Source organism: Pelodiscus sinensis, chromosome 19 (genome assembly GCF_049634645.1).
Source record: "Pelodiscus sinensis isolate JC-2024 chromosome 19, ASM4963464v1, whole genome shotgun sequence".
Taxonomy (NCBI): domain Eukaryota; kingdom Metazoa; phylum Chordata; order Testudines; family Trionychidae; genus Pelodiscus; species Pelodiscus sinensis.
Genome location: NC_134729.1, coordinates 3,505,761 through 3,572,581, shown reverse-complemented (window position 1 = coordinate 3,572,581; position 66,821 = coordinate 3,505,761). Strand labels below are relative to the sequence as shown.

Here is a 66,821-nt window from a genome sequence, read left to right as displayed (position 1 = left end):
TCAGGCCGGGGGGAGCCGAGAGCGCTGGAAAATCCGGCTCTTTTGCCCCCCAATCCTGTATTTTTCTAGTTGCAATTGAATACATTGGGCCGTGGTGCTCATGAATCATTTGGCTGTTGCGTGCATGCTTCTAAGCACTCCTGTGTTACAATACTCTGTTAAACAGCTGTGCCGACCCACCCCAGAGCTGGTTGCATTCCAGTCAAGCATTGCCTCATCTGCTGGGTTGATTGATTTGTTTGCAGTGTGGGAGCATGTGGCTGTACCTGGCTGCCCTACTGGGGCTGTACTTCCTGCGCCGATGGTACCGGGAGCGGCAGACTGTGGAGAACCTACGAGAGAAACACGTCCTGATCACCGGCTGTGACTCTGGCTTTGGAAACCAGCTGGCCAGGCAGCTGGACGCACGGGGCCTGCGGGTGCTGGCAGCTTGTCTCACCCCGCAGGGAGCAGAGAAGCTGAGGCAGGCGACCTCGGAGCGGCTGCAGACGGTGATCCTGGACGTCACCCGCAGCGACAGCATCGCCGCCGCGGCCGCCTGGGTGAAGGTGCAAGTGGGGGACAAAGGTGGGGCCTCTAAATCCTCCATCTGCCCCATTGTTTTCTCCCTGCCTTTCCAGGGACAGCTCTTAGTTCGCACAGGCTGGGGCGGTGCTAATGCAAGAAGCAGAAGAAGAGCGAGAATTCCAGGCTTTTATTCCCATCCTGGGGGGAGAGAGTGGGGTCTAGTGGTTAGAGCAGCAGGAGCTGGGAGCCAGCACTCCTGACTTCTATTCCAATTGTGGAGGGACGGAGTGGGATCTAGTGATTAGAGAGTTGGAGCTGGGAGCCAGCACTCCTGGCTCCTATTTGTGTCGCTGGAAGGGATGAGAAGGGGGGTGTATTGGGGGCTGGGAGCCAGGACTCCTGGCTCCTATTTGTGTCACTGAAAGGGATGAGAAGGGTGGTGTTTTGGGGGCTGGGAGCCAGGACTCCTGGGTTGTTCCTGTCCTGGGAGAGGCGTAGGGGTCTAGTGGTTTACAGCAGAGAGGCAGGGCCCAGTGACACAGGCAGGAAAGCCACGATGCCGGATAAGCCCAGCACGAGGCAGATGGTCCCAGGCCACGCACAGAGAAATGGCCCTTTGGCAGCTGCCCCACGTGGTGGAGCGAGGCCGGGATGGGGGTGGGTTTAATTGCCAGGCATGGATGAACATTGGTGCTGTGAGGGGATTTCAGATCCAAAGGGGAGCCCCCCACATGCTCGTTCACTGTCTCGTATTCCCAGGGCTGTGGGGTTTGGTGAACAATGCAGGCGTCGTCCATCCCGTGGCCCCCAACGCGTGGCTGACCAAGGACGATTTCCTCACGGTGCTGAACGTGAACCTGCTCGGCCTCATCGAGGTGACCCTCAGCCTCCTGCCCCTGGTGAAGCGAGCCAGGGGCCGAGTTGTCAACGTGGCCAGTATCCTGGGCCGCCTGGCCTTCTACGGAGGGGGCTACTGCCCTTCCAAGTACGGCGTGGAGGCGTTCTCCGACAGCCTCAGGTACCCACGCGAGCCGGCCCCACCTCGGCCAGCAGGGGGCAGGCGTTTCCATAGTGATTCCGGGGACCTCTGCCTTTGGGGGCCTGTCCTGAAACCCCTTTAAAGGGACCTGATTCCCAGGGACCTGGGGAGCGAGCTCCTTTGAGGCAGGGGCGTGGGGACACTGTTCAAAGGGGGGGTGTTCTGCCCCTTCGCCCCTGTCCAGCCCCATCCCCAGAGCACGTGGGGCAGGAGCCGTTATCCTGGGGGCTGTGTTCTCGGCCGCCCCCTAACTTGGGCTCCAGCACGCAGGGCAGCAGCTGAGAACTTGGAGAAGCCATCAGGACCCCAAGTGCTGGGCTGCTGCCCCCCCGCCTCTAGTTCCTGTGCCTATGCGTCCCCTGTCATCCTCTCTAGTCCACCTGTTCCTGCCAGGTGCTTTGACTGGAAGGGGCCCCACTCAAGAAATGTTGGGCCTTGTTCCTAAAAGTGGAGTTGTCGGGACCCCCAAAATCGGAGGCCGGCCCGAGGGGGCTCCTGGAATCCCGCGGTGTAGCCTGGCTGGTGGTGACGGGCTCGTCCCGTTCCAGGCGTGAACTGCAGCCCTTCGGCGTGAAGATCGCGATGGTGGAGCCGGGCTATTTCCGCACGTCCATGACGGACGTCCAGCGCAACCTGGAGTGTGTGGAGCAGATCTGGCGCCGTCTCCCTCCCGAGACCAAGGAGAGCTACGGGCAAAGCTACTTCGACAGCTGTGAGAGAAGGGGGCACCTCTGGGCAGAGACCGGGGTAGAAGCAGCCAGCCCATAAGAAATCTCGCCATCTCCTCCGAGGAGCGCCCGGCGCTGCTGGGCTGGGGGGTTGGCCTTTGCATGCAGCCGAATTTCTGCAAAGGGCGCTGGGCGGCTGGAATGAACTCACCTGCTAAGTGTTAGGGCGGGGAGGCTGCCCCCTGTACGACGAGCACACACTGTGTAGTTGTGTGGGCAGAGCCTGCGCTGTTGGTAGCTAACGGCGACGCTCTGATTGGCGGGGCTTTTGGGGCCAAGAACACTAAGGCGGGGAGGTGTCAGGACCTCTGGAAATGTTAGCCGCTCCCCAGCGAGTCAGCCCCTTCCACTAGGGCCGTGGTCACCAACCAGTAGATCGTGAGCTACCGGTAGATCTCAGGGTCTCTAAGAGTAGCTCTTGAGCCCTCTCTGAACTGTGCACCTGCGCAGGACATTTACATTAGATTTCCTCATTTGAGGAGCAGCTACTCACTGAGCAACAACACAGGTGAGTAGCTGCGAGGAATGGGGGGAGCTGGGAGGTCGGGAGGGCTGAAACACCCCAGCCAGCTGACTGTGGCTTTCACAGCTGGAGCTAGGCGCAGCCTCCCTGGGCTGAGCGCAGGGCAGCCGAGCTGGAGGGAAGAGAAGCAGCTGCCCATCCAGCTGGCCATGGCGCTCAGCCAGGGTGCACCACGCTCCACATGGGCTGGCGCAGAGGAGAAGCTGCCTGGCCTGCTGGCTGTGGCATTCAGCCCAGAGGAGGCTGAACCGCGCTCCAGCTGATTGGGCGGCTTCCCCTCTGCGCCTGCCCACGTGGAGCTTGGTGGCACCCTGTCTGAGCGCCATGGCCAGCTGGCCGGACAGCCGCTTTTCTTCGCTCCAGCCCGGCTGCCCTGCGCTCAGTCCAGAGGGAGCGCGGGTCGGAGGCTTCCCTCCGTGGCTGGTGTAGGGAACTCCCTGCCCCCAACCTTGTTCCCTCTCCTCTGCCCCAAACTTGTCCCCCGTCCTCCTGGCCCCCTGTTCCCTCTCCCTTGCCCCCCCACCCCTCTGCAGAAACCTGCCCCCCTCTCCCCGCAGAAACTTGTCCCCCAGCACCCTGCCCCCCCTGCAGAAACCAGTTCCTTCTGGCACCCTGTCTCCTACTACAGAAACCTGTCCCCCTGCTCCCCTCTGCAGAAACCTGTCCTGGCACCCTGCCCCCTCTCCCCTGCCCCCACTGGCACCCTGTTCCCTGCCCCAGAACCCACTAGCACCCCTCCCCAATACTGTGTCCCCTGCTCCCAAATGACTTTTCTATGGGTCAGTGACCCCTGACTCAAGGCAGGCTCCCTGCCATTCTCATAAATAAAGACAATGCAGAAACTTTTTGTGTTTAACACAGTATTCTATTTAAAAATGAAGCCTGGCCAACAAACTCCCAATTGGGGCCAAGCCCCCATCTGGCCACAACCACTCCTGCACTTCCCCTTCCCCAGACCCTAGCTCTGAGCCTATCAAACACTGGATCCTCCTGCCCTCAGCCCCTCACATACCCCAACCCAAATTCCTGCACCCTCACATCCGCAAGCCTGTGGCTTGCTTAGTATCCCGACACCGCCCAGCCTGGAGCCCCCTCCCCGAGCCAGTGTCCCCTTCTCCACCTCCTCCTGCATCCAGATTTCTTCCCAGAGCTTGCACCTCTCACCCCTTCCCACACCCAAATCCCTCATTCCCACCCCAGAGCCTACACACCCTGTCTCAACACAGCAAGGGGCCAGCTAGACTGCAGGAGTTTTTCAGGATTCTGCAGATATCCCAGAAAAACTCTTCTGCATCCAGCGTTGAGTTAGTTCTTCCGCTTTTTTTATATTCCTCTTTCCACAAGGAATAAGGTGGCTTCCAAAACAAGGGTTTTTTTTTCTGACATTTGGTCCAGTGTAGACAGGCCAAATGTTGGAAAAACCTCTTCCTACAGAATAATAATAATAATAAAAAAATAAGTAGTAGTATAAGGATTGGGGATAGCAAGAGATGGAGAGGAGGAGACTAGAGAGGGCGGGGCTTCAAGGAAGGGGCGGGGCGGTAGATCTTGGCTTGGTCTGTCATTTAAAAAGTGATCTTGGGTGTAAAAAGGTTGGAGACCACTGCATTAGGGGATTCCTCAGTGTTACGCCCTGATATGGACTGGAAATTCAGGTCCCAAGGAGTCATCATTATGCTTCAGAGTTAACGGGCCAATGCTCTGTATGGCGTTAGAGCTATGGATGCAGGGTGCCTGCAGACTCCTGAAGGCAGCTCTGTGCCGGGTCGACACTTGGGTCCCCGTCGGAGTATTTCTTTGCAGCCATACACCTAGAATCTTAGTCTCCCTCCCCTCCTACAACTGGCTGAGTCCTGCTGAAGAGGAATCTGCCACTGGGGCCACACAAGCAACCCAGATGCAGTAGCCAGCTGCAGTGCCCAGGCTGGCGGCCCTGCCTGGGGCCCTGGGACTCACCTGTGCCTGTTTTCTGCTTACAGGCCAGAAGCTCTTCAGAGAGGCCCTCGTGACGAGATGCAGCAGCAACCTCTACCTGGTCACCGACTGCATGGAGCACGCGCTGACGGCCCGCCACCCCCGCACCCGCTACTCCGGGGGCTGGGACGCTCAGTTTTTCTACATCCCCCTCTCCTACATGCCCACCAGCTTGGCAGATTGGGTGCTGACTCGGGACCTGCCCCGTCCCGCCCAGGCCATATAAGTGCGTGGAGGAGAATGAAGAGGGGGCAGGGAAGGGGGCAGCCCAGGAGAGGAAGAAGTTGGGGAATTGAGAAAGGCCCAGGTGCAAACAGCAGCTTTCCTGGGGCTGCCCCGACTGCCTGTCTGCACCTGACGTCTGTTGCTGTAGAGTGGCAGCTCCTCGGGGCCGGGTGTGTCTCTTTGCTGTGTGTTCGTACAGCTCTGAGCACCGGGCAGTTTGGTCCTTGAGTGAAACCCCTGGGGGGCACCCCTGGAATAGAGCGAATAAAGACATTTCCCGATCACTCCCTCACTCTCCCTTGGCTCCTTGGTTCCTTCTCCAGATTGCAGCATTTGCTGCGCTTTAATAAAACCGAGCAAGTCACGCCCTTAGAGCACAGAGCACTGCGCAAAGGAAGAGTGGGGCAAGATCCCACTTCTACGTAGGGGAAACCGAGGCATGGGGGGGAAGGGGAGACTCCTGCACTTCTGTAATTCAGGAGGTTCTGAGAGCTCCACCAAGTGGGTCGAATCTGGGTAAATTGCTTAGTGACAGTGTGACTTACAGGCATCAAACCCATCACACTGAGCGTTTCTGTTCACCACACGAATGACCAAGACTTGATATACACAGTTCCCTCAGACCCTCCAGTTCTCCCCTTCCGCTCCCAGCACTGCGCTTACACAGATGAGAGGCGAGGAAATCCAATCTCACCAACTCCGCACAGGTTCTCCCGATCCCAAGAGCCAGCCGCAATCCCAGGTCAACGTGTACCTCGGAACTTACCCCACAGAGCCCTCCGGGCCGATCCTTTAGACTCGAACATCTCAAGGTTTATGAATGAAAAGGAAGAAGAGGTGGAGAGTCAAGTCATGAAAGGAGTCACGTTACCTGCAGAACTGCAAAGGTCTCAGTGCAGGCTTGTGGCTGAAAAGGGCGAATCCGATGGCTTAAAACAAGTCTCTGGATACATCCTCTGGGAGGATGGGTCCTCAGCCCTTCCAGGCGTCCGTTGCTAGCAGAGATCCTTCCGCGGGGATTCGCCAGGTTGAAGACCAAACGGAGGAGCCTTGAGGGCCTTGTTGATCCACTGGCCCATGTGGAGGGAATCCCATTGTTCCGGCTGTGGGAAAACATGTGTTTGTCACATGAGCAAGTGTGACGGACCGGGCCGGGTCTGGGCACCGCTGTGAGCATCCTCTCAGGGTGAATTCCTCAACTTCGGGGCTCCTTACAGCCCCCAGACTGGAGACCTTCCCAAATAGGCCACAAACCAGTCCCACAGAGCGCTTCAGCTGCCTGCCTGAAGCCTCACGAGCAAAACCCCTCCGACACCCCAGCAATATCCGTGCCCCAGATGGCCCCGTGCCTCATACATCGGTGAGGGGTTTTAGAGCCCAATCCCACCTACCCCGAACAAGTTCTGTCCAGTTCCAAGAAACTAGCCACGGATCCCAGGTCAAATTATCCTCTGGATCTTACCCACACGATCACGCTGAGCCAATCCTTTAGAATCTAAACTCTAAGGCTACGTCTACACTGGCCCCTTCTTCAGAAGGGGCATGCTAATTTTGAAAGTCAGAATAGGGAAATCCGCGGGGGATTTCAGGTAGGAATAAGAGATCCTCTGGAAAAGGGCTTTATTCCGGAGGATCGGGCCAGTCTAGACGCTTTTTTCCGGCTTTTCCCCAAGCCGGAAAAAAAGCGGCGGCCATGTTTATTTAAATCCCGCGGGGGATATTTAAATCCCCCGCGGATTTCCCTATTCTGACTTTCAAAATTAGCATGCCCCTTCCGAAGAAGTGGCCAGTGTAGACGTAGCCTAAAGGTTTATTACTACAAGAAAGAAAAGCATGAGAGTAAGGTTGTTAAAGTATCCTACATTACATGCATCGAATCTCCCAGTTCTCGATGCAGGCTCGCAGTGGAGATGTTATGACGGCTAGCTTAAAAGTCTTTGGTGTACATCCCACATCAGGATGGGTCCACAGTTCTTTCCGGCTCCTTGCTCCCTGCACTCTTGCCTCTGGGATGAAGAGCAGAGCTGAGCACCAAGATGGAGTCGGCCACGTGGCATATTTATACCCCCTCCTGGCTTCTTCCAAGCTGGAGAGAGTCACTTGGCCAGTGGCCAGGTGTGTCTTTGGCCTCCAGAAGTTCATTGTTCCCTGGAGCTTTGCTCGTTAGCAGGTCCATGGGCAAACATTCCCGGCCCATTGCTTTGCCTCAGAGAATCTTTCAGCATCAACGCAGAGTACATATTTCTAACTTCACACACAGACATTACACAGGTATATGAATAGCATATATAGAATCTGCAGACAATAAGCTTTCGTTTGACACCTTACATGGCCCCCTTTGTATCAATTTGTGGGGCAAACACCCCCCCAAGGGGTGCAGCAGTGATCTGGCTGCTCCCCTTAAAATCCAGAAACGTGACATCAAGTCTCCTGTCCAGGCAGGACTCCGCGCTAGTTAGGCAGCCGCTGTCCCTCCCGTGCTGCTCTGAACATTCACAAGTCCCGCCGATGTGGCTCGGCAGCACCAAACGTGCATTGTCGGTCAAAGTAGGTTCCCGTCAGAATCCAATAACGTCGCCACCTCCACAACCCAACCGCTGCCCTGTCTCCTGCACCCTCCCCGCATCCCCAGTCCCTGCCCCGAGCCCTCCACGTCTCTCAGCTGCCCATCCTGAGCCTCCAGCATTTCATCCCACATTTCTTGCAGGTACTTACATTTCTTGCAGGTACTCTCCTCTCGCCACCCTCCCCCTGCATCCTGTGCCCTGACTCCCTCCCTGCAGTGGAGGTACCTGTAAGAGATTTACATTACTTTCACCCCTGCCCTAGTGCCAGCACCTATGCAGTCTATGCTGTTGTGAAAGTAGAAACAATTATACTGTAAGAAAAAGATGAATTGTGCTGTAATAATGGAATAAGTTGAAGGAATTCTGTTTGTCTTTTTAAGAGGAAGAAGAAAAGTATGTTAATGTTGATTGTAGGTATGCAGATCAAGGTGCTAGCCAATTTGGGCCTGAGTTTAACAGGAAAAGAAACATTAAGTGTTAGGAAACAATTCCAGATAATCAGGGAGATAGAGCCAGGAGATTGCTGTGTGCTTAATATTGAAATGAAGAGTACTTGAGTAGCCTCACACTAATTATGTGAAGTTTTGCCCCCCTTTTAATCCTGTTAATTTTGGCTTCCTTTTGACTGTATAAAATCAAGGGGTTTGAACCTTGTAGGGTTCTCACATTTTCTCCATGCATTTTAGCAAAGCTTTGCTGAAATAAACAGAGCAGTCTGCCAAATCTGTGAGTCCTGTCTGACTTTGACACTGTGCTTCGAACCCTCAACAGCTTCCGCTGAGCAGACACCGCCCCCCTGCTCCTCCGAGGCTGCAATAGAAACCCCTCCAGCAAGCTCAGTTACCGTGCGATGTTATGACCCGCTTGCCTGTCGTGCCACACGGACTCGTCGGCTGCTCACCAGGGTTACGCTGCAGGAGCGCAGAAGCAGGATGCGGCTGCACGTGCCAAAGGGCTGGGGATGCATTCGGGAGCTAAGGAAGCAGGGCCAAAATGCAAAGCCAGCCGGCTGGGGCCTGTCAGATCCCAGGCTTGGCCATAGGGTTGCGTCATGCTTGACATGAGTAAGTGACCGAGGAATGTGCCGCTGCACAAACCGACGGGAAAAGACGTGATGATGGGGTGTAGTGTGAAAAAGGAGCCACAAAAGTCGTTTTCGTGACACATACCTGGTAGTCACCCCTTTCCTAGTTGCGGGCTATTTGTTGTGCAAAAGAAACTAGGAACAACCCTTGCAAACTAAGGATGGTAAGGGACAGGCATTTTGCTAATTGTGTAGTCGATACAATTTGTATCATAGAATCATAGAACTGGAAGAGACCTCAGGGGGTCATCAAGTCCAGCCCCCTGCCCAAGGCAGGACCAACCCCAACTAAATCAACCCAGCCAGGGCTTTGTCAAGCCGAGACTTAAAAACCTCTAGGGATGGAGATTCCACCCCCTCCCTAGGGAACCCATCCCAGAGCTTCCCCACCCGCCTAGGGAAATAAACTGGCCACTGGGATTGTGCTGGAGGTGGGCGCAGTGGCTGAATCTTTCCCTCTCCCTGCCGGACTCATAGGCTGTGTCTAGACTGGCAAGTTTTTCCGCAAAAGCACGTGCTTTTGCGGAAAAACTTGCCAGCTGTCTACACTGACCACTTGAATTTGCGCAAGAGCCCTGACGATCTCATGTAAGATTGTCAGTGTTCTTGTGCAAATACTATGCTGCTCCCACGCGGGAAAAGGCCTCTTGTGCAAATGCTTTTGCGCAAGAGGGCCAGCGTAGACAGCTAAAAACTGTTTTGCGCCAAAAAGCCCCGCTGGCGAAAATGGCGATCGGGGCTTTCTTGTGCAAAAGTGCGTCTAGATTGGCACGGTGCTTTCACGCAAAAGCATCCGTGCCAATCGAGACGCTCTTTTCCGCAAATGCGTTTAACGGAAAAACTTTTGCGGAAAATCCTGCCAGTCTAGACGTAGCCATTAAGAGAAAGCGCCCCGCAGCCATGTTTCTGAGGGGCACGCAGGGCAAGCTTGGCGGGCCAAATCCCGCCCACGGGCCATATTTTGCCCAGGCTTGTTTTATTAGGATGTCAGATCGGGAGGTGGGGAGGGAGGATCTCGTGTCAGAGCCTGCTGGGGTCTTTCCTAGGCGGCTTTGCCACATGGTCAAGAGGACAGCACCAGCCCAGGAAACACTCTAGATTTGCAGCCCGTCCCGCCCATTCCCGGGTTCGCCGCGGGAAGGGTGCCACCAATAAACACGGCACTGCTGCCCTCCCAGGATGCAGTGAGCCGCTGTTCATCACAGGCAGGACTTTGCCCCTGGACTTTCCACCTCCAGCGGGGACTCAGCCTCCAGCCAAGGTCCCCCTGCCCGGCTGGGCCCCGCAGGGAGGCGACTGTGTCTCACCAAGTGCCAGATTCTTCCAGTTTGATTTCTAAAGTCAACAGTTCCCCAGCGCACAGGCTGACCGGGCTGGGACTCAAGATAAGCAGAGACTTTGCAGGTAAACATTCCCCGTCCCTTCTGGATCCTGAGCTGCACCTGGGAGTGGGCCTGGTTCCTGCGGTCCCCCCTTCCCTGGGTTGTTTTTTCCTTGGCAGGCCCACCAATGAGAGAACAATTTCCCGGGGGCCCAGGTGGTTGCAAAGGGCCGTGGGGCTGCTGCTCCTCACAGCAGGGCCGCCCTGGCTCCGGGCTGCACCCGCCCGCACCGTCCCTGCGGCCCTGGGGAGCGGGGTGTGTGTGCGACTCTCTTTCCCTGCGCTGAATCCAGGACATCCGGTTGCATTCTAGCAAGTACAATGGCAAGTGAGCGCACGGTTCTTCACATTAACCTCGGGTGGCCAGAGTCCTACGTTCTCTTTACGGCTTTCGGGTTCAAACTGGGTGGGTGTCACACACGCTCTCCCCATCGTTCTTGGGGTTCACCCCAGAGTGTGGCCAGCAGCAGCAGGTGAGCACTGGGCAGGAGGGGAGGGGAGGGGAGTCGATTCCAGCCACAGGGAAAGAGGTGTGGGGAGGATGGTCTTGCAGGGCCCACCTCTGCCCCCTCGCCCCTGCTCCCCTGTGGCTGGAAGCAGCTTGCTCCTCTCCTGCCCACACAGCGTCAAAAGGCAGCGCACCCCCTCCAGGCTGCTGCTGGCCACCAGTGTCACCCAGCTGCCTCCCGGGCAGTGGCTACGGCGCAGGCAGGAAGGGGTTAAGCTCCAGCGGGGTGAGGATGCCTAGGGGCCGGAGGGGGCCGGTGAAGAGGGTGCTGAGCCCCTGGCCCCGGGCGGCAGGGGAGGCTGCAGGTTCGGGGTGTGAGCAGGCTGGAAATCGCTCCCCCCTCCCGCCTGCTGCTCCAGAGCTCAGCTGGGGGGCAGAGGCTCCCCCGGGCCAGCGCTGTGTGGGGCTGGGGTGCCAGCGCAGCCAGAGGGAGTGCGGAAGGAAGGGGGGGGGCGGCCAAACCGTTGGCGAGCTCAGTGTGCCGATCGGGGCCAGTTCTCCCTGAGCGCGGGGAGAAGACGGTGCCTGCCGGTGGGGGCGGGTACGGAGGAGCAGCAGAACCCACCAGCTCTGACGAGGGGGAGACAGAAAATACGGGACAATCTGCCCGTGTTTAAGAAAAAGTCAGGCTATCGATGGGGGGACGGGACGGGGGGGGGGGTCTTTAACGAGACATCGGTCACCGTGGGGTTTTCAATGCTGCTTGTAAGTCTTAGAACTGGAGCACGGGCTGTTGGGACTCTGGAAGCGCAGGAGGCAGGAAGGCCGGGGGAGGAGATGGGCCAGGCTGAGGGAGGCTACAGAGGGGAGCAGCAGCAGCTTTGGAAAGGGGTTTCGCCTTTGGTAAATAAAGGCCTGCTGAAGCGTGTTACTACCTTGCTTGCGTGATACAACAGTCGCCCGAAGGGGGGTGTCTCCCACGGTGCCCCCACCCAAATGCCGACTCCCAGCTTTTTGTAGCAGGAAACCGAGGCCAAGGGGAGCTGCGGGGTGTGGTCTGTGGGCAGGGGTGTGTGGAGACCGCCCCATCCCGCCCCCTGACCCCCTCCTGCACCCTGCACCCCGAATCCCCTCCTGCACCCCCTCCTGCACACTCTCAGAACCTGCACCCCCCACAGCCAACCCCCTTCCTGCACCCCAAACCCCCTCCCTGAGCCTGCACCCCACACCCCTCCCTTTGGTGAAAGTGAGCGAGGGTGCGGGCGTACAAGTTCTGGTGGTGGGGGGGGATGGAGTGAGCGGGTGCGGGGCCTGAGAAAGGGGCGGGGTCAGGGCCCTTTGGGTTTGCACAGCCAGACGGTTGGCACCCCTGCCGGGCAGACACGTACTGTGCTGCGAAAGCCTCACGCAGCCGGTCTGCCAGCAGCTCGCTGGGCACCAGCCAGGGCAGGTGCAACCCAGCCAAACGCCTGGCAGATGGCCTCGGCACGGGGGGCAGCTTGGACCGTGCCCCCCTCGGGGCCTGGCATTGCCTTTGGCGCCCTCCTGCCCCCAGCTCCCCTTGGCCTGGCCCACGCCAGGTCTCCCACTGCCAATCCACACGGGGGGCTGTGCCCGCCTGTCTCCCGCTGCGAGGCTGCCAGAGCTGCCTGACACAGGCGGCAGCAGCCGCCTTCCCTCTCTGCTGTTCTTTTCGCCCCCACCCTGCTGGGTGTGCCCACCTCGTGCGAGCCCTCCGAGACCTGCTTGTGCTGTACGCGCAGCAGCAACCCCGCAAGCTCCCACCGCCAAAGGACAGGGAGCGGCCCCTTTAAGGCCAGCCCAAATACCATCCCACAGGGATTGTCTCCTGCAGAAGGGAGACGGGGAAAAACCTCCCTTCTTTCCTCCCGGCCTCTTCAATTCCTAGGAACCCTCCCTGGCGTGGGAACCCCACACTAAGTTGCATTGCCGAGCGCTGACACCTGGGATTAACACCCGCCCTTACTCCGTGGGGCTTCGTCCGCGGCCGGAGCCCACCTGGGAGCATGTGGCTGTACCTGGCCGCCCTGCTGGGGCTGTACTTCCTGCGCCGATGGTACCGGGAGCAGCAGACTGTGGAGAACCTCCGAGAGAAACACGTCCTGATCACCGGCTGCGACTCTGGCTTCGGGAACCTGCTGGCCAAGCAGCTGGACGCACGGGGGCTGCGGGTGCTGGCGGCTTGTCTCACCCCGCAGGGAGCGGAGCAGCTGAGGCAGGCGACCTCGGAGCGGCTGCAGACGGTGATCCTGGACGTCTCCCGCAGCGACAGCATCGCCGCGGCGGCCGCCTGGGTGAAGGCGCAAGTGGGGGACAAAGGTGCGGCTTGGACCAGCGGGCTGGGCTGGCATCCTGCACCCTCTGCCGGAGGTTTCCCCAGCCTTGATTCATGTCCTGCCGGTGGCAGAGGCCACAGCAGGGCAGTGGGTAGCACAATCCCCAGGTTTCAAAAGACGCGGGGTGGTGGCGTGGTGGGTTTGCCACCAGAGCTGCCCTGGGGGGCTCTGTATCAGGGTGGGGGTGGGGGAGGGCAGGATGGAAGGTAGGGCCCAATACTCCAAGCGCCCCAGAGTAGGGATGCAACGGGGCCCTAGGTACCTTCCCCCGGGCCCGGGCGCGTCAGTTTCCGCTGAAAACCCCGGAGAGCAATTGGGTGAGGGAAAAGATCCCCATGTCCTCCTGCTCCGGGGAGGCTGGGAGGAGATTTACCCCTCGCTCTCCCTGTCCCCTCTCCCAGGGCTGTGGGGCCTGGTGAACAATGCAGGGATCATGGGCAAATCGGCCCCCAACGAGTGGCTGACGAAGGACGACTTCGCCACGGTGCTGAACGTGAACCTGCTCGGCCCCATCGAGGTGACCCTCAGCCTCCTGCCCCTGGTGAAGCGAGCCAGGGGCCGGGTCGTCAACGTGGCCAGCGTGATGGGCCGCCTGGCCCTCTTTGGAGGGGGCTACTGCCTGGCCAAGCATGGGGTGGAAGCGTTCTCCGACAGCCTCAGGTGCGAGCGATTCGGAGCCAGGCCCGCCGCCCTGTCCTCCCCGGGGGTGGATTTGGCCCAGGAACACTGGGGCAAGTCCAGTGAGTCTCTTACAAAGTCTGATGCCCTGGAGAATGGGGTGGGAGGGGGAGGGCACTAAGGGGGGGAGCAATATAGGAAGGGGGGAGTATGGTGGGGGGGGCCAATATGGAGGGGGCTGGGCCTCAGCAGGGGCGGGGGCTTTCTTAGCCACGTCTGACAAAGCGGGGAGTGTGTTCGTTCTGTTCGCTTGTGATGCAGCATGTGATTTCCACTGCCCTGCTCAGTCGTAACTCAGCGTGCCTCAGTTTCCCTGGGCACGCTACCGGGGCCTGGGTTGCGATGGGAATTCGGGGGGTGACTCTCGCTGAGGGGTTATGAGCCTGGGAGGGGAGGGTGACCGCTTTTGCTGGGGGAGCCGGGCCCAGGAGGGGGCTGGAGCCGGTTGCTGAGTGTGTGAAGGAGTCTCAGTTGGCTCCGCCCCTTCTGCCCAGGCCACGCCCCCATCGTGGAAGAAAGCAGGCGCTGGAGGGGCAGCAATTCTCCACCCCCAGGACACCTCCAGCAGGGCCAGGCTGGTGCTCTGGGGGTGGAGCGTGGGTGCTCTGGGGGCGGAGCGTGGGCACTCTGGGGGCAGAGCGTGGGCGGGGCCAGGCTGGCGGTTTGGGGGCGGAGCGTGGGTGCTCTGGGGGCGGAGCGTGGGCGGGGCCAGGCTGGCGGTTTGGGGGCGGAGCGTGTGCGCTCTGGGGGCGGAGCGTGGGCACTCTGGGGGCGGAGCGTGGGCAGGGCCAGGCTAGCGGTTTGAGGGCGGAGCGTGGGCGCTCTGGGGGCGGAGCGTGGGCGGGGCCAGGCTGGCGGTTTGAGGGCGGAGCGTGGGCGCTCTGGGGGCGGAGCATGGGCGGGGCCAGGCTGGCAGTTTGGGGGCGGAGCGTGTGCGCTCTGGGGGCGGAGCGTGGGCACTCTGGGGGCGGAGCGTGGGCAGGGCCAGGCTAGCGGTTTGAGGGCGGAGCGTGGGCGCTCTGGGGGCGGAGCGTGGGCGGGGCCAGGCTGGCGGTTTGGGGGCGGAGCGTGTGTGCTCTGGGGGCGGAGCGTGGGCACTCTGGGGGCGGAGCGTGGGCAGGGCCAGGCTAGCGGTTTGAGGGCGGAGCGTGGGCGCTCTGGGGGCGGAGCATGGCCGGGGCCAGGCTGGCAGTTTGGGGGCGGAGCGTGTGCGCTCTGGGGGCGGAGCGTGGGCACTCTGGGGGCGGAGCGTGGGCAGGGCCAGGCTAGCGGTTTGAGGGCGGAGCGTGGGCGCTCTGGGGGCGGAGCGTGGGCGGGGCCAGGCTGGCGGTTTGGGGGCGGAGCGTGGGCACTCTGGGGGCGGAGCGTGGGCAGGGCCAGGCTAGCGGTTTGAGGGCGGAGCGTGGGCGCTCTGGGGGCGGAGCGTGGGCGGGGCCAGGCTGGCGCTTTGGGAAGGCAAGGCCTCTCCCTGCCTAGCATACCGGCCGCCCATGCCCAGGGCCCTGGCGCTGGGCCTGTTCTCCCCAAGATGGATAGCACTGACAGCTCCCGGTGCCTGTGCTGACAAGTCTGCTCTGTGTCCCTGTGAATTAATCAACTTTCTGTTCTCCCTGCCGGCTGAGTGGCGCCTCTGGGTGCGGAGGGGGGGTGCAGGGCCCAGGAACCCCCCCACCCCTCAGTGACACCCCGTCGTTCTGTTCCAGGCGGGAGCTCCTTCCTTTCGGAGTCAAGATCAGCATCATAGAGCCGGGCGCCTTCCAGACGCCCATCCTAAACGTCCAGAAGGTCACGGACATGATACAGGAGGTGTGGGACCGGACCCCTGCAGAGGTTAAAGAGGCGTACGGGCAGTCCTACTTCGACACCTGTGAGTCCACCGGGGGAAGGTGCCGGGGCTGGACGAGGGCAGGGGACAGACGGACAGGGGGCGGGTGGGGCTAGACCATGGGTTCGCAAATTGGGGGGCATGAAGAAATTCCAGTGGGGACACGGGGCAACCCAGCCACACACACCGCCATCAATCTCACCCCAAGTTTTGCTGCTATTTTTGGGGGGGGGGGCGTGAGGGTTTCCCAAAAATCAAAAAGGGGGCGTGATGCCGAAAAGTTTGAGAACCACTGGAGCTAGACATTTCTAGTCCAATGCCCCTGGAAATCTCCTGGCAGCTCCGGATCCTTTGCCCTTCGTGCGGCTGAGATTTCGGCGCCGGGGGTGCGTGTGCGATTTCTATCTCTGCAGCCGCTCCGCCGCTGGGGGAAGGGGGACTCGCGTGCTCCCCGCCCCTCTGGCTGCCCGTCCCCAGGCCTGACTGTTTTCCCGCGTGTCTCTTCCCGCCCACAGATCGCAAGGAGATTCTACAGCTGTTCACCACCGCCAGCCCCAACCTCTCCCTGGTCACCGACTGCATGGAGCACGCCCTGACGGCCCGCCACCCCCGCACCCGCTACTCCGGGGGCTGGGACGCCCAATTCTACTACATCCCGGTCTCCTACTTGCCAACCTCGTGGCAAGATTTCCTGGCCACCCGCCAGCAGCCCAAGCCAGCCCACGGCATCTAGGGGGCGTCGGCCGGGAAGACGTCCACGAGGGGAGGGGGCAGGATACTATGCTTGAAACTTGCGTGGCGCTAGCATGCTGGAATCAGCTGTGAAAGGACTTAATTCCCTGGCTTCAATGAGGTGCTGCCATGTGAAGGGGGCTTCCCGGAGGTGGCAGCAAATCGCAGGGTAACGTACCAGCTTCTGAGCTGCGGCATGTGATGGGCTTGGTCATAAAGATCCCCTGGAGACTGTCCCTGCATGTGCTGGAAGTACCCCTTAGCCTGGCTACCAGCCCGCAGGGGCGACCCCTCCCCTCTCTGTCCTGCACAGAGATGGGGGGCAGAACCCACAGCAGAGGCTCAGCCATGCCCAGCGGGACCAAAACTGCAGCTAAATCCATCTGGCCCTGGATAAAGCTTACACAGCGCACCGCTCATAGGCTACGTCCATGCCTCTGCCGGCAGAGGCTTGTAAATTAGACTTCCCGACATAGCCAATGAAGCAGGGATTTAAATATCCCCCGCTTCATTTAAATAAAAATGGCCGCCGCGCTGTGCCGGCTCAGCTGATGGTCGGCACAACGCGGCAGTCAAGACGCGGATCGGTCGCAAGGAAAGCCTTTGCCGACCGATCCCTTGTGCCTCATGAAACGAGGTTTACAGGCTCGGTCGGCAAAGGCGTTCCTTGCCGACGGATCCGCGTCTTGACTGCCGCGTTGTGCCGACGATCAACGGAGCCAGCACAGCGCAGCGGCCATATTTATTTTAATGAAGCCGGGGATATTTAAATCCCTGCTTCCTTGACTATGTCGGGTAGTCTAATTTACATGCCTCTGCCGGCAGAGGCATGTAGTCTAGACATACCCATACTGTGCACCTGCTTCCTTACATCCAGCGAGCCCTGTTACAGTGACAGACACTGGGTTTATTAATAAACAAGAGTATACAAAGCAGGGTGAAAGTGGCTATAAGCAGCAGCACACCGGGCAAAGTAAGTTACTCAGCAAAATAAAACAAAACGCACCAGCTCCGCTCACCACTCTAAGACACCGGTTACATGGACTGTTTCTCCTGAGTTCAGTGTCTTTCGCAGACTGGGAAGCCTCCCCGATCCTTCCCGGTGTTCAGTCTTAGAGGGTTCCAGCAGGCATCTTGGGTTGTCAGCAGGGGTGTCCTACATCCGGCAGCTGCCCCGATTGTTTGGCTTCCTGCCTTTATAGAGATTTTGCCCAAGGCGGGAATCCGTGGTGGTGACGTTGAACTTTTCTCACTTTCAGTGGGAAAGTGCAGTGCCCAAGAGGGGTCCCAGGCAATGTTCCCCTTTCCTGTGCGGTATAAATGTTGATCCGTGCACCGAGGCATGTGCAGATGCGCACCACCTGCAGAAACACCGGCTGCCGGTCGCTGTGGGCTCTCTGCTAATCAGTTGGGCGGCACCAGAATCACCCCTGGGTGTCTGCCCAAGCAAACAGCTTCCAGGCTGCCGTGGAGAATGTCCTTGGAGGACTCTCGGCCCCTGGGAGGGACAGGGCCAGAGGAAAACCAGCCCTATTTACCGATCTGTGACGTTCTCAAGGAGCCGTCAAGCTTCTGGGAGGCCCCTCCCAGCCCTCACCCTGCATGTCTACAGCAATAGCACAGGCTGAGGGTTCGCTAGGGGGCTGCACCCCTCACTGTGCTCGGCAGCCCCCCTCCTGCGGGGGTAGACAACCTGGCTCTCCCCCCAGCCACCAGGGAGAGCCGGGCTGCGGCCACGCCACCCCGGGCCCTTTCTCCCTCCACCCCGTGCCAGCCTGGGCCCCTTCTCCTACTCCCCACTGCACTAGCCCAGTCCCCCATTTTCCCTCCTCCTTTCTGCCCCTAAGGTTAAGCGCTGACCCAGGTTACCAAGGAAGCTTGGCGATGGGTATATATGTGTGTGTGTGTGTGTGTGTGTGTAGGGGGGTATGTGTGTAGGTGTGTGTGTGTGTAGGGGTGTGTGTTTGTGTGTGTGTATAGGTGTGTGTGTGTAATTGTGTGTGTGTAGCTGCATGGGATGTAGGTGTGTGTGTGTGTAGGGGTGTCTGAGTGTAGGGGTGTGTGTGTGTAGGGGTGTCGCTGTGTGTGTGTGTGTAGAGGTGTGTGTTTTGTGTGTGTGTGTGTGTAGGTACATGGGATGTAGAGGTGTGTGTGTGTGTGTTAGTGTTTGTAGGGGTGCGTGTGTGTGTGTGTAGGGGTGTCTCTCTGTGTGTGTAGGGGTGTGTGTTTTGTGTTTGTGTGTGTAGGTACATGGGATGTAGAGGTGTGTGTGTGTGTGTTAGTGTGTGTAGGGGTGCTTGTGTGTGTGTAGGGGTGTGTGTTGTGTGTGTAGGGGTGTGTGTTTTGTGTTTGTGTGTGTAGGTACATGGGATGTAGAGGTGTGTGTGTGTGTTAGTGTGTGTAGTGGTGTGTGTTAGTGTGTGTAGGGGTGTCTGTGTGTGTGTGTGTAGGGGTGTGTGTGAGTGTGTGTAGGGGTGTGTGTTAGTGTGTGTAGGGGTGTGTGTTGTGTGTGCAGGGGGGTGTGTGCGTCAGGGGGGCGGCTCCCTGCCCTGAGCGGTTTCTAAGACCAGGTAGGGCCCACCCCTCCCAGGTAGTCCCTTGGCGCCGCCCCCGCCCGGGGTCTCACTAATTCGCAGGGTTCCAGGCACCTCCGTGCATGTCCCTGGGGCTGGCTCGTGTCTAACCAGCAAGCAGCCCGAGTCGAGCGCCCCAGGACTCCCAGCCGGCGCCTGTCTCTGGGGCACAGACCCAAGGCGTGCCGGGCGGCAATGGGGCGGAGCAGAGCAGGCTGCTGGGGTAAGTGTGGGGAGGGGGGTGAGTTTCTGCTGTTGCCCCCAGCAGCCCCCTTGGGATTCCCCAGCTAGAATTGCTCAGGCGAGGGGGCAGGGAGCTTGGGGGAAGCGTGGAGAGGGGGCGGGGTCTGTAGGGGAGAGTTGCCCTTGGCCCCGCACTTGGGACGTGGTGGGGGGGCGGCCCCAGGCCCTGGCCCCCCCAGGGACAGCCCTGTCTGTGGCTATACAGCGCATACCCGCACATTGACAGGGCCGCGGCTCTCTGCAAAGGGGATGGCTGCGGGTTTGCAGGGCGCCGCAACGCAGCTGCTAACAGGTCGTCCGCAGGGGACGAACCAGGGCGGGGGGGCTGGCCACGTGGGGCCGAAGCAAGATCACCCCGGGGCCCTCGCCCGCCCTGCGTGGCCGCACGATCACCGCCCCTCGCCGCGGACGTGGGAGGCGGACGGTGCCCGGAGAGAATCATGCAGCTTGGGTGCGTTTCCCGGGAGGGATCGGTACCGGCAGCTCCGGGCCCCAGGGCGGAACGGGCCGTGCCCCCCTGCCCCTCCCCCACGCCCGAACAAGCCCCATGCCTGGCCTTTGGGCTGTGCCGCGCCCGCCCTGGCCCGTGTCCAGCAGCACGGGATGTGCGTGTCTTCACACCCGCCTGGTAGGGCTGCCAGCTGCCTAATCCCCTGCTCCACCCTGCCCCTGAAGCCGGGGCCCCGCCCCTGCTCTGAAGCCCCGCCCCTGCTCACTCCACCCCCCCTCCCTCTGTCCCTTGCTCGCCCCTAGCCTCACTTACTCTCCCCAGGTTGGGGTTGGGTGCAGGGGGACCGGGATCAGGCCCAGCTGGGGGACTCCAGATTCTGCCTGCGGGGTGTCTCCATCGCCCTCTATGGGGGAGGGGGTGTCTCCAGCAGTCTCTATGGGAGTAGGGGGGGTCTCCATCGCTCTCCAAGTGGAGACAGTTTCCATACTGTAGCCCAGTAGGGCTCTCGGTGGGGCTCCCCCCCTCTGGGTCCCCCCTAACCCTCCCCACTTACCTTGTCAAATCTTTTTTAACTTTTCTTTTCCCTTTGGTTTTGCGTCATGTCCATTTCACCCGGCCCGGCGCCTCTTCGCTTTCTTGTGCATCTCTCCTGCGGCCTGATTGCACCCTGCCGGTTCCCAGGGAGGCGGGTGAGAGCCCTGCCAGTCACAGAGGGAGGGCGGGGGCTCTGCCGGAGCTACTGAGGAGCAGCTCACACATTGTTCCTGGCTTTCCCCTACGGACGCTGGCCCGAGACAAGCTATCGCCTGGCTCATCCAGCACCTCGCCCGGCGGCCACAAGGCACCCCGCAAACACCAACCAGACCCACAGCGACGCAGTGCTGCGGCCGGGCCTCTGGGCTTTATTGACTTTGTTCCTATGCTACACTGGACTGTAATCATTCCCTAAGCTACAGCCGGGGACCAAGCTACCGCGGGTGAATTTCACCCTGACCAACCGGCATTCAAGGCTCTTCTTTACCCCGAAATGTACTTTTAGGACACTTGGCATTACAAACCCGCTCGAGTGATGCGACGGAGCATCATTTGCTCTCCGCCACCCGAGTTGGTCCTCCCCACGGTGCATCCTCTCCAGCAGTCCTCTCACACGGAATAAACCCCGCCCTGCAGCTTCCAGTAGGGAGGGCTCTCAGATTTATTAAAAAAAAAAGAAAATGCCCAGGGGAGGGGAGGGGCAAAGAGTTTGTATGAGAAGCTGTCATAGAATTCTCGAACCACAGCATCCTAGAACTGGAAGGGACCTTGTGAGGTCATTGAGTCCAGTCCTCGAGCACTGTCTCTAGACTAGTGTTTCTGTGGCTTACCGGCGTGCCGCCAGATAGTCGGAGGTGTGCCGCGGAGAACAGAATTCAAAATGGCCACCCTTAAAGGGGAAGGCGACCTTTTTTTTTTTTGTGCTCAACCAAAAATCCTTGGTGTTCCGCATAAAAAAAATTATTGTTTGGTGTTCCTGGGTCTCAAAAAGTTTAAGAAACACTGCTCTGGACCATCCCTGATAGATGTCTGTCTAACCTGCTCTTAAATATCTCCAGGGATGGAGATTCCACAACTCTTTGTCACAAGCAAAGAGTTCAGGACTTCCCCACAAAGGCGGGCTCTCGCTGGATTTCAGCCACTGAACCCAGACGCCTCAGTGTCCCGTCTGTAAAATGGGCACAGTCATTTTTTCATTTCTCCCACCCTCTGTCGGCAGGCTCTGTTTAGCAGGCCTACGTGTCGGTGCAGGGTGCAACTCAGCATCTGTGCAGGGCCCAGCCCGCTGGGACCCCGCCTGTGGTCCCACAACAAGCAGCAGCGGCTACATAGGAATTTGCTTGCCGGAGATGGAGGCTGGCTGGCTGTGAGTTCTGGGGCCTTTGGATTTAGACAGGCTGCTTCCTCAGCTAGAAATGTGGCAGCTGGGTCTCCCGACACAGGGATGCACCAGCAGCTGATAACACGTCTCGCAAGGGCCTCAGGAATGGCTGAAGACATGGGGAGATTCGTGGTGATTCTGGCAGGATCTGTTACGTGCTGGGTTAGGAAACCATATTCCAGGCCTGGGCACACAGAAGCGGGGATGCCGGTGCAGCCAACTGGTTCCACAGAGCCAGGACAGATCTCCGACGCGCTTGGCGTTGATTAAACCCTTGTAATTAAGAAGTGATTTGCAGAGCCAACAGGCAGTCCCATGCCAGGAGACACATGTCTCCCCCCCGCCAGGAATTCCGGCCCCGCGTGGCAGCCACGTGTCAAAGTCAGACACGCAGGACTCACAGATGTGTCAGACCGCTCTGTTGATTATCAAAGCCGCTCTGCTAATACGCCCAGAAAATGTGAGTCCCATACAAGGCTCAAACCCCTTTGATTTATACAGTCAGAAGAAAGGCAACTTAACAAGATTAAAAGGTGGCAAAACTTCACATGATCAGGATGAGACTAGTCAAGTATCTTCATTTCCACATCAAGCACACAGCAAGCTCCTGTCCATATCTCTCTGGCTACCTCAATTACTTTCTACCTAATACCTAATGTTCCTTTTCCTGTCATCCCAGGGACACCTGGTTTCATTCTGATCCGCATACCTACAAACATAATCATCTCTTTCCTGTTCCGAGACAAACAGTATTCCTCCAACTTATTCAATTATTACAATATAATTCATCTTTCTCGTACAATATAACTCTTTCTACTTTTACGCACCCTTCTCCGGGCGCTGTGCGGAGCCCCGCCACATGCGCCTACGTGGCTTTCTGGGCCACAGGCGGGTAGGACCACGACAGCACGAAGTCGGCGAAGGAGGTGGGCAGGTAACTCAGCGGGAGGTAGATCAGCTTGGCGTCCCAGCCAGCCGAGTAGCGGGTGCGGGGGTGACGGGCTGTCAGCGCGTGCGTCATGCAGCCGGTCACGATGGACAGGTCGGTGTTGCAGGCTTTCTGCATGTCGTGGGTGCTACTGATAACTGCGTGGGCAAAAGCACAGTCAGGCCACGCTGGGGGTAGAACCAACCAGCGCTGGACCGAGAGGCCAACGGAGGCGGACAGACCATGAGACCAACTTCACACCGGCTGCCAGCACTGGGAGACCTGCAGCTGGATTTGGAAACCGGGCTCCTGGGGGGGGAGGGGCACCAGCCGAGCGACTGGTGCCAGGGGCCAGATCTGCAAAGGGCTGGTGGCTGGGGACAACCTCCTGGGCTGCATCTAGCTTGGCATGATTTTCCGGAAATGCTTTTAACGGAAAAGTTTTCCATTAAAAGCATTTTCGGAACAGAGCGTCTAGATTGGCTATTTTTGCGAACGGGGCTTTTTTGCGGAAAACAAATCTGAGCTGTCTACACTGGCCCTTTTGTACAAAAGTTTTGCGCAAAGGGACTTTTGCCTGAACGGGAGCAGAATAGTATTTCCGCAAGCAGCACTGATTGCTTACAGTCGGAAGTCAGTGCTTTTGCGGAAATTCAAGCGGCCAGTGTAGACAGCTGGCAAGTTTTTCTGGAAAAGCGGCTGATTTTCCAGAAAAACTGGCCAGTCTAGACACAGCCCTGGAGTGTTCAAAAGCAGCGAGGGGAATTTGGTGCCTAAGTCACCTGGGCGCCCAGCTCCATGAAGCTTTCGGCCGTGCTGTGGTCTGTGCCTGGCCCTAGGTGCATTTTAGGTGTCCGGTATTTTCTGAATTTTTTTTACCAGACAGGAGGCGAAAATATCAAACTGTCCGGTTCAATACCGGACACTTGGCAACCCTACCCACACGCACGTCCAAACCTCTCAGAATGGTGCATTCCCGTTTACCAACGGGCTTTTCAATCCACGTCAGCCAGCGGGGCTGAGCTACCAGGACTGGAACAAAACCACCCAACTACCTCCCTGCACAAGGCCTAAGTGGCCGCCCGGACACAGGAACGAACCGTCACAGCGTGCACAGCGTGGTGTCACTTGCACGAGTGCAAGGTGGGGGTGCAAAACCGCTCTGGGACAATGCACAGCAGCTGAGACTCTGGCCTGGTAGCTGCCCCGTGTGCTGTGACACGAAGGCGGGGCGACGGGTTTGGATTGGGAGAGGAACATACAAACATGATCTGAAGTTAGGAGTGTGGACTCTGTACTTGTCGTTCAAATATTTGCTTCTGGGAGCCATCATAGAAATCCTAGAATCCCGGGCAGGCAGAGATCTCAGGAGTCAAGTCCAGCCCCCTGCCCAAAGCAGGACCAACCTCAACTCAATCATCCCAGCCAGGGCTTTGTCCAGCCAGGACTTAAACACTTCTAGGGATGGAGATTCCACCCCCTCCCTAGGGACCCCATCCCAGTGCTTCCCTCCCACCTAGGGCAATAGTTTTTCCTAATCTCCAGCCTAGACCTCCCCCACAACAACAGAAGGCTTGGCCAGCCTATTGTGAGAAGACTGTTGGTCAAGGGAATAGCAGCTCTTGACTGACAATGCACATTGGGGGGGCAATGCACATCCGAGGAGCTTTGCCGCGAACGTTAGGCCAGCACGTGAGGGACGGCGGCTGCCTAGCTAGCGCTGAGTCCTGCCTGGACACGAGACTTGCTCATGTGACAAACCCCGGCTTGGGACATGCTTTCCCACAGCCGGAACAATGGGATTCCCATCAACAAGGCTCTGAGGGCTCCTCCATTTGGACTTCAACCTGGCGAATCCCCACGGAAGGATCTCTGCTAGCAATGGACGCCTGGAAGGGCTGAGGACCCTGTCATGATTATGAGGGTTAGCCAGCAGCCTGGGGATTAAGGGGTTAACTACACCTAGCCAGGTGGAGTGACCAATAGGAATGTAGGTGGGACTTTTCAAACTGGGACAAAGGAATTTGGTTTTTTTTCCTTTCTCCCTTTTGTGTCTCTGGGTATGTTCTCTGCAGCTACAGAGAGGGACAAGCATGTCTCTCTCTCTCTCTCTCTCCAAGACACCATTCTTCATTTTCTGTAAGTAGGGTAAGGTTTAGGCAGTTTCGTTAGGTTTTATTGTTTTAAGGATTGGGTATGGGATCTGAGATCTGGCACTGCTTAAAAGATGTTTTGGCTTTTCTTTGTAACTAAGTTCTAGGCCCACGGAGTTTCTCCATGAGTATATTTTGTTACCTTCCTCTCTAGTCATTATACTTGCAACCGGAATATTGTTGTAATAATAAAAGTTCTTTCTTTTCTTTTTATTAACCTGGCAGTGGTTAATGGTGTGCCCTGATTTTTGCTTTAGGGGTAAGATTTCCCAAATGATCTTTCCCCTGATTTCTTTATCAACATTTGGGTGGCGGCAGCGGAAGTTTTATTCCCAAGATCTAGGTTTTTAAGATCTTGGGGGGAAGTTTTATACCAAAGCCTGGTAGATAAGGCTTTGGGGTACTCTTGCTGGCCCCCACTTCTGCATTTATCATGCCAGAGTGGGGAAGAAGCCATGACAGACCCATCCTCCCAGAGGATGTATTCCAGAGACTTGTTTTAAGCCATCGGATTCGCCCATCTCTGCCACAAGCCTGCACCGAGACCTATACTACTGGCGTATGTACCGTGATTCCTTTAACAATTTCAGTTCCCATCCATTCCTTCTTGGCGTTCATTAGTCAATCGTTATATTGTAGATCCTAAAGGATCTCTAAATCCCGGTCTCAAAGCAACTCGCCCTGATTTGACCCTCATAGGCTTCGTCTACACTGCCGGTTTTGCCAGCAGTGAGTATGCAAATGAGGTGTGGATTAGCATCTCGATGCACCTCATTTGCATATTTTATGCACACCGTTTTTGTGCAAAGGGTTTTTGCAGAAAAAAAAGTAGTGTGGACTTTTTTTTTGGCACAAAAACCCCTTTTCCTGGAAGACCCTTATGAGGCATAAGGATCTTGCAGAAAACTGGGGGTTTTGCGCAAAAAAAAAGTGTGCATAAATTATGCAAATGAGACATGACAATATGCTAATCCGTGCCTCATTTGCATGCAGTGTAGACGTAGCCTCAGTGTTACAGGGGGCTCTGCTGCCATGCAGGCTGGGGAGTAGGGAAGGGTATGTTTTAGCTGCCGGCTGCTGGGGAAGATGGGAGCCGTACTCACAGCCTTGCAAGAAAATCTCCCCGTAACTCGCTTTGGTTTCCTCCGGAAGCTGCTCCCAGAGGCGAGTGAAGTTCTCCGTGACAAGCTTGGCGTTGGTGATCGCGGTGCGGAAATAGCCTGGCTCGATCATACACACCTTCACCCCGAAGGGCAGCATCTCCCGCCTGAAACCGGAGGACGCAGGGTTAACCGGGAGGGGGTCCAGCCCCTCCCCGGGGCCCAGGACGGGGCCTGAAACATGCATCTTGGACCCAGGAAGCCACGTCTGGTGGCTCCTACCACCCCCGCAGACACAGCTGCACAGGGATAAAGGTGCTTTGGGGGTTGTCTACACTCGGACGTTAATGTGGAGTGAGGTAGATGCCAATGAAACACAGAGGAGTTATCCTGAATCCCTCCACATGTGGTTCCGTCTGCCCGGCCCCTTCCCCTATGGGGAAACTTTTCTGGTAGGTCTTTGTGACCGACATAACGGCCCGGGTGCGAAGGAGTCCGGTCCCCAGAATTGGCTCTTTTGGGTAAGCTGGGCTCTGCTTTCCCGATGGCCTCCCTCTGCAGGATCAAACTGGCTTCCGGAGCTGGTGCCGGTCCGGTCACAGGACACAGGCGAGACAGGGCGGGGAAGGGTTCCTCTCTTGCATTGGTCATGAGAGGGCCAAGCTTTCCCGTTGGCACGGAGCTCTTCCAAAGTGGCCTGGGAAAAGGCCGTCAGGCTGCGGAAGCATCTCACAACCTGCTTGGCAGCTCCGAGACCTTCCTGGGACCTGGGCCAGCTTGAAACCAGACCCGTGCACCAGGCTAGCCACATCAGGGAGACGGGTGAGACCAGCATCCATGTGCTTTGTGCTTTTTTTGCAGGCCGGTATAAGCTATACTACCGAGAGTTGCTGGGAATTGAACCTACGCTAGCAGGGTTTCCTGCCACTGGGAGCAGAGCTGTGGCCTTCGTCCTGGGATGAGCCCAGGTGGGGAAGGACAGCTTGGGTCCTAGTCAAGGAGACTTCCTCTCCCCTCCTGCATCCCTGCTCCTGTGGCTACGGGGTATGGATTGACCCCAGGACAGGGTCGTTAATAGGGATGTAAAAACTTAAAGCCACGACGAATAGTCCTGCCGCACCATAGACAGTATGATGGACTCTCGTGGGTACAGCCCACTTCTTCAGATGACTGGAGTTAAAGGGGTCTAGGTTCCAAATCAAGAGCAGAGAAAGAGAAGAGACGGGGAAGGAAAGGAGAGAAAATGGGAAAGGAATCGTCAGTTAGAGCGACCGTGCTAAATGAAGCTGATCGAGAGGTACTTTTAAGTACCTGGTGCTGGGCTTTTTATGTCATTAGGCTGTGGAATGTAGCGGGTGATCCCAATAAGGTCTTTGTTTAAACCTCTATTGTGGGTATCACACTTGGAAATGAAACTGCAGCTTCCCTTTCATGCTGCGTTTTGAAACGGACCATTTAAACGGCCAACCCATAAGCACCAGCGTATCGGTTTCTGTTACAGTTACACGCCAGTTCCTAGCTCCACTCCCAGGCAGCCGCTGGCTCTGCAGCAGCTGCATTATGAACCGTTTTTTTACATCCCGAGTTGCTCCCAGAAGCTGGTTCATACGTAGGGTCGGCCTTTCAGATGCTGGTTTGGAAATGGCGCCCCGGACATACGCCCGGGGCCGGACGCACCCAGGAAAGTCACACCCGTATAATTTGGGGTCTGAATTCAAACCAGCTTTGTTAGTCCGGCGCCCTCCCCCCTCCGTGTGCTCCGGCTTCAGGAAAAGGGCAGCTTAGAGTGGGGGTGTTGAAACCGGCTGGAAGCACTTGGTGTAACGCCTGAGGGACATAAACACCAGCAGCGCTCCAGTAGAGACAAGGCCCTCGCAGCGGGCACATGGACAAAGAAAAGTCTCCGTTGAGGCTCTCTGCGCAGCGAGCCGGGTGTGGATCTGCAGCTCTCGGAGAGCCGAGGCACCGTGACGTTACATGCGGCCAGCTGGGGCGCGGTGGGTTCACGCCCGGCCTCGCCGCGCCGCCACGCCCGGGAATCACTCCACAACCCTACCTTTCGGACGCGCACGGCAGCCCGAACGAGAAGGCATGAAGTCCTGCTCCGGGCCAACAGGCCAGCTGGCCGGAGGGAGACACACCCTTCGCCTACAGTCACCAACTTTGCTTCTGTTTCCCCTTTCCTTCCCTACCCTGACTCACCAGGGCTAGGCAGGGTGCCAGAGTCCCTTCCTCGCTGGTGGGAGGCCGCTAACCTGCCCACAATGGGCACGTTTTTAAGAGCCCAGGGTGACGGAACGAATCCTCACCCAGCCACGAGAGGGAGACAACACGCAGGTGCATTTTGTGCATCAATACACTCGTGTCACGTCTGCGCCGGGCCTCAGGTCCGTGTTCTTTGCGTGCGGCCAGGAGTACTTCCATGTGCACATTCACTGATTGGCCCGATGACTCAGTGTGCCAGGGTGAGTGTGTATGTGGGGGGGGTGTCCAAAGACGGGGGGACACTGAGGCCGTGCCCACGGATGACTCACCGGAGGCTGTCGGAGAACGCCTCCACGCCGTACTTAGAAGGGCAGTAGCCCCCTCCGAAGACGGACAGGCGGCCCATCACGCTGGCTACATTGACGACCCGGCCCCTGGCTCGCTTCACCAGGGGCAGGAGGCTGAGGGTCACCTCGATGAGGCCGAGCAGGTTCACGTTCAGCACCGTGAGGAAGTCGTCCTTGGTCAGCCACTCGTTGGGGGCCACGGGAAGGGAGATGCCGGCGTTGTTCACCAAGCCCCACAGCCCTGGGTAGAGATGGGGTGGGGCGGGGCGTATAAGTGAGGGATCTTATCCCCTCTCCTGTCCCTCCTAGGGGTGTCAGATATCATGCAACTGAACAGGCGTGTAACCGCGTGAAATCTCAGCGGTCACACAAGTATTCGATAGTCCCCGGGACAGCCAGGGCACTCCGGCCCCACGCCCGGGGAGCCCTCTGCCACCCACGCTGCTGCCTCTGCATCAGAGGCAGCAGCACAGGGAGGCAGGCAGAGCTGGTCCGCAAAGGAAGCCAGTTTAAAAACCAGCTCCCCGCACGGACTGGCTGGCTCGCTGCCGCCCCGCGTTGGCAGCAGCCCCCGTCCGCGGTGCCAATCTGCTCGGAGAGCTTGGTCCCACAGAGCCGCTCCTCTCCCGCCACCTGCAGCTCGCTCCCAGATCTCCCCACGGCTGGGCGGGCTGTTCTCCCCGGAGCTGTGCCGCACCCCCCACCCCGGAGCCGGTAGGGGAGGTCCGGAGGACACCAGCAAAGCTCTCACTCAGCTCTCTGGGAACAGGGTGAGTCACATGGTCCGGCGACTCTGCGCCCCACGCCCCCTTGGCACGCAGACCCCAGCAGGCTAGGCCCAAGAGGAAGGACGGCCTAGTGGTTAGGACTTGGGAGGCGTGGCTTCAGTTCCCGGGCACGTCTGAGCCTGTCACAGCCTGTCGACCCTGTGGGGGCAGCTTAATCCAGGGGGACGTTCAGGGGAGCAAAGCGCAGCGAAGGCCTTTGCCACACACCCTCTGCCCCCAGCTAGGACGGCACTCAACGCCCGTAATGAGTCTCCAGCAAGGGGCGTGGCCCGGGGCAGGTGAGGGACGGGCACAGCCACACCTGGGCCCCACCTTTGTCCCCCACTTGCGCCTTCACCCAGGCAGCCACCGCGGCGATGCTGTCACTGCGGGTGACGTCCAGGATCACCGTCTGCAGCCGCTCCGAGGTCGCCTGCCTCAGCTGCTCCACTCCCTGCGGGGTGAGACAAGCCGCCAGCACCCGCAGGCCCCGTGCGTCCAGCTGCCTGGCCAGCAGGTTCCCGAAGCCAGAGTCGCAGCCGGTGATCAGGACGTGTTTCTCCGACAGCCCCTCGACAGTCTGCTGCTCCCGGTACCATCGGTGCAGGAAGTACAGCCCCAGCAGGGCAGCCAGGTACAGCCACATGCTCCCGGGGGGGGTCGTCTGGGTGGGAGAGGAAATAGAAGCTTTATAGGGCACCGCCTTTGTCTCAGGGGGTGTCCGACGGGCTGGTGGACTCAGGAGAACCGGCTCAGATGTAGGGATGTAACAGTGGAGTCGATGAACCCATTAACGCATGGGTTCCCAAACTGGGGGGCGTACCCCCTGGGGGGGGTGAAGAAATTCCGGGGGGGGGGGCGAGGCGACCCAGCTACACCCCCCCGTCAATCCCACCAAGTTTTGCTGCTATTTTTTTGGGAGGGGGCGGCATGAGGGTTTCTCAAAAATCAAAAAGGCGGCGTGATGCCGAAAAGTTTGGGAACCACTGGATTAACGGATACGCAAAAGCTAATCGGCTTATGCTGCAGGCTACACACATTTCCCTCCCCCGCCCAGCCAGTACATTTTTAGCAGGCTAGCCAGTGGCCCAGCTCAGTCCTGGCTCGCACTGGGTCCGGCACCCACCCCCGCTGCGGCTCTGCAATTAAAGTGCGGACAGGCAGCCTGGCTCAGTTCCGGCTTGCGTGGGTCCGGGAGCTTAGATCCACCCCCTGGGCAGGGGCTGCTGCCACCCCGCCCTGCTGCCTCTGTATTTTTAAAGCAGCTCCCCTTGTGGACCAGCTCCTGCCTGGCACCCTGTATCAGAGGCAGCAGGGCAGAGTGGCGGGGGCTCCTCGGGAGTGGGTCTGGAGCGCCCTGGCTGCCAGCCCCACCCCCAAGGACTATAGAATAGTCGAGTAACCATTAAGAATTCGTGAGGTTAATCGACTATTCAATGAACTGATATTTCTGGGTACGTCTACACTACAGCGCTAGTTCGAACTAACTTAGTTCGAATTAGTTAATTCGAACTAAGCTAGTTCGAACTAACGCATCTAGAACTAAAAACTAGTTCGAACTAGCGTTTTGCTAGTTCGAACTAGTAAGTCCACATTGAGTGGACTCTGAACAGGGCTTAAGGATGGCCGGAAGCAGTGCCGGCAGGGCATAAAAGGAGGACTTAGAGCATGGAGATACTGTCTCAGGCTAGCCGAGGGCTGCGCTTAAAGGGTCCCGACCCCCACCCCGGACACACAGTTCTAAGGGGTGCCCCGCTTGCAAAGAAGTTCTGGCTTGGAGTGCCCTGAGTGCCCACACTGGGCACATCACACCACTCGGCCATCAGCCCGGCTGCACTTGCCGCAGGCTGCCATCTGGGGAGAGGGAGTAATTGGGGGGCTGCAGGAGAGCTTCCACCCCCAGAAGCCCGCAGAGCCAGCCCAGTCCTCCCCATCGGGGGCTCGTACCCCATTCCTCCCTCACCTCCTTCCACTTGCCCTTCCCTAGCCCCCCTTCTTCTTGATGTACAAAATAAAGATAACGTTTCTTCCAACATTGACTCTGTCTTTATTGAAAAAAACTGGGGGAGACTGGGAAAAGGAGGTGGGAGAGGGGAAGAGAAAGGCTGGGAGAGGGGAGGGCAACTAACATGATCAGGGGTTGGGAACAGGTCCCATATGAAGAGAGGCTACAGAGACTGGGACTGTTCAGCTTAGAAAAGAGGAGACGGAGGGGGGACAGGATAGAGGTCTGTAAAAGCAGGGGTTGGGTGGAGAGGGTGCATTCAGAAAAGTTCTTCATGAGTTCCCATAAAGAAGGACTAGAGGACACCAAAGGAAAGGAATGGGTAGCAGGCTTGAAACTAGTAAGAGAAAGTTGTTCTTGACAAAGCAAATAGTTAACCTGTGGAACTCCTTGCTGCAGGAGGCTGTGAAGGCTACAACTAGAACAGAGTTTAAAGGGAAGTGAGATCAAGTCATGGAGGTTGGGTCCATGGAGTCCTATTAGCCAGAGGGTAGGAGTGGTGTCCCTGCCCAAAGTTTGTGGAAGGCTGGAGAGGGATGGCACGAGACAAATGGCTTGGTCATTGTCTTCGGTCCATCCCCTCCAGGGTCCCTAGGGTTGGCCGCTGTGGGCAGACAGGCTACTGGGCTAGATGGACCTTTGGTCTGACCCAGGACGGCCATTGTAAGCTCAGGGCTCAGTGTCGGGGGTCTCAGTGGACCCCCTTGATTTTCATGCACACCTGGTCCTGGGTGGCCAGGCTGGCAGCTCTCCTGCCCTAGACGGCCACTTTCCTGTGCCTAGTGCGGAGATCGTGGACGAGGTCCACGATGTCCGCACTAGCCCAGGAAGGTGCCCGCCTCTTGCGGTCCAGGGCAAGCTCCCGGGAGCCGCCAGCCTGGTCCCGGCAAGAGGGGGTGGGCTGGGGGGCATCGGGTGGGTGGCTCTGTGCCGTGCCAGGTGCAGGGTCTGCTAGCTGGGTGCTGGCAGGCTTGCACCTGGCACGGGCACCGTAGCCAGCCCGTGCCCCTTTAAGGGGTCCGGGGCCGGGAGGGGGGCATAGAGTTTCCCTGGTGTTGGCCAGAGTGGCCACCAGGGAAACCTGGGGAGGGCTAGCCTCCCACTAGTTCGAACTAAAGGGCTACACAGCCCTTAGTTCGAACTAGCTAGTTCGAACTAGGCGTTAGTCCTCGTAAAATGAGGTTTACCTAGTTCGAACTAAGCGCTCCGCTAGTTCGATTCAAATTCGAACTAGCGGAGCGCTAGTGTAGCGCATAGGAAAGTTAGTTCGAACTAACGTCCGTTAGTTCGAACTAACTTTCTAGTGTAGACATACCCTAACATCTCTAGTCTGATTCCCAGCTCTGCCACCGATTCCTCATGCAACCTTGGGCAAGTCACTTGCTTACCCAGGCCTCAGTTTCCTCATCTACACAAAGGGGATAACCCTCCTCCTTTTGTAGGCAGTGACTGGAAACTGGTTGGGCCAAGGGTCTGTCTCTCAATTTGGGCCTCTGGAGCCTGTCCGTTGCCTCCGGCTCAGGGATGGGTTATCAACAACAGGGCTCAAACTTTCCTCCTACTCCCTGCACTGGACTTCCCCTGGGTTTAGTGCCACTCAACAGCCCTCCCTGACAGCCCCTGCTGTCCCAGCAGGAGTTGGGGATTTTCCTCTGTAGTCAGGATCCCTCCTGGCGGCTGCTAAGCACTGCGGGATCGGGGTAAATCATTTACCCGGGTGCCCAGGTTAATTGGCCTTGTTTGCCTGGGGTTAGCCTCCTCCCCTCCTTCAAAGAGCCCCGGCTCTTGCAACAGAGCCCCGGGAATCCAGCCAGCAGATCCCTGCCGTTAGCCAGAGGGGCCTAACGGGCTCCTTCCCTCCTCCTTTCCCATGTCCCAAAAGAGATCCTGGCCCCCCTCCGAGGCAGACGGGCACAGACAGAAAGCAAGACCAGCCAGATTTTAAAGGACATTCAGCCACCTCACCCTGAGACTTAAGGAACTGCAAAAACTGGGGCCTTGAAATCTATTTTGACAAAGGGAGGGAGGGGAAATTGAGGCACAGAGAGGGGAAACTGAGGCACATGTCACAACTCACCCAAGATCACCCAGCAGGTCACTGGCAGATTGGTGGAGTGGGGTGTGTGTGTCTATTTCCGGCTCTCCTGAGGCCAGCCCAGCGCTAGATCCACTCCTCTCCTGTATCCTCTGTCAAGAGTTTTTCATGGGTCACATGACGCGGATTCCCCCAGAGGCTTTTTTTCCAGCCGCCCTGCCACTGCTGATCACACGTTGACCTTTGTGCCAGGGAGCAAAGAGCCCAGGATTAGCCGGGAGGTGGGATGGCCCCGGTGTGGGACGGGTTTCCCCAGACCTGGATGTGCAGGAGGCCATGGGACAGGACCGAGGGACTTGGCGGAGCCGTGCGGAGAGGACATCTAGGAAGTGGGGGTGAAAAATCCCCATCGGGGAGGGGAACTGCCGGAGTGGTGGGGGGTGGGGCTCGTCCAGAGCCTGCCTCACCCCACTGGAGTCCATGGGGCCGGGTGCTCTTGCAGCTTCGGGTGGGGGGTAGGAGGCAGGCCAGCCCATCCCGCGGCAGCAGCCCTCAGGAACTTGCTGTGCTGACGGGGTGGCGGTGGGACCAGCGGCGGGGCCGGTCTGCACCGCACCTCGGCTGTTCGCTCTCCGGGCCGAGACGCATGGGCGGGGGGGCAAATTCCCGCCGTGAAACCGAGAGCTGCCAAGAGTGTACCCTCAGCACCAGGATCTGTCCCCCCTCCCCCCAACTGGGGTGAATCCGGCGGACGCGCTGCTGGGGGAGCAGCCTGGAACTCGCCCCCTTACCTGGGGCCCTGCTCGGCTGCAGCCTCCGGCGCTGTCGGCTCCTGCCCTCTGCCCAGGTCTCTCTCAGCCTGACCCAGCTCCTGCTGGGGAAAGAGAAAACATTAGGCCGCGATTGGTGGGATGGACGGGTCCGTCCCCGCAGAACGTCCAACCAGAGGAACACCCGACGCCCCACAGCACAGCCAACCTCTACCCAGAGGCCGGAGCCAGAGGAGAAGAGGGGGACGCCTCTGCTGGACTCTCCCTCTGGACAAGGCCGGGGGATGCTGCATTGCAAAGCGGGACCCTCTTCCTCCCTGCAGGGGTCTGAGAGGATGCGGGTGCAAAGGACGCCTTTGCCGGGGGCGGCAGGCGTATGTCTCTTTTAGGGCAGGCTCTTCCATCTGCTCGGGCTTCCCCCTCGACCCGGGGGCTGGAGCTGGCCCCAGGCTTGCCTGGATCTGGGCCCCGCAGCTGGGGGCTCCCCACCCCCAGCATTGGGGACCCCGCACCAGCATCGCCCAGCTCCGCACCCCTACCCCGCTCCTCCTCCCCAGACTCCCAAACTCTAACCTGCTCCTGCACCTCTCCCGCCCGGCCCCAGTCTGCTTCCTGGCAGCCCCCCGCACACTGAACCCCTCATTTTGGCCCCTCCCCAGAGTATAGGGGACCCCACAAAAATCTACTAGCCTGGTCCCCCCAGGCTCTGGTGTGTGAGGGGGATGTGGCGGATTGTCTTTCTGCTCAGTTGGGGCCTCATCAGTGAGATTTTTTGGTTTGGTTTGGTTTTGCTTCTCGCTTTTGTGCAGCCCCCGACCGATTTTTTTTTTGCGGGTCAGCGGCCACCGATCCATAAAGGGTTCAAGTTGCAGTGGGGGAGGTCTAGGTTGGAGATTAGGAAAAACGATTTCCCTAGGCGGGTGGGGAAGCTCTGGGATGGGTTCCCTAGGGAGGGGGTGGAATCTCCATCCGAGGTTTTTACGTCCCGGCTTCACAAAGCCCTGGCTGGAATGATGGAGTTGGGGTTGGTCCTGCTTTGGGCAGGGGGCTGGACGATGACTCCTGAGGTCTCTTCCAGCCCTAGGATTCTAGGATCTCCCTGGTTCTGCATCCCTGGGTCGCATTAGCCCTTTTGGTCATGGTGGTGCACTAAGAGCTCCTGATCAGCTGATTCTCCATCAGCACGGGAAGGACCAAATTTCCCGAAGCTGAACCCGGGTGCCCAGGTTAATTGGCCTTGTTTGCCTGGGGTTAGCCTCCTCCCCTCCTTCAAAAAGCCCTGGCTCTTGCAACAGAGCCCCGGGAATCCAGCCAGCAGATCCCTGCCATTAGCCAGGGGGGGCTAACTGGCTCCTTTCCTCCTTTCCCACGTCCCAAAAGAGATCCTGGCCCCCCTCCGAGGCAGACGGGCACAGACAGAAAGCAAGACAAGCCAGATTTTAAAGGACATTCAGCCACCTCACCCTGAGACTTAAGGAACTGCAAAAACTGGGGCCTTGAAATCTAGTTTGACAAAGGGGGGGAGGGGAAACTGAGGCACAGAGAGGGGAAACTGAGGCACGTGCCACGACTCACCCAAGATCACCCAGCAGGTCACTGGCAGATTGGTGGGGTGGGGTGTGTGTGTCTATTTCCTGCTCTCCTGAGGCCAGCCCAGCGCTAGATCCACTCCTCTCCTGCATCCTCTGTCAAGAGTTTTTCATGGGTCACATGACGCGGATTCCCCCAGAGGCTTTTTTTCCAGCCGCCCTGCCACTGCTGATCACAGGTCCAGGATTAGCCGGGAGGTGGGATGGCCCCGGTGTGGGACGGGTTTCCCCAAACCTGGGTGTGCAGGAGGCCATGGGGCAGGACTGAGGGACTCGGCGGAGCCGTGGGGAGAGGACATCTAGGAAGTGGGGGTGAAAAATCCCCATCGGGGAGGGGAACTGCCGGAGTGGTGGGGGTGGAGAAGGACCAAATTTCCCGAAGCTGAATATGGGACCACCTGGTAAAATGACTCGTAGTCAAGCAAGTTCAGCCAGGCAGCGCAAATGATAAAAGGAACTGTGAGTCGACTGAGCCCCGTTAAAAAGAATGTCGCACAGCTGGGGTCTTTTTAGCTTTAAGCTTCACTTGGGGAGAGATGACACATTCCTGCTTGCCTCTCACATGGGCATAGAGAGGGGGACTGTCTGACCTGATCCAATGGAGTAAAAAAATCCCTATTTCTTCTGTTGAGTAATACAGCCTCTTCCCGACTTACGAACCGGTTACGGACCAAGCAATTGGTCGTAACTCGGTCCGTTTGTAAGTCGGACCCCATTGAGTTACACGCAACCGCGCTGTTCGTAAGCGCGGATCACGTTTGTAACTCGGGGTCTGCCATTTACGACACGTTTGGTCGTAACTGCGAAGAGTCATAAGTCGACGGTTTGCAACTCGGGGACCGGCTGTATTCTAAGCCTACAGGAATGGTAATACAGGCAGTCCCCGAGTTACGCGGATCCGACTTATGTCGGATCCGCAGATACGAACGGGGATTTTCTCACCCTGGAGGACTGGAGCGGCAGGACGCCTGGTCCCGCCGCCCGCCTCCTCCGGGGCGAGAAAAGCTGCTCCCCGTCTCCCTGGTCTGCTGCGGGAGCCAGCAGACCAGGGAGACGGGGAGCAAAGCGGCGCAGGACCCGGGCCGGACCCGCAGCGCTTCCAGATCAGCTGGAAGCGCCGCGGGTCCGGCCCCGGGTCTTGCGCTGCTTTGCTCAGCGTCTCCCTGGTCTGCTGGGGGGGATGCAGCTAGTGCCCCCCTCAGCAGACCAGGGAGATGTGGAGCAAAGCCCGGGGCCTGTGGTAGAGCAGGTGGGGCGCTGCCGGTTGGTTCCGCAGCACCACTCCTTGGCACTACTGGACCAACCCGGCAGCACCCCAGCTACTCTGCCCCAGGAGTCCTGATTCAGCCGCTGCTGATCAGTTTCAGCAGTGGCTGAATCAGGACACCTGGGGCAGAGCAGCTGGGGTGCTGCTGGGTTGGTCCAGTAGCGCCGAGGAGCGGCCGCGCTACTGGACCAACCCAGCAGCACCCGAGCTGCTCTGCCCCAGGCCCAGTCGAGCGCTGCACAGAAGTTTAAATGGATCACATCAGCGCTGTCACCTGTCCACATTGATAACTGAGTTAAAAATGAACTCTCAAAGCTTCATCTAGGGAGCAATTGATATTCAGGATCGGGGCCGGATTCAGACATGCTGAGGCCGCGAGCTATGTCCCATTTAAGAGGCCCCATAGAAACACCCCACCCCCCAAAGTGGATTATTTGGACAGAAAGAACAATGAGAATAGAAATGATCAAGTTTTATATTTACCTCTGTACCGGCAGCGAGGGAAGGATGCAACAAAAAGGGAGTCGTTTTTGTGTTCGGAGGCCTGGAGCTGTATCTTCCTTAGTTTGTGCGGAAATCCGGCCTGGAATTGGCTTAGCCTGCGCATAAATCTCTCCCTGATGTGGAGAAATTGGAGAGGGTCCAGAGAAGAGCAACAAAAATGACGAAAGGTCTGGAGAACACGAGCTGTGAAAGAATTGGGCTTGTTTAGTTAGGAAAGGAGCAGACTGAGAGGGGACGTGATCGCGGTTTTCAGGCATCTAAAAAGGTGTCACAAGGAGGAGGGAGAAAAATTGTTCTCCTTGGCCTCTGAGGACAGGACAAGAAGGAATGGACTTACACTGCAGCAAGGGAGGTTTAGGGTGGACGTTAGGAAAAACTTCCCAACTATCAGGGTGGTTAAACACTGGAATAAATTGCCTGGGGAGGGTGTGGAATCCCCATCTCTGGAGATGTTTAAGAGCAGGTTGCACAGACACCTGTCAGAGATGATCTAGAGACCATGGGGTGTGCCCCTTTTGGGAGGGCATGAAGAAATTCCAGGGGGGGCACGAGGCGACCCACCCTCCCCTCACCAATCCCTTCCCCCCCCCCAAGTTTTGCTGCTATTTTTGTTTTTCAGCCACGGTCAGTTCCTTTTTTTTTTGCTCAACAAGCTTCGCTGCTATTTTTGGGGAGGGGGCAGAGACTGAGGGTTTCTCAACAATCAAAAAGGGGGCGTGACGCTGAAAAGTTTGGGAACCCCTGGTGTAGACGATGCTTGGTCCTGCCGTGAGGGCAGGGGACTGGACTCGATGTCTCTCAAGGTCCCTTCCAGTTCTAGGAGACTGCGTGACGCGCTGTGAGACTCCCTGCTTGCTATGGGATTTGGGGACACCTCACCGCAGTGCTCCCAGGCTCCCAGGAGGTGGCGCTGTCTCCCAGGAACACACCGCACCATGCAGCGGGGCTGTCCAGCACAGCTGGCTGGCACAGTCCGACTGCTGCATAAAACATACCACAGAATCAACAGGGTTTTGGCCACACCCAAAATTGTGCCATTTGAATTCTCCTCCCAATGCAGTTAAAAGGGGGCATCCTCCTCCAGGCGGAGCAGCTCTCTGGGCAGAAAGGTGCTAATACTCTTCCTGAAGGAGACTCAAAGGTCTCTCTATTTTGTTCCCCTGTATGTGCAGAATACATTTTGTTCTGTGCACCGAGGCCTGGGTGGATGTGCACCACCCACAGGAACACCTGCTGCCGACTGTGGGCACTGTGGGTGCTCTGCCAATCAGCCAGGTGGCGTTCGAATCTCTCCTGGGCGTCTGCCCAAGCGCTCTGCTTACAGGGAACATTAGACTCAACCAACCTGATACAAGACACCTTTGTCAGGGTATGTCTGCTTCCATGCCAAGTATAACCATGCGGGAAACATTCACCGTCCTGGCCCGGGATACCAGGACAAAACTGGCGTGTAGCCTGCCACCCGATGGCGCTCACTTTCCAGGCTGCCTTGGCTCACCTTGCCCGCTGCCCAGGGGATTGGCACAGCGGCGGTTGCATGTCCCGATCCTGTCAGCCATCACCTTGCCGTGCGGCAGGGTGCGTGCCACAGAAATCGCAGCGCCTGTCAGTCCACGGTGCCCCCGGCACAGCCGGGGTGGCAGGAGCCCCAGGGTGCTGACGCAGGTTTGAGGTTGGGGTCAGGTCTCCCGTTCAGGACGGAGCCGACCCCTCACGCAGACCTGGTGTCACTGCAATTGTGCACAGACTCCGGCATCCCCAACCCCCTTCAACTGGACCTGCGTGGCTCCGCTGGGCGGTAGAGACTGCATTCCGTGGGGTGCCGCAGACCAGCGACGCCCGGGGCTGCTCCCAGACCCGCACTGCGGAAAGCCCCGACGCTGGTGGAGGGGGAGCAGGCAGAGCACACGCCTGTCCTGGATTCGGAGAAGCCTTGGGCCCAAGCGGAGGGAAGTGAGAGACCTGGGTCCCTCCCCTTCTCAGGTTTCATCTACACTGCGGCTTCTGCCGCGCGCGCGTATGCAAACGAAGCACGGATTAGCATATCGCAGCGCTTCATTTGCATCCTTTAGCCAAGCCCTTTTTCCGCAAGGGGTTCTGGCGCAAAAACAAGCAGCGTGGACTTTATCCTTATGCCTCTAGGCTCTTGTGCAAAACGGGGGGGTCGCACAAAAGTGGCTTGGAGAAATTATGCAAATGAAGTGCGGCGATATGCTAATCCGCGCTTCGTTTGCATAGGCTCTCGCAGCAAAAGCCGGAGCATAGACGGCGCCTCAGAGGCGCAGGAGGGGGATCTCAGCAGTGGGGTTCGCTCCAGGTGGGGGGGGGCTGGGGGAGTATTCAGGGGAGGCCCGCAGAGCGAGAGGCAGATCACAGACCCCTCCCGGAAACAAGACGCCGCCTCGTGGGATTGCTTCGGCTTGGATCGGGTTTACTCGCCTTTTCCAACGGGAGGGACCCGCTGTGAGGTACCCGGGGTTCCCCTGTGCTGTGATGTGTGATTCCCTCCGACTCACCCACCTCTGGATTGGCCTGGACGCCTAGGCCCAGCCTGACCCGATAACAAGGCTCTTCCCAGGGGGAGAGAGAAGGGGAGGGAGGCGGAGACGGACACCTGGTTTGGGGGCAGAGTCTGGGAGCTGGGCAGTTGCTGGCTGGAAAACATGAAGGAAACAGCTTAGGTGAGGGTGGGGCGATAGACCCCTAACCCAAGGGGGCTGAGGCATCCTGGCCCTGAATTCTGTAACCGCATCACGTCTGTACTGGGCTGTATCCCGGAGGAGCAATAAACCCTCCATTCGACTGGCTGGCGGAGCCTGTTCTCGCCGCTACGGGGCTGCAGGATCAGGGGGACCCCGACGCGCCGTCACACCTGCCTCTGAACGGCCTGGAAAAAGCTGCAGCAAAGCAAACTCCTTACCTGCCCGTCACTGCTCCCCGGCTGGGCAGTTCTGGAGACCCCGGACGCAGCTGTGGCCGCGGGCTCCTCCATCAGCCCAGCCTCTGGAAAACCCCCTCTCCAGAGGCAAGGCGGGGCGGCTCCCTCCGACAGGAGACGGACACCAAGGGCTGAGAGAGAGGAGCTGGGTGAGTGGGGACGATAGTTGTGTTCTGGGTTTGTACAGCGCCTAGCACAACGGGGTCTCAGTCCAGGGATGGGGCTCTCGGGCAGAGCCGTCCTGGCCATAAGACGGTGCGGGGCAACCATTCCAGGGCCTGCGCTTGGGGGAGGGAGCAAGGGGATGCATGGGATTAGTAGGGGGCCTTTTCCTTGGTCCCACACACTGAGCTGGCTGGGGTCGGGTTGCTCCATTTCCCGCCCGCGGTGAATGCAGAGGGGGCCCAAGCCCTTGCTGCCAGTGCCGGCCCCTGGTCCGTGATGCTCGGGGAAAGGGACTTGGAGGAAGGGGCAGGGGAGGGGGGCAGGAGGGGAAGGAAGGGTGGGAATGGGTGGGAAGAGGCGGGACCTGGGGCAGAGTGGGGGCGGGGGGACACCCGTAACAGTTATTAAGGGAGAGAATCAATGGATGCAAATCAAATATACATAAAGGGAACATACAGAAACCTGTGGGGGGCACTTTAATTTACCTAATCACTGTTTACAACATGGGTTCCCAAACTGGGGGGCGTGCCCTCCTGGGGGGTCATGAAGAAATTCCAGGGGGGGCGCAGGGCGATTCAGCCCCCCCCATCAAGTTTTGCTGTCCCGCTCAGTTCCTTTTTTTTTTTTTGGCTCAACAAATTTTGCTGCTATTTTGGGGGGACCTGCCGGGGAACATGTTACCTGCCTGGGTACTCAGACTATGTCTACCCTGGGGAGCTATTTCGGGATCCCGGAATAACTATTCCGCGTCTTTGGAGCAAGCCTGTTATTTCAAAACAGAACAGGCGCGCTACTCCGACGTCCCTACAAACCTCATTCCACTCGGAGCCGGGGGCGTTTCGGAATTAGGATCTCTAATTCGAACTACCTATCCATGCCGCGTGTAGCCGCGGGCACGGAGTTCGGACTAAGGGGGATTTAAAAATGGCAGCGCCCAGGAACATGCAAATGAAGCCCGGGATATTTAAATCCCGGGCTTCATTTGCAACTCCGGTTGCCCTCATTTGCCTACCTAGCTCGAACTAACGAGCTAGTGTAGACACACCCTGTGGTGCCTTCGTTTTTTAACACAGTTACACTTTTCACCTTCACAACACCCCCCGGCAAAGTTGCCTTCCCTTTAAACCAGCTGCCTGTTCATTCCATTGGGTGACTGCCATGTTCACTTTCTCCACACCCCGATTGTGACCCCCTTACCCACGCGGACTGGTCCCAGCCTTTTCAACCTCTCTTCCTCGCTAGGCTGTTCCCACCCCTTCCTCGGAATTGCTGCCCTTCTCTGAACACCTCACTCAGGCAGAGAGCTGAGCAGGGCTCAGCAAAGTACCCAGGCGCCTGGATGGGTGACAAGACTCGCAGGTGTTAGAACAGTCAATATAAAAAGAAGCCGCACTTTGGGCAATACACCCTGATGCTCCAGGGCACGGACTGAGCGCTCGGTATAGAGGTCAGGAGGAAACCTGTGTAAGGGGGAGGTTATCCTGTAGCAGCCTCTACACCAGATGGTCCTGGCTTCTGATGGAGTTGGGATCCTGGGTTAGGTGGACACGGTTCCGATCCACTATAGCAATGCCCACGTCCCTAACGCCTGCAGGCACATTCCTCCCGGATTAAATGGCAGAGAAGGGATGCCGGCTGCCTGCCGCGATTTGGGTGGCGACCGGATCTGCCTCTTAGTTCTGCTAAGCCAGAGGGCGAACGTGCAACCCGGGCCATGAGAGATTACACCAGTGGTCGCCAGCCTTTTAAAGCACAAGATCACTTCTTGAATGTAAATGCAATCCAGGATCTACCTCCCTGGCCCCGCCTCCTTCAGGCCTTTTCACCGAGGCCCCGCCCCTGCTCACTCCAGGCAGGGGCGGAAGGTCGGGATGCAGGCTCTGGTCAGTGGTCACCAACCAGTCGATCGGGATCTACTGGTAGATCTTGGAGCCTCTGATAGGTGAACCTAACAGTCTTGGCCAAGCAGCTATCAAGCGCAACACAACAGATGCCCCGCCACCCACAGCTGTGCCTCTCCTGCCCTCTGCTTTGGAGCTACTCCCCCCCTCCTGCCAGGAGCCTCCTGCTTGCTGTGCAGAGCAGGGAAGGGAAAAGAGGAGGCGCTGCTGTCAGGGTGCCCCCCTCCCACTCTGGATTCTAGCTCCACAGAATGGAGAGGGGTCAACAGAACTTGGGATGGAGTTTGCTGGTTGCTTTTGAGAGTGGTGGAGGGGCAGGGCAGGGCAGGGCAGGGTGACCCTGCCTTGGCCCCATTGCACCCCCCCCCCCCCCGAAGCAGTGTCCAGATGGAGTCAGCATCCCAAACCCCTGCCCCAGTCATAACCCCCCTCCTGCACCCCCAGCCTCTGCCCCAGCCCTGAGCCCCCTGGATCTAAACTTACAGAGCCCAGGCCCTGAACCCCCTGCTGCCCCCGGCTCAGCTCAGCTCAGAGCCCCTCTCACACTCCAAATCCCTTAGCCCAAGACCAGAGCCTGTGCCCCTCCCCGGTGAACGGGAGGGAGGACGGAGTGAGCAGGGGCGGGGCCTCGGAGAAGAGGACCGAAGGAGGCGGGGCCAGGGGATTTGGGTTTGGGGTAGCTCCTGGATTGCACTTTAATTCAAAAAGTGATTTTGGGCTTAAAAATGTTGGAGACCCCTGGGCTAAGGGATGTGGAGTGTGAGGGGGGCTCAGAGCTGAGCCTGGGGCAGGGACTTGGGGTGCAGGAGGGGGCTCAGGGTACAGGCTCTGTAGGGGAGTTTGGGGCCAGGAGCTCAGGGCTGGGGCTGGGACTTGGGGTGCAGGAGGGGGTTCAGGGTACAAGCTCTGTAAGGGAGTTTGGGGCCAGGGGCTCAGGGCTGGGGCTGGGATGTGGGATGCAGGAGGGGGCTCAGGGTACAGGCTCTGTAAGGGAGTTTGGGGCCAGGGGCTCAGGGCTGCGGCTGGGACTTGGGGTGCAGGAGGGGGCTCAGGGTACAAGCTCTGTAAGGGAGTTTGGGGCCAGGGGCTCAGGGCTGGGGTGGGGACTTGGGGTGCAGGAGGGGGCTCAGGGTACAAGCTCTGTAAGGGAGTTTGGGGCCAGGGGCTCAGGGCTGGGGCTGGGACGTGGGGTGCAGGAGGGGGCTCAGGGTACAAGCTCTGTAAGGGAGTTTGGGTCCAGGGGCTCAGGGCTGGGGTGGGGACTTGGGGTGCAGGAGGGGGCTCAGGGTACAGGCTCTGTAGGGGAGTTTGGGGCCAGGGGCTCAGGGCTGGGGTGGGGACTTGGGGTGCAGGAGGGGGCTCAGGGTACAAGCTCTGTAAGGGAGTTTGGGGCCAGGGGCTCAGGGCTGGGGTGGGGACTTGGGGTGCAGGAGGGGGCTCAGGGTACAAGCTCTGTAAGGGAGTTTGGGGCCAGGGGCTCAGGGCTGGGGTGGGGACGTGGGGTGCAGGAGGGGGCTCAGGGTACAAGCTCTGTAAGGGAGTTTGGGGCCAGGGGCTCAGGGCTGGGGTGGGGACTTGGGGTGCAGGAGGGGGCTCAGGGTACAAGCTCTGTAAGGGAGTTTGGGGCCAGGGGCTCAGGGCTGCGGCTGGGACTTGGGGTGCAGGAGGGGGCTCAGGGTACAGGCTCTGTAGGGGAGTTTGGGGCCAGGGGCTCAGGGCTGGGGTGGGGACTTGGGGTGCAGGAGGGGGCTCAGGGTACAAGCTCTGTAAGGGAGTTTGGGGCCAGGGGCTCAGGGCTGGGGTGGGGACTTGGGGTGCAGGAGGGGGCTCAGGGTACAAGCTCTGTAAGGGAGTTTGGGGCCAGGGGCTCAGGGCTGGGGTGGGGACGTGGGGTGCAGGAGGGGGCTCAGGGTACAAGCTCTGTAAGGGAGTTTGGGGCCAGGGGCTCAGGGCTGGGGTGGGGACTTGGGGTGCAGGAGGGGGCTCAGGGTACAGGCTCTGTAGGGGAGTTTGGGGCCAGGGGCTCAGGGCTGGGGCTGGGACGTGGGGTGCAGGAGGGGGCTCAGGGTACAGGCTCTGTAAGAGAGTTTGGGGCCAGGGGCTCAGGGCTGGGGTGGGGACGTGGGGTGCAGGAGGGGGCTCAGGGTACAAGCTCTGTAGGGGAGTTTGGGGCCAGGGGCTCAGGGCTGGGGTGGGGACTTGGGGTGCAGGAGGGGGCTCAGGGTACAAGCTCTGTAAGGGAGTTTGGGGCCAGGGGCTCAGGGCTGGGGTGGGGACTTGGGGTGCAGGAGGGGGCTCAGGGTACAAGCTCTGTAAGGGAGTTTGGGGCCAGGGGCTCAGGGCTGCGGCTGGGACTTGGGGTGCAGGAGGGGGCTCAGGGTACAGGCTCTGTAGGGGAGTTTGGGGCCAGGGGCTCAGGGCTGGGGCTGGGACGTGGGGTGCAGGAGGGGGCTCAGGGTACAGGCTCTGTAAGAGAGTTTGGGGCCAGGGGCTCAGGGCTGGGGTGGGGACTTGGGGTGCAGGAGGGGGCTCAGGGTTCAAGCTCTGTAAGGGAGTTTGGGTCCAGGGGCTCAGGGCTGGGGTGGGGACGTGGGGTGCAGGAGGGGGTTCACAACTGGGGCAGGGTTCAGAGCTAGCTCCAGCTGGACACTGCTTCCCTCAGGTGGCTCACGGGTGGTGGTGCAGGGGGGCTAAGGCAGGCTCACCCCTGCGCTGGCTCTGGCCCACTCCCCAAAGCAGCCCACAAACTCTATCTCAAGCCCTGTGGTGCCCCTACCCTCCGTTCTGTGGAGATAGGATACAGGGTGGGAGAGGGGCACCTCGACATCAGTGCCTCCTCCATCCCCTTTCCTGCCCTGCATAGCACGCAGCACCACCAAGGCAAAGGGCAGAGGATGCACAGCAGTGGGAGGATGGGCAGGTGAAGAGCTGCCCCTTGACAGCCTCTTGGCCAAACCTGTCAGGGTCACCTGTCAGAGGCTCCGAGATCGACCAGTAGATCCCGATTGACTGGTTGGTGACCACAGGATTACACTGATTCTGTGCATCCTTGGACACACAATTGCAGATCTAAAGGGAGCCATCCTGCAGCCAAAAAACTTCAGGACCAGACTTCCAAGAGAAACTGCTGAGCTACAGTTCATCTTCAAGTTTGACACACTCAGCTCAGGATCAAACAAAGGCTGTGAATGGCTCGCTCACTACAAAAGCAGCTTCTCCTCTCTTGGAATTCACCCCCCCCCAGATCAGCTACTAGAAGTGGGCTTCATCCTCCCTGATCAGATCCACGTCTCAAGCCTGATCCTGGCCTGCATATTTATACCTGCCTCTGGAATTTCCACTCCATGCATCTGACAAAGTGGGTCTTTGCCCACGAAAGCTCATGCTCCAACACTTCGGTTAGTCTCTAAGGCGCCACAGGACTCCTCGCCGCTTTTGCAAATTCAGACGAACACGGCGACCCCTCGGATACTTGTGCATCGCAGCGGCCCCTGGAGGCCCTGCATGCTAGGACGAGCACAGGTATGTGCTAAAAGACAGTCCCAGCCCGGGAGAATTGACACTTTCAATGGGGAATAACAGACCCCATCGTGCAGAGGGAAAATCGAGGCAAAGTGGAGCCAAGCTGGCACATCGGGACCGGGCTCGGAGCCAGCTAGCGGATGATTCCCACTCGCTGGGGGGCGGGAGGAGCCAGTGAGCAGTTCAGTAGGGGGATCTGACCACTGTTCCCTGAGTGGGCGGCCTCTCCAGCTGACTGGCAGAGTGTCCACAGCTGGCAGCACGTGTTGCTGCTGGTGGTGCACATCCTCACATGCCTGGGTGCACAGAACAAATTGTATTCCGCACATGGATGGAAAACAATTAGAGGGAACATTGGTTCTGACCCCGGACCAGAGTTTTGGCTGCACTTTGCTTTTGAAGCTCTTCAGACCCCTGTCAGCTGGAAATGCCTCTCCTGGCTCTGCTTAGATTCAGCTGGGAGAGGGGGCGGGTTCTGCTGAGCTGGGGCAGGGCTCATCTTGCTGTCCCCTGAGGCTGTGAGCCCTGCCTGGAGACAGGAGGAAAGCTGGAGGGTGTCAAGACCTGGAGCGAGAGTCCTGCATGGAGCCCGGCTCCCCCCCTCCCTCCAGTCAGCACTTTCCAGGAATCCCCCTAGAGGCTGCAGCCCAGCCTGTCCCTGGCCTGGGGGTCCCTGCTGAGTGGCGGGGATCTAGAGATGCCGAGGAAGACAATAGAAGGAAGATCATTAGTGCACAGTGGGCAGAATCCACAGCGGCCGCCGACGGGGCCAGGAAGCGCCATGCACCCCAGAGGAAACTGAGGTGCGGCAGGCCAGGCGCCTCTGGCCACGGGCTGCCCCGGAGGATGTTAGGAGGAGGATGCAGGGGGCAGAGAGGGTGAGCCCCGATGGTCAGGATGCGCTGGAGGGTGCTGGGATCTGCAGGGCTACGGACGGGGCACGTCTGTTCCCGCACGGGGAGGCCCCTGGCACGTGATGGAGGCAGGGCTGAGCCGCTGGGCGAGAGCCCGATCCCCTGAGGGCACGTCCACATTCAGATGGGGGGCACGCCATGCTCCGTGCCCTGGGAAGCCAGGCCTCCTGTGGAGGGGCGGGGGGAGGGGACATGAAGAAGCCACATGAAGAAGCCTTTGGGCAAGTCTCACCTGAAGGGACCCAACTCGGATACAGCCTGGATGGGGAAGCCAGACCCTGCTGGGGGGGGGGGGGGGGGCACAGATAAATGGGAGCCGGGGGTGCTTCAAGACCTGGGCTTTCACAAAATCAGATCCTCCCCCAAAAACCTGGCGCTCCCGCCTATTGCAGGTCCTATCCGAGCACCCCAACGTTGTTCTCCTCACGCCCCACTCCGAGGCAGGGCAGGAGACTTGCCCCAGGTCCCGCCGGGAGTCCCCGGACTCCTAGGCTAGTGTTCTAACCATTGCACCGCCCTTCCTCTCGGAGCGCACGAGCCGTCGCTCGCTCGGATGCCCCGCTCCCCAAGAACGGGGACAGCGGCACTGCCGACAAAGCAAATAACTTGCCCCAAAGAGCTGGGAACAGAACCCAGGTGTCCGAGCGGCCAGGCTGGGTCCTCGCTCACCACCGTCCTTCCACCTCTATCAGAGAAGGCTCTTAATGAGACCCCGATACCGCAGCAGCCCTCGTCTCCCTGTTTCGTCCACCAGTTAATTTGCTCAGCTCGAAATCTCCCCTGCCCACATGGCTGAGAGACACCGAAGGAGAAGGGGAAAGCTGTCGTCTCTGTCACCGTTCCCTCTAATCTAGCCCACCTGTGCGCGGAATAAATTTTGTCTCTTGCACCGATGTGCACCACCAACAGAAAGACATGCTGCTAATCAGCTGGGCGGCATTGGAGTCTCTGCCGGGTGGCCAGCCAAGCACTCCGCTGACGGGGAACGCTGGTCTCTGCTCCTTTCCCTGCCCACTCCGGAATCCTGGTGTCAAAAGTAAAGCAGGGCAGCTCCGCCGATGCCGAGCTATGCCAGCGGAGGAGGGGCCTGGCGAGGCTGCCCGGGGGGGACTGTGAAAGCCAGCAGGCCGCGTTCCCATTCGCGGTGCGCGCATCCCCCCGCACCCACCGGCGCGACATCAAAACCATCACTATCGCCCGACTCACTCTTGGCATTCAGGATGGTCACCCACCAGGGCTGCAAGGCAGAGAGACGCAGGCTGCTGCCGAAGGGAGAGAGACACAATTAGTGGCTGGCCGGCCGCGCTTCCCACCCCCCCCCCCCGGCAGGCTTCCATGCAGACGCCCTCCCCCGCACGCAAGGCCAGGAGACGCCCTGGAAAACGGGCAAGTGCCGCTTACGGTTGAAGACGGGTTGAAATGCCCTCCAGGGACCTGGCTCTGTCCCGTGTGCAGACTGGCCGCTAGGGCTCTCGGGTGGCCTTGGGATGAGCAAACTGCTTGCAGGGCCAAGGCCAGGCCGAGTCTGTGCTGAGCAGGGAGGTCGGCGCGACGGGAGGGGGGGGGGCTGTATTTCACTCAGAGCCAAAGTGCTGACAGGCAGGAGGAAAAGGAGCCTCCCCCCCCCCCCAGGAGTCCCCCTTATCAGCTTTTCCCTGTCGCATTCCAGGAGGCCGTTTGTATAACCCATGATCCGGCAGGAGCGCCGAGACGCCCACCGGGGAGGAAACGGCCTGTCCCATTTATCTCCTCGAAACAGAGACCCCCCTGGAGAGGGGGAGGGGTCCCTAGGGCCACCGCTGAGCCCCTCGCGGGCGGACCCCGCCTGCCACGGCGCTTCTCACGGGATCGGGAAAGGCGCCGCCCGACACGCAGGAAAAGCCGTTTCTTGCGCCATCGTCACCCGTGTCCCTGTCTCTCTCCCCCTCCCCGCTGGAAATACGAACCACTCTCCTCTTTGCCAGGCATGCAGCGGACGCTGGGTCAAAAACTGGAGGGTGAAGGCTTCGGGGGGGACCCAGGATTACACAGAGGCCCGGTCTGTAAAGGGTTAATAGGTGTTCCCGGCACGTTACTGGCACGTGTGTGGCAGAAGCAGGAGAGGTGGAGGGGTATAAACCACGTCATGCGGGGGGGGGGGGTGCATGGGGTGCGGGCATCAAGAACCCATCCGTAGCTGCGGAGCCAAGCGGGACATGCACATCAGCAAAAGGTCTTGCAGACGGTTATGGCCTGACACTAAGCTAGGGGGAGAGGGTGATATGCTGGAGAGTAGGGATTGGGGCCACAGACTGGGTCAAAGCAATCTGACGAGGTTCAACAAGGACCAGTGCAGAATCCTACACTTGGGACGGAAGAATCCCAAGTATCGTTACAGGCTGGGGACCGACTGGCCAAGCAGCAGTTCGGCAGGGAAGGCCCTGGGGATTCCAGTGGATGAGAAGCTGGATGAGAGTCAACAGGGCGCCCTTGTAGCCAAGAAGGCTAACGGCATATTGGGGGGCATTAGGAGGAGCATTGCCAGCAGATCTAGAGAAGTGATTATTCCCCTTTAGACTCATAGACTCATAGGCTACGTCTACACTGGCATGAAGGAGAAAATTTGTTCCTCTTGGTTTCTGAGGACAGGACAAGGAGTAATGGGCTTAAAGTGCAGCAGGGGAGGTTTAGATTGGACATTAGGAAAAAATTCCTAACTGTCAGGGTGGTCAAATATTGGAATAAATTGCCAAGGGAGGTGGTGGAATCTCCCTCTCTGGAGATATTTAAGAACAGGTTAGATAGACATCTGTCAGGGATGGTGTAGACGGAGCTTGGTCCTGCCTTGAGGGCGGGGGGCTGGACTCGATGACCTCTTGAGGTCCCTTCCAGTCCTATTATTCTATGATTCTATGATTTTCCGGAAATGCTTTTAACAGAAAAATTTTCCGTTAAAAGCATTTTTGGAAAAGCGTGTCTAGATTGGCAGGACGCTTTTCCGGAAAAGCACTTTTTGTGGAAAAGCGTCCGTGGCCAATCTAGACGCGCTTTTCCGCAAAAAAGCCCCGATCGTCATTTTCGCGATCGGGGCTTTTTTCCGGAAAAGACTACTGTGCTGTCTACAGTGGCCCTTTTCCGGAACAGTTTTCCGGAAAAAGACTTTTGCCCGAACGGGAGCAGCATAGTTTTTCCGGAAAAGCACTGATGATTTTACATTAGATCGTCAGTGCTTTTCTGGAAATTCAAGCGGCCATTGTAGACAGCTGGCAAGTTTTTCCGGAAAAGCGGCTGATTTTCCAGAATAACTTGCCAGTGTAGACACAGCCATAGACTCATAGACCATTATGATCATCTAGTCTGACCCCCTGCACAGTGCAGGCCACAGAATCTCACCCACCCACTCCTGGAATAATCCTCTCACCTATATCTCAGATATTGAAGCCTTCAAATACTTTGAAAGTCCCAAGATTCAGAGAATCCTCTAGCTGTGATCTGTGCCCCATGCTACAGAGGAAGGCGAAAAACCTCCAGGGCCTCTGCCAATCTACCCTGGAGGAAAATTCCTTCCCGACCCCAAATATGGTGATCAGCTGAACCCTGAGCATGTGGGCAAGACTCACTTTATTCAGCACTGGGGAGGCCACACCTAGAGTACTGCATCTAATTCTGGGCTCCCCCTTGAAGAAAGGATGTGGGTGCATTGGAGAGAATCCAGTGGAGGGCACATGACCTATGAGGAGAGGCTGAGAGATTTGGGTTTGTTTGGTCTACAGGAGAGAAGAGTGAGACTGAGAGCAGCCTTCAATTACCTGAAGGGGGTTCCAAAGAGGCTGGAGAGAGGCTGTTCTCAGGGGTGGCAGGTGACAGAATGAGGAGCAATGGGCTCAAATTGCAGTGGGGGAGGTCTAGGTTGGATATTAGGAAAAACTATTGCCCTAGGAGGGTGGGGAAGCCCTGGGCTGGATTCCCTAGGGAGGGGGTGGAATCACCATCCCTAAAAGTTTCTAAGTCCCAGCTGGACAAAGCCCTGGCTGGGTGGATTGAGTTGGGTTGGTCCTGCTTTGGGCAGGGGGCTGGACTTGGCTCCTGAGGTCTCTGCCAGCCCTGGGATTCTATGGACTCCTAGCGTCGTAGGGACTTCCAGGGACGCTCTAGCCCCGTTTCCGGTGCCCACGGCGTGTGAGAACGAAGCGCTAGGGGCTGCATGCGTCCGTACGCCCGTGGCAGTGGCAGCAGTACCTGCGTGGGACGTGCCGCCGGCGCCAGGCCAGGTGGGTAGCTCCGCTGTGTGTGCTGATGAGCAGCGCACCCGGGGGACGTACGGCGCGTGGCAGGCCAAGAGACAGGCGCAGGTTAGAAGTACATCCGCCGCGGGTGTTCCAGATGGCTCCATGCCCTGGCTCCAAGCCACCGATTTCCCTGCTGGACACATCAGAGCCGGCGGACGAGTCCAGCAGGTTTTCGCCGGCTGTGGAATGGGGACCCGCGGCGCCGCATGACCTGCTCTCCTCCAGTGCCTGCTCAAAGAGGCAGGGGACCCCGGTGAGGCCCGTGTGCCCCGGAAAGGCCGGTGTCCTCACGGCCGAAGGAGGGGCGCTCCATCCGCGCGGCAGGGGTAGGGACCCAGGGAGTTCAGTCCGGCCAGGGCACTGTTCTGCTGCACCAAAAGACCCACAGCTGGCTTGGGTCAGACCATTCTGGCCGGGGGGGGGTAGCACCCAACCCCGGGACCCCAGGCTAGGAGACCCCATGGGGGGAGCCTGAATCAATTGACCCGGGTGTGAGAGAGGCTGCAGCAATGGGGCCGCCTGGCCCCTGGAGGCTCCCCCTAGCCTGGAAGTGGGGCTCCCAACTCCATAAAAGCCCTGCACCTCGGAGGGAGAGTTTTAACCACCCGGGCCGGATTCTGCAGGATGCAGGGTGCCCCTAGTAGGTTGGGACACGCCGGGAACGTGGCTTTGTGGCCAGAGCAAGAGATGCTGAGAATCAAGATACCGGGGTTCCTTCCCTGGCTCTCCCATCGATTTGCTGAGTCATCGCTCCCTGCCTCAGTTTCCTGATTTGTCACACGGCTAGAGAAATGCTTCCCGGCCTGACAGGGAGGGCACAGACCCTAATAAAGGGGTGTCAAACCCTCAGCCAAAGGACTGGAACCACTTTCCATGTAGCACTATCAGATCCGTGATAGACTGTAGCCCGGGACAGCGTCTCAGACATGTCGGGCTGGAAGGGACCTTGAGCGGTCCCAGTAATCCTAGACCAGTTCTGACCACTGTTTGTCCCGCCCGTGCTTAACCTGCCCCCCTCGAGACTGGGGAGTTCACAGCCTCTCTTGGAAGACGAGTCCAAGGCTTAACGAGCTGAGGAGTTAGAAGGTTTTTCCTAATGTCTCACCCAGAGCTTCCCTGCTGCCGATACCCTCCCTTCTTTATACAGCCCTGAACGACTTTACCACAGCCCTAAAGCCTTATCACCTCCCTCCTTCAGTCTTTCCACTAGACTGACCACGTCGGGTTTTCTTTCACCGTCTTTGTGGCCCCCCTCTGGACCCAATCCGCCAGCTAAAGTCTCACCAGCCCGAGGGACAATTCTCTTTGGTGTCTTAGGGGTGACGCTGCTGCTAATACACCCCACAACGTTCCCAGCCTCTTTCACAGCCGCAGTCCACCGCCGGCTTGCATTCGTGATCCACTCGAACCCCCAGATCCTTTTCAGCAGGGCAGATTGCACCTCTGTGGTCTGGCACTCTCGAGACCTGACGGGCCCCGGACCAGGGAATTTGCCAGCCTCTCTGCTCCCCGTTGCCAGCTCCCTAGGGCTCCGCTTCCCCCCCAGTCTGTGTCTGGCTGCAATTGCTGCGTTTTTCCTTAGTCCAGCAACACTCCTCTGCTGGTTTTTCCTTAGTCCAGCCGCAGAGCACCCAATGGAGTCACGGATGATGCCGGACCAGGGGTGTTGCCGGACCAAGGAAATCTGGATTGCTGAGGCTCACCTGCCCTGCCACTTAGCCAGCTAGTCCCTACGCACAGAATTGTGCACCGCTCTTGACTGAATTCCACCTCGTTGATTTCAGACAAACGCTCCAAGGGCGTCTGAAAAAGCGAGGGCCTTTGGGATTTTCCTCCCGTCCGCCAAAGTGCATGCAACCCCTCCCTGCGGCAAACTGCAGCTGTGCGCTCTCTCCCCCGACATTCCCAAGTCACGAATGAAAATAAGACCAGGAGGCGCCCCCCCACTCCCCGCTACAACCTCCCTGCAGGGCAGCGATCACTCAACACTCGCTGAGCATCAAAAGTCTTATGAAAACCAAGAGCTAGCAGGTCTACCGCTTCTCTCTGAGCTGCTAGGTTGGTGACCCATGCCCGGCTGACGGAACATGCGCCCCCATTGCGTTTGCTAAGAGCACAAAGGCAACCAGTTTGCCACCCCGGGGCAGAGTCCTGGGGTATCTGCTTTCTAAGGTTTGTTTTGCTAGAGGTCTGACGGCCTGGGGCCATTGCATTTCCTTGTTCCAGCTGGGCCTTCCTTCCCTGCTGATTGTGCATCACAATTGTCTTCTCTGCCCTTGAGAAAGCCATTTCCAGGAATTGTTTGCAGGCTCACCACTCCGGGCACAATGTTCCCTCCGAGCCCACCCCCCGGCCCCTGCCGCCACTTGCTGGCCCGGTGCCAGAGCCCCCTTCCCCTTCAAAACTGCAGCGCAAACACCTCTTGCGCACCAGCTGGGTCGTGGGCAGGAGGGCGTTTTGCTGGAGGACTCAGGCCTGGCTGATAGATGAGCCGATCGCACATAGAATGGGAACCTACCTCCCTGCCACGTCCATTCCTGCTCACCTCCTCTTGCCCGGTGCTTGGCCACCTGGAGACGGCCGGACCTGAAAAACAGCCAAATGTGTAGGATTATAATTTGCAAGACGGAGGCCCGGAGACGGGGGGCCTCCAGTTGGCTCCACGAACAGTCCTGCCAAGTTTCCACGGGGTAGCTTATTCTCCACTTCCTGTCCTAAACGGGCCCGGGGCATTGGCTGCGCTGCGCACCAGAAGAGGCTGCATTGGACTGGTGGAGGAAGCTGTTGAGCTGTAAGGGCTCTGTGGATACTCACGAAAAGCCACAGATCGGTAACACTTTCAGAGAGACTTTGGAAGGAAGGGACCCTGTCGGTAACTTTGCCCCTTGGTAGCTGTCTCATTCCCAGTTACATGCCAATTCGTAGCCGTGCCTGCCCTCCCTACACAAGGTGGGGGTAACACATCCCCTCCTCCTGTGGGCAGCTTGGGGATAAATTAGTGAATGTACTCAGGGGATTCACTGTTAGTGTGATGAACGAATAGACATCCCCAGAGAGAGTTAGAGCCAAGGAAACAAAAGGGCGCCATATCCTCCCATTGCTGTAGGCTCTGCCATACAGAGAGGCACAGGGCCTCTACTCCCTCCCCAGATGTAGCCTCCGCACCCCCGATCTGTGCCCCAGAGAAGTGGGTCTTAGAAAGAATGCCCCTGCCCCAGAGATACCGCCTCTCAGCGGTACTGGCTCAGGCTTTCAGCACACTCGGGTTACGCTCTCTGCTGCGATTTTCGTGGCAATCCGGAGGGCTAGAAAGTATTTTTAAAAAAGGGAAACTGAGGGTCTGCAGCCTCCCACCACCGGAGGGGCGGCAGGCAAGAGTCCATCGCATCTCTGCCTTCGTCCGGTCTCGATTCCCGGTGATAGATTAACCCAGGAAGGGCAGCTTTCCTCTCTGCCTGGAAATGTGAGAGCCCTGCCGTGACCCGAGTAATAATCGGGGGGCGGGGTGCAATAGCCAAGCTGGGTAAAAGCTGGTGGAGGGACCTAGTGGATTTCTGAGGTGCTGTATGGCAAAGAAAATGAATGATCACAGACTGCAGCCACAGGGATCCTTTTCGCTGGCTGGCTGTTCCTGCTGGCCTACTCTGCTTTCATGCCCTGCCTGCCCCCCAAATCTTCCTCCCCGCCCCCCCCAGGGAAGCCAAGCCCATCTTCCTTCAAGCTGAGCTAGAGCCCAGGGACTGGAAATCGTGCTGAAAGTGGCCTTGCGCTGCGTTTTCAGGATATCAGGCGCTGATGTGCGTTTCCTGCAGGGACGAGGAGTGGGAGGGTGGGGAGTGGGGGGTGGAAGAAGCCAATGAGCCCACCCTCTGCTCATTCCCAGACCGACCGTCCCTCCAGCTCAGAGCTGCCGGAGCCACGGAGCTGGAGGCATCGGGGTAACAGCTGCTTCTTCGCCCTCCACCTGGGCTTGCCATCCACCGTTCGCTGCAGGTGAGCACGGCCCTGTCATTCTCCACCTGTCTGTCTCTCTCCTCCTCCAGCGTATCCTGCTGGGCTTCTCAGTAGCAACCGCTGGCTGCCCATCAAGCGGTTGGGACTCGATTTCCACCATCCCTCGCAAATCTCCTTCTTTTCCTTTCTCCAAACATTCTGGCAAAATCAGCCGAGCCTCTCCTCCTCCGGCTGCATTGATGGTTGCTTCTGCAGCCTGCAACCAAGTGGTTGGCCATTCCTCTTAATTAGTTGGCGGTTCTGGTCGTAGTGGAGGTGAAGGTCCTCCCTTGCCCGTGGGCAATGACCACGCGTGGCCCTGAGGGTGATCCCTGTGGGAAAGGGAGCAGCAAAGAAGATCCATGGGGTGAGATTTGGGGGGCCCATTTGGAGCCACAAAAGGGGGAGCGGAAAGGCACACCGGTTGCTTTGGACCCAGGGATATAGTGGGGGTCTTGAGCATCATTAACAATCTTAGGGTGCTTCTACACTAGGAAACGATTTTGAAATAACGGAAATCGATTTAACAACTCCCGACATAAAATCGAAGTCGCCTGTCCATGCTATGGGGAAGCCTCAAGTGAGTCCGAGGCAGGCTCCGTGAATTCGGCTCAGACGTAGAGCCCCAGGAAGCACTGGGGAGTAATGACTCTGAATTACTCTGGGGAATCGTTATTTCGAAATAGCGGCACCGAAGCGTCCGCACGACTGCGCTTTCGAGATAACTATTCCGAAATGAGCGTTATTCCTCGAGGAAAGCAGGCGCCCAGACTTCGAAATAACCTGCCAGTTCTTTCGAAATAACGGGCTTGGTCGTGCGGACGCTCTGCTTATAAATTCGACTTAAGGGGGGTTATTTCGAAATAACTCCCTAGTGTAGACCAGGGCTTAATGTTTTATACTAATCCACCGCCAGTGGCTCAAAGCTCAATCAAAGATCAGATTCTGGAACCCACGGGCAGGCTCCAGCTAGACAGGGTCAGAGCCGCAGCTAACAGGAACGGTGTTACACCATTTTCCACCAGCTACAGATCGGGCCCCTAGTTCGTTAAGCCAATGACGCTCAACGATTCCGGACTCCTGCACCTTTTTCAGGAGTCTGATTTGTTTTGCGCACCCCCAAATTTCACCTCACTTAAACACAGCGTGCTTGCAAAATCAGATCGAAAAACAGGTGACCCTGAGAAACAGCCCGTTTTTCTCCTTTTTGCCATAACAACGAAATCCCCAGCATGGAAATCTTGTCCTTACATTTCACAGCAGAATACCCAGCGCAGCACAAACCAGTCATTGTAGGAAATGTTCTTCTGTACTGACTTCGCTGGTGCTTTTTATGTGCTTGGGGTGAAACGAGGCCAGTGTCTAGATGAGATGCTCTACCCCCCTGGTGAGAACCACTGGGTTAAGTGACCCCATTCCTGGGACAGCAGCGCTGAGACGGGCTACAGCGTTGGGCTCATACTAGTGGAAATCGGTCTTCTGCGTATGCCGCTGGGTTTTCAGAGGGGGGAGCTCATGTTTGCCTGGCAAGGAGCCCTTAGAAGAACAAGTAGTAACAATACCATGCAAAATGATAGGAGTTACTACAGAGAACTTTCTGGGTGTCTGGCTGGTGAATCTTGCCCACATGCTCAAGGTTCAGCTGATCACCATATTTGGGGTCGGGAAGGAATTTTCCTCCAGGGTAGATTGGCAGAGGCCCTGGAGGTTTTTCGCCTTCCTCTGTAGCATGGGGCACAGGTCACAGCTAGAGGATTCTCTGCATCTTGGGGTCTTCAAAGTATTTGAAGGCTTCAATATCTGAGACATAGGTGAGAGGATTATTCTAGGAGGGGTGGGTGAGATTTTGTGGCCTGCACTGTGCAGGGGGTCAGACTAGATGATCATAATGGTCCCTTCTGACCTTAAAGTCTATGAGTCGAATTCAGAGCGAGGTGCACCCACCATCCGGAACACTTGCCAGGGTCGGGTTCACACAGACCTCCTCCCGGTTCATTCACTGCCGATTTCCAGCCGACTACAGTGCTGTAGCGAGGGACTGGCCGAATGGGGAGCTGTTTGCTGGCTGTGGCGGACTTGGATCGACCCTCTCCTGGCCGACACATGTTCCAGATCCGAGGCTGGCAAAGCCTCTTTCTCATTTTTGCAAGGGGTGAAAGTGTTGTGTGGTTTGGTTTTTAGATCCAAGGGAAACCAGAACACTCCAGAGAGACTTACCCATTGTGTTATTTATTGCAAGCTTTAAACAGTTAACATCGTTATTTACGTTTTACAAGCCTTACAAACAATTACTATACAATTTAAAATATTTAAGGTTTAAAATCTAAAGCAATGAATATGATGCAAAGCAAGTCATAGAAGATTATTATAATACAATAATTAAGCCTAGATCACATAGGGTATGTCTATACTACCACCCTAGTTCGAAGTAGGGTGGTTAATGTAGTCATTCGAAGTTGCACATGAAGCCCGGGATTTAAATATCCCAGGCTTCATTTGCATCTTGCCGGGCTCTGCCATTTTTAAATCCCCGTTAGTGCGGACTCTGTGCCTGTGGCTACACGCGGCACGGAGTAGGTAGTTCGAATTAGGCTAATTCGAATTACCATTACTCCTCGTGGAACGGGGTGTACCGGTAGTTCGAATTAGAAAGCCTAATTCGAACTACCTACTCTGTGCCGTGTGTAGCCGCGGGCACGGAGACCGCACTAAGGGGGATTTAGAAATGGCGGCGCCTGGCAAGATGCAAATGAAGCCTGGGATATTTAAATCCCAGGCTTCATTTGCAACTTCGAATGACTCCATTAACCACCCTAGTTTGAACTAGGGTGGTAGTATAGACATACCCTTTGTGGTTCCTTTGTTTCCCACACGTCGGAACACCAGGCACTGGGCTCGCGGGTGCGAAGGGATCCATTCCTTCTTGTTATATCGAAAGCAGGACCTGTGAGTTAATCCTGCTTATTCCCTCACTGATTGTTCTTATTAAACCCAATTTATAGCAAAGCGAGGCTTGGTCATGCTAGTCACATCTACCAATCAGCTACCGTAAAATCTCACGTATAATGCGCACCTATGCATAATGCACACCTACCTTTTAAACGCCAGAGTCCCGGAATACACTGAACTCTTATCTATAATGCGCACCCCCGTTATACTTGCGATTTTACGGTGTCTATATAGGAAGGAAGGGGCCGCTCCCACCTGCAGGCTCGACGGGAAACGCGCGCCTAGCACCGGGGAGCTGCTCCTGCCGCGGGACCCCTTGCCCTTCCCTCCCCCCGCCCAGCTGTCTGCCCCCAGACTGGGCAGGCAGTGAGCCAGGGCGCTCCTCGCCTTGTCCGGAAGCCTGGCTGAGCTTGCGCCTGCCGTGGGGGCCCCCTGGCCAGCTGTCCACGTGCCGTGCCTTGTCTGGGAACCTGGCGGGGAGGGTGAGTTAAAAACTTTACAGATAACCTCCTATGTATAATGCGCACCCCGGCTTTAACCCTTAAAAACCGGGGGGGGAAGTGCACGTTATACTCGCGATTTTACGGTACATTTTACGTAAGATACCTACTATGCCAATAGCTAGGATACATTTTGCTGTGCCAAAAAATGGCAAAAGTGCTCAATTAATAGGGTTTTTTGGGCTGTCTCTGGAATTTTTCTCTTATCGAAAACGGGATGTACTAGACCAGGTTGTTTCTTGGCCTGGTCTCGCTGTCCTGAACAAGTTGTGCATAATTGGGCAAGCACTCCTGACTTTCCCCCACCCTTTTTGGCCCGGTTTGCAAGCATGCATGTGTGCATGCCCATGATTGAATCAGACCAAAGGTGGTTTGTTAGAGATCCAAGGCTGGGATGAGGCCTAGCACTGCAGATGATGTTCTGGTCATGGGAGGACTGTCCAGGTTCCCTTACAGAAAGTAACTTGCAATTTCTTAGAGGTCCTGTCCTATCACAACCTGGGTCCCTGCCAGCTCTTTAAATGGCTCCCTGCTGGCTTTTGCCACAGCTCAGCCAGTTCTTGCTGGAGCTGCGCACCGGCTGATTTTCACCTCTGCGTTTTTGCAAAGTTGCTGGCGGAGTTAGCCGAGGTGGGAGGTCAGTTTCAGCCCTCTCTGGGTTCCAGCTGTCCCGGTTTTGTTCAGCCAGGCTCCGAGCCCCTTTCTTGCCCTGTGGACTGTGTGTGAAATGAAAGCTGCGCTGTTTGCTTGAAGCTAGATTCTCCCCAGGCAGTCTTAGCGCGGCTGTCCCAGGAATGGGATTGCTTACAGCTGCGGTTCTCAGCAGGGGTGCGCAGAGTCTGCTGGGGGTACATCAGCTCATCTCGACTGCAGGGACCGTCTGTGAGGCAGAGGGAGACACAAGGTCAGAAAACTGCCCCCCAATTTCCAGCTACAGGTTTCGCATCACATTTTGTCTCCCTCCGAATCCGGCAGCAGCCACGGAGACATGGACAGCTCTGGAAAGCGGGTCCTTTCGGTGTCTAAATAGGGGGTGCCCCCGGAGGGATGGTTCTAGAGAGATTGCTCAAGTTTCAGCCTGAGAACATCTCCTCCGAGCTGCTGTGTAGGTTTTGCCTGTTTTGAACCCCGTAACTCGTGCATCTCCAGAGGGGCACGTAGTCCAGACTCAAAGGCCTCCGGAGATGCAGAATCGACCGCATCCTGCGGGAGTCTGTTCCCACAGTTAATCACCCTCATGGTAACAAAACAAAAAAAATCTGTTTTATTTCTCATGGGAATTTCTTTCGCTTGGCAACAAGTGATTGCTGCTTGTTCTTTCTCCCGTGGGTTCAAGGGACCCACATTTTCTCCCCCAAGAAAGTTCCCCGACACAGTCACTTCGGGATCTTTTTGGCAAACTAAACCGAATTGGCTGCGCTTCTTTGACCATCTGCCCATGACTGACTGGCACAAGGTCTGCCCAGCAGGAAGAAGCCTTCACGGACATTGTTCTGCTGACTGGGGCCGGCTGCGGCTGTGCAGTGTAGCTGTATCAGAAGCGAGGTGCCCTTAGACCTGGCCCAGTACCCTAATCGCAAGTGTGTTGTTCTTCTCTACAGCAGGCACCAATTTGACCAAGTCGGGGCAACAGTCGAGGTTGGGTGATCTGCTTGTGTGTGTGTCTGTGTCTGCTTGTGTCTGTGTCTGCTTGTGTGTGTGTCTGTGTCTGTCTGCTTGTGTGTGTGTGTGTGTGTATCTGCTTGTGTCTGTGTCTGCTTGTGTGTCTGTCTGCTTGTGTGTCTGTGTCTGCTTGTGTGTGTGTCTGTGTCTGCTTGTGTGTGTGTGTCTGCTTGTGTGTGTGTGCGTGTCTGCTTGTGTGTGTGTGTCTGCTTGTGTGTGTGTGTGTCTGCTTGTGTGTGTGCGCGTAGGGGGTGTCATGTGCAAGCCCCTACGTGTTCCTCTGTGGACAAACCCCAGCAGTTTCTTTCCCTTCCTTTTCTTTCCAGCCGCTCGCCCTCCAGAATGGCCGAGGTGACCACGGTCCCCGCGGAGACGCCCGACCCCTTTAACGAGTTTGGGGACTATCACAACTGGACCCAGCTGCTCCAGTACCTGAACTACACCTTCACCTCCTGCGACACCCATCTGGATGAGAACACCAAGCGGGTGATGCTCTTCATCCTCTACCTGGCCATCTTCGTGGTGGGGCTGGTGGAAAACCTCCTCGTCATCTGGGTCAACTGGCACACCTGGGGCCGCAAGAACCTGGTCAACCTCTACATCCTCAACATGGCTGTCGCCGACTTAGGGGTGCTGCTCTCCCTGCCCGTCTGGATGCTGGAGGCCATGCTCGACTACACTTGGCTCTGGGGGAGCTTCCTGTGCCGTTTCACCCACTACTTCTACTTCGCCAACATGTACAGCAGCATCTTCTTCCTGAGCTGCCTCAGCGTGGACCGCTATGTCTCCTTGGCCACCTCATCCCACTTCTGGCACCAGCACCAGCACCGGGTGCGCCGCCTCCTCTGCTGTGGCGTGTGGGTCTTCGCCGCCCTCCTCCCCTTCCTGGAGGTGGCCTACACGCAACTGGTGGACCCCTTCGAGCCTATGTGCATCTTCCTGGCCCCCTTCGAGACCTATGATGAGTGGGCTCTGGCCATCAGTTTAGCCACCACCATCTTTGGGTTCCTCATCCCCTTCTCCATCATCGCTGTCTTCAACATTCTAACGGCCTGCCACCTCCGGCGCTCCAAGCCGGAGAGCAGGAAGCACTGCCTGCTGATCTACGCCTACATCGTCGTCTTCCTGGTGTGCTGGCTGCCCTATCACATTGTGTTGACTCTGCTGACCCTCGATGGCAGCCACTTCATTTTCGGCTGCAGTGGTGCCAACTTCCTCTATTTCTTCTTTGACATCATAGACTGCTTCAGCCTGCTCCACTGCGTGGCCAACCCCATCCTCTACAATTTCCTGAGCAAGAGCTTCCGCAGCAAACTCATCTCAGCCGTGGTGAAGTACATCCCCAAAGACCAAATCAGCCAGAAAGGCCAGAACCCTTCCTCGTCCAGCACCCAGCACTCGATAGTCATTACCAAAGACAACCTCCCGCCTAATTAAACAGCCACCGTGCTCTCTGGGCATCGCTGGCAGCTGATCGTGGCTGGCTTGCAACATGAAACCCACAAAGGTCAAATGAATTCTTTCCCCTGGCCATCAGGCAAGACACTTGGGCTTTTTGACGGCATTTTCTTGTTGCCACTGTGGACAAATCGATTTCACTAAAGAAAAGAAAAAACGGCACCCTAGTTTTCAAAGAATTGCTCGTTTCATTACTCTTGGTTACTCCGGCTGCTCAGGACCGCGGCGCAAATCCAGCTGGCAAGCTCGTCTCGGTCTCCCTTAGCTCTCCAGCCCTGGAACCCGCAACTCTTGCCCCCCCCAGCTTTTCTGCCACTCCTGGCTTTCGTTTGCAGACGTGCGCCAGATATCCCGTACCTAGAGGAGAGCGGGCTTCGAGCGGCCTCTTGCATCGAATGCCCGAGCTCAGCAAAAGGACTGGAACGCTCTTCCTTCGGAGCACCGATCAGTCCGTCCACAGCCCCCGATGAGAAAGGGGAGAGGGCTGAAGGTGAAGCTGAGGGGAGTTGGGAGCCAATCAGCCGAGGGGAGTTGGGAGCCAATCAGCCGAGGGGAGTTGGGAGCCAATCAGCCCGCGCTGGGGAAAGAGTGCGTCGATGGCAAGAGGAAATGGCTTTTGGAGAGCAATTTTGCAACCACAGAGGGAAAGAAGCAGGGAGGAGTAAGACTGCAGATGGGTTTCCCTAAGGCAGTGGGTCTGAAACTTTTTGGCCTGCGGCCCACTCCGCTCAACACAAACCTTTCTGTGACCACCAGCCAACCCCCTATGATGACAAAATGGGTGGGAGGGGTTGGGGGGGGGGAAGAGGTCTGGGTGGGAGGTAGGGTGCAGGAGCTGGGTAAAGGTGGGAGACCCTGGGGGGGAGGGAGGGTGCAGGAGCTGGGTGAAGGTGGGAGACCCTGGGGGGAGGGAGGGTGCAGGAGCTGGGTGAAGGTGGGAGACCCTGGGGGGGGGGAGGGTGCAGGAGCTGGGTAAGGGTGGGAGACCCTGGGGGGGAGGGAGGGTGCAGGAGCTGGGTGAAGGTGGGAGACCCTGGGGGGAGGGAGGGTGCAGGAGCTGGGTAAGGGTGGGAGACCCTGGGGGGGAGGGAGGGTGCAGGAGCTGGGTGAAGGTGGGAGACCCTGGGGGGAGGGAGGGTGCAGGAGCAGGCTGGGGGTGCAGGGGTCTTGGTGGGAAGGCAGGTGCATAAATCAGGGTGCAGGGTCTGGGCACGTGGGGGACGAGTGAATTCTGCTGAGGCACATGGGGAGGGGAAGGCAACTAGGAAGCCTGGGGGTGAAAAAAAATCACAAAGAACCAACTGAGCCTACAGCCTCGGAGTGCTGAAAATAAGGAAAAGCAAATTGGACAGGATCTGGGTGCTCAGGTCAAGGAAAGAGGAGGCTGGTGGCAGGATGTTCCCAGAGGTGGAAGGACTCAAAGTGCTCTGGTTAACAAGAAGCAGAGCAGACAAGAGAAGTAGGTGGGACCAGCCCAGAAAACGTGCTGTTCTAGGGGCACACGTTTGGCTTAAGGAGACCCGGTGTAGATCTAGCCTCCATATCCAGTGGCTTCCTTGTTCACCTGGCAGGCAAACAGCTTTGCAAAATGAAGGAGTTTCCATAGCAAATAATTAGCCGGTTCAGGAAAAATTGCAATGGAAAGTCACTGCGCTCTAGCCAGCCCCGCCCCGCCCCCCCTCCCCCCCCCCCGCCAGACCTCCCGTAAGACAGCCCATGTGACATTTGGGGACACTGGGACTAGGGATGTAAAATCCTACTTGAGTGGTTAACTGGTTAAACGTGAAGTTTAACTAGTTAACCAATTAAGTGGGGGTGCTCCGCCCCCCCGCTGCTGGGCTGGAGCACCCCCGCCATGAGGCTGGGCCGCTGCAGCCTTGCGCCAGCCCGCACCAGTGATCCGGAACTGGTAAGCCCCGCCCCTGCACGTCCACCCCCAGCACTGGAAGCCAGAATCCTCCGCTCTCCCACATGGCAGAAAGCCAGACCCCCCTCTGGGCACCTGGGTACCAGTCTCGCTCCCGGGGGGCCTTTTGCTGGAGTCCAGCACACACTTGGCTGCCTCTGGTGAGCAATGTTTGCTGCAAAAGGCCCCCGTATGCCCATACCAAGGCCTTTCCTGCCACAGCTCTGGGGGAAGGTACCTTCGCCTTCTGTTTAACTAGTACAATATAAAACACTGGGGCTACGTCTGCACTGGCATGATTTTCCGGAAATGCTATTAACGGAAAAGTTTTCCGTTAAAAGCATTTTTGGAAAAGCGCGTCTAGATTGGCAGGACGCTTTTCTGGCCCTTTTGCGCAAAAGTCTTTCAGAAAAAGACTTTTGCCCGAATGGGAGCAGCATAGTATTTCCGGAAAAGCACTGACAATTTTACATGAGATCGTCAGTGCTTTTGCGGAAATTCAAGCGGCCAGTGTAGACAGCTGGCAAGTTTTTTCGCAAAAGCAGATGATTTTGCGGAAAAACTTGCCAGTCTAGACACAGCCTGGTAGGATTGCCAGGTGTCCGGTTTTCACCCGGACTGTCCATTATTCAGGTCCCCTGTCTGTTAAAAAACCCCCAGAAAATACCTGTTTCCCTCGGACAATTTTCCCCTGCTGCGTCAGTGAGGAGCGCAGGGTCATTTAAAGGCACAGCGCCCTTTTTTTTTTTGCTTAACAACTTTGGTCTCCCCTTTTTTTCCCCAGTGTTTTTTTTTTTTTTGCGGGGGGGGGGGGAGGTGTTCGGTATTTTTTGTTAAACCATCTGGCAACCCTAAACACTGGCCTAGAATGTCAGCCCTGTGGGGCAGAGACTTCTGGGTTTGCACAACACTCCTAGCTGTGTGCTCCTGCCCCCCGGACTGCAGCCACGTTCTGGAATGACGTGCCGCGGTAACAGATCATTAACACCACCACTGAAACAATGAACCCAGCAACAGGTTGACAGCCACTTCCCGATGACTAGGTCCACAGAAGTCTTGGAGTCCCGTGGCACCAGAGACCAACACAGATTTATTAGCGCACCGACTTTCACCAGATGTGGGTTTTCCCCACGAAACCTCATGCCCTAACACATCTGTGTTGGTCTCTCAGGTGCAGGACTCCTCACTGGTTTTGCAGATACAGCCTAACAGGGAGAACCCCTCTGAGACACAAGACCCTGAACTCTCTGGGAACTTCTCATCAACCTGTCACTTTTACTAAAGAAATGGGAGAGCAGAGCCAGCTAGAAAGGCCTTTGATGTGTAACAGCCCTGCTCTACCTTGGTGGAAATGTATCCGATTTCTCCCTGATTATCTAAACATTTAAAGTGCTCTATATTGGACCTATTAAACATCACTGTTAAAACCACGGGTCTGTTGCCTGGATGAATGCACATGCCACGATTCTTCGCTACTCGAGCCCAAAGGCACTGCCACGATCCCTTAGTTCGTCGCTTGCACAATACAGGCAGTAAAATTGTACCCAGTGAGCCCGGCACTGAAGCCAATAGCCTGAGGAAGAACTAGACAACCTCTTTTAGAAAGACAGCCAGGTGAGTTACAGATTTCGAGTGACCAAGAAGCCAGCCAATCACAGGATGCCAATCACAAGGGTTAATTCTCTCACAGAATCACAGAACATTAGAACTGCAAGAGACCTTGAGAGGTCATCATGTCCCGTCCCCTGCCCTCACGGCAGGACCAAGCACCATCTCGACTAGTATTTCTCAACCTTTTTTTTTTATAAAGTACTCCTTTTTTAAAAAAAAAATAGTACAAGTACACCCAGTACCTACAGTTTTCAGACACACCATTTTTTTTGATCATTGCAACTCATTTGTTTAAACAACTTAATTGTAGCTGGGCAGGCGATGAAATTTGTGTGTGTAAAAAGTACAACAATAAGAAAGCGCGGTAAAACTTAAAACGAAAATTCAGTTTTCTCCAAATTTCAGTTGTGTTGACGTATCCCCTCCCGACTTCTCTTGCGTACCCCAAGGGTACTCATACCACTGATGGAGAAACGCTAACTTAGACCATCCCTCATAGATGTCTATCCAACTTGCTCTTAAACATCTCGGCTACACTGGCATCTACACTGGCATGATTTTCCGGAAATGCTTTTAATGGAAAAGTTTTCCGTTAAAAGCATTTTCGGAAAAGCGCGTCTAGATTGGCAGGACACTTTTCCGGAAAAGCACTTTTTGTGGAAAAGCGTCCATGGCCAATCTAGACGCACTTTTCCGCAAAAAAGCCCCAATTGCCATTTTCGCGATCGGGGCTTTTTTGCGGAAAACAGTACTGTGTTGTCTACAGTGGCCCTTTTGCGCAAAAGTCTTTCAGAAAAAGACTTTAGCCCGAACGGGAGCAGCATAGTTTTTCCGGAAAAGCACTGATGATTTTACAGTAGATCGTCAGTGCTTTTCCGGAAATTCAAGCGGCCAGTGTAGACAGCTGGCAAGTTTTTCCGGAAAAGTGGCTGATTTTCCAGAAAAACTTGCCAGTCTAGACACAGCCCTCCAGTGATGGAAAAGCCACAAGGAGTCCTGTAGCACCTTATAGACTAACAGATGTACTGGAGCATAAGCTTTTGTGGGCAAAGACCCAGTTGGTCAGATGCATGTGACCCAGACTAACATGGCTACCTCTCTGATACTTGACTTGTGATGGAGATTCCACAACCTCCCTAGGCAATTTATTCCAGTAATTCATCATCCTGACAGGAAGTTTTTCCTAATGTCCGACCTAAACCTCCCTTGCTGCAGTTTAAGCCTATTGCTGCTTGTCCTGTCCTCAGAGGCCAAGGAGAACAATTTTTCTCCCTCCTCCTTGTGACACCCTTTTAGATACTTGAAAACTGTGATTATGTCCCCTCTTCATAGTTAAAAAATGCACAATTACTAGTGTAAATGTGTTTAGCTTTCATTTCTAGCCAGTGGATTTTTGCCTGATGGATAAAAAGCCCCCTACTATTAAATCTCTTCTCCCCATTTGCAGGCACTAAAAAACCACAATCAAGTCACCTCTTTACCTTATTTGGATATTATTGTGAGGGCTGCATTAGAAATACTCTAAATCAACGAGACGTAGACCTCAGTGATTCAAAAGCCAAGGTAGCTCTTGGCATTTTCCAGCAGAGCCACGGCAGTGTGAATTCATTGGTTCTTTACTGTAGTGTTAGCTATTCATATTTAAACAGCACGATGGGAAATATATAGCACAAATAAGTCCCACTGCAAAACGACCGACCAGGTATTAATCTTTTATCAGCTGCCGCTAGTTAATAACGTCATAAAAGCGTCCGGGTTGGTTAATAGCTTAAGACAGGGGTAATCACTGAATCGCACCGTGTTTTAATATCGTGTGCTGCAAAGAGCTGCAGGAGACATATTAAAAAGCCGCTTGTGGCTTACGAACCGCAGTCTATCCATGTTAGTATAGAGCTGCCTATCTTCTTATGATAACAGCTGAACGCCTTGCAGCGTTAAACATACTTATCCTCACCTCTATCCTGGGAGGTAAGGCAGGACTATCACAGATGGGAAACAGAGGGTCAGAAAAACTAATTCTCAGAAGAGTCTAGGGGATTTGGGGGCCTAAATTCTCGACTTTATATAGGACTTTGGCTCCTAAGTTCCTAACTGAACACAGGACTTTGGCTTCT

The 66,821-nt window shown here is 57.3% G+C and overlaps 4 protein-coding genes across 22 annotated transcripts in view; 3 read left to right on the top strand and 1 right to left on the bottom strand.

The window, feature by feature from the left end:
* The window catches only part of LOC102453351 (17-beta-hydroxysteroid dehydrogenase type 6-like), a 5,804-nt gene extending 521 nt beyond the window's left edge, over window positions 1-5,283 (top strand). The window contains exons 2-5 of one of the 2 annotated variants that reach the window (XM_075901843.1): window positions 167-567; window positions 1,267-1,525; window positions 2,095-2,258; window positions 4,777-5,283. In XM_075901843.1, the coding sequence (XP_075757958.1) occupies window positions 255-567; window positions 1,267-1,525; window positions 2,095-2,258; window positions 4,777-4,997 (957 nt within the window). In that variant the 5' untranslated portion in view covers window positions 167-254 and the 3' untranslated portion in view covers window positions 4,998-5,283. The remainder of the gene's footprint in view (window positions 1-166; window positions 568-1,266; window positions 1,526-2,094; window positions 2,259-4,776) is intronic. The other variant, XM_075901842.1, reaches the window with a different exon arrangement.
* A 4,618-nt stretch (window positions 5,284-9,901) lies between these two features.
* LOC102454079 (retinol dehydrogenase 7-like) lies at window positions 9,902-17,095 on the top strand. 4 transcript variants are annotated; one of them, XR_012896620.1, is made up of 6 exons: window positions 9,902-10,051; window positions 12,386-12,816; window positions 13,235-13,493; window positions 15,215-15,378; window positions 15,852-16,490; window positions 16,896-17,095. XR_012896620.1 is itself a non-coding variant. In XM_075901849.1 (5 exons), exons 2-5 carry the CDS (start codon window positions 12,504-12,506, stop codon window positions 16,067-16,069), a joined length of 954 nt encoding a protein of 317 aa, XP_075757964.1. In that variant the 5' UTR covers window positions 9,902-10,051; window positions 12,386-12,503; the 3' UTR covers window positions 16,070-17,095. The 4 variants fall into 4 exon arrangements, 3 of the variants coding, with proteins under 3 accessions (XP_075757964.1, XP_075757966.1, XP_075757965.1); XM_075901849.1 differs by having other exon boundaries at window positions 15,852-17,095; XM_075901851.1 differs by lacking the exon at window positions 9,902-10,051 and adding an exon at window positions 10,153-10,352 and having other exon boundaries at window positions 15,852-17,095.
* Window positions 17,096-21,722: 4,627 nt separating this feature from the next.
* On the bottom strand, window positions 21,723-52,321 carry LOC102453846 (retinol dehydrogenase 16). Of its 10 annotated transcripts, none has more exons than XR_012896617.1 (8): window positions 50,579-52,321; window positions 47,567-47,622; window positions 39,955-39,989; window positions 39,841-39,884; window positions 36,900-37,033; window positions 35,136-35,245; window positions 33,582-33,664; window positions 32,906-33,031 (listed from the first exon to the last, which is right to left on the bottom strand). XR_012896617.1 is itself a non-coding variant. In XM_075901840.1 (7 exons), the coding sequence occupies exons 1-7, from the start codon at window positions 51,088-51,090 to the stop codon at window positions 32,964-32,966; spliced, it is 987 nt and encodes a 328-aa protein (XP_075757955.1). In that variant the 5' UTR covers window positions 51,091-52,321; the 3' UTR covers window positions 32,906-32,963. The 10 variants fall into 10 exon arrangements, 3 of the variants coding, with proteins under 3 accessions (XP_075757956.1, XP_075757955.1, XP_075757954.1); XR_012896618.1 differs by having other exon boundaries at window positions 33,582-33,661; XR_012896619.1 differs by having other exon boundaries at window positions 33,582-33,649.
* Window positions 52,322-52,552: 231 nt separating this feature from the next.
* ACKR5 (atypical chemokine receptor 5) lies at window positions 52,553-61,992 on the top strand. Of its 6 annotated transcripts, none has more exons than XM_075901832.1 (3): window positions 52,553-52,686; window positions 54,512-54,621; window positions 60,059-61,991. In XM_075901832.1, the coding sequence occupies exon 3, from the start codon at window positions 60,075-60,077 to the stop codon at window positions 61,167-61,169; it is 1,095 nt and encodes a 364-aa protein (XP_075757947.1). In that variant the 5' UTR covers window positions 52,553-52,686; window positions 54,512-54,621; window positions 60,059-60,074; the 3' UTR covers window positions 61,170-61,991. The 6 variants fall into 6 exon arrangements, with proteins under 6 accessions (XP_075757947.1, XP_075757946.1, XP_075757948.1 ...); XM_075901831.1 differs by lacking the exon at window positions 52,553-52,686 and adding an exon at window positions 53,136-53,458; XM_075901833.1 differs by lacking the exon at window positions 52,553-52,686 and adding an exon at window positions 53,401-53,419.
* Window positions 61,993-66,821: the final 4,829 nt, after the last annotated feature.

What these genes read in the sequence shown, in the direction of transcription:
- LOC102454079 (XM_075901849.1), top strand. Translation starts at nt 12,504, where the DNA reads ATGTGGCTGTACCTGGCCGCCCTGCTGGGGCTGTACTTCCTGCGCCGA. An exon ending in GCGTTCTCCGACAGCCTCAG is followed by an intron (nt 13,494 to 15,214) that starts GTGCGAGCGATT and finishes GTTCTGTTCCAG; the next exon opens with GCGGGAGCTCCTTCCTTTCG. An exon ending in GCAGTCCTACTTCGACACCT is followed by an intron (nt 15,379 to 15,851) that starts GTGAGTCCACCG and finishes TCCCGCCCACAG; the next exon opens with ATCGCAAGGAGATTCTACAG.
- LOC102453846 (XM_075901839.1), bottom strand. Translation starts at nt 51,090, where the DNA reads ATGGGGTCTCCTAGCCTGGGGTCCCGGGGTTGGGTGCTACCCCCCCCC. An exon ending in GACCATCCTGAATGCCAAGA is followed by an intron (nt 39,990 to 47,566) that starts GTGAGTCGGGCG and finishes CCTCTCTCTCAG; the next exon opens with CCCTTGGTGTCCGTCTCCTG. An exon ending in GCAGCCGAGCAGGGCCCCAG is followed by an intron (nt 33,032 to 33,581) that starts GTAAGGGGGCGA and finishes CCTGGCACAAAG; the next exon opens with GTCAACGTGTGATCAGCAGT.
- ACKR5 (XM_006130817.4), top strand. Translation starts at nt 54,485, where the DNA reads ATGAGCCCACCCTCTGCTCATTCCCAGACCGACCGTCCCTCCAGCTCA. An exon ending in CCATCCACCGTTCGCTGCAG is followed by an intron (nt 54,622 to 60,058) that starts GTGAGCACGGCC and finishes TTTTCTTTCCAG; the next exon opens with CCGCTCGCCCTCCAGAATGG.